We start from the raw sequence: 70,782 nt of genomic DNA, 5'->3' as shown, positions 1-70,782 counted from the left end.
GCTTTGAGTAGAGGAAGGACATGATCTGGCTCATGTTTTAAGAAAAATCCCCCTGGCTCTGAGTGGAGAGTGGGCTCGGGGGCCGAGGTAGCATGAGAGTAAGGAGGCAGTTAGGAGCTGTCGTGGTTCTCTGAACAGAAGTTGGTGGCAGCCAGCCAGCCCTCACCTCAGAAGAGTCAATATGCCCTCCACCCCAGCCTCAAATATACTGTCTGGCTTCATTAGGCTAGCTATCTTCTATTAGTACCCCCAAGACCTATCTTCACCCTCTCCACTTGCTGGGAGTGCTAGCCCTTGTGGACACATCAGTTTTGTCCACCAGCTTCCTTTTGGATTTAGCCAATGCAGAGCTCCTGCAAGAGATGGGAGGCGAGGAGCTGAGTGGGGTCAGGGTATTTATTCTCCTTCTCCCTCCCTAAAGGGTCACTGCAGACTGGCTTGTCCTTCAACCAAAGGTCACAGCTTCTGTCAGGTGGCCTTATCACAAGGTTCTCTTTCTCTCTATGCCATAACTGCTCCCTCCCCTCTCCCTTCAGGGGTGATAACAGAGCCCTACTGTCATTAGCCTTGGGAACTGCACTGTCCCTAGTGTGTCCTATACCCTGCCCACAGAGTAGTCCTTTTGTAAAACTCTCCTCAAATGACCAATTTGAGTGAGTCTTCTGTTTCCTGCCAGCCCCTGGCTGATGCACTTCCTACCCAAGCAGGCAACATGGTATGCATGGAAGAGCATGGACTTTGGGGTCAGATAAAACCCGAACTGAATTCTGGCTCTGTCACTTATTAGCACCGTGATGGGATTAGTCATTTAGCCTCTCAGAGCCTCAGTTTGTTCATCTCTAAAATGAGGGTAATATTGCCTTCTTTATAGAGCTGTTGTGATGATTAGATTAAATAACACATGCAAAGGGCTTAGCTCTTGCCTAGCACATAGTAGACAATCTGTACATGCTTGTTCTGTTCTTCTACCTCCCCCACAACTGCACAAGTTATTACACTGCATGTGTCAAGCACTATGTTAAGCACTGGGAGTGGGGGAGAGATAAACCAGCTGTTTTTGCCTGTAGGGAAGTCACAGTTTTGTAATGGAGATACGCAGCTGCTCCTCAATTTGGCCTCCCCCAAAGTGGGGAGTAATGAGTGCTCTGTTTCAAATCATTCATTTATTCAGCAGGTATATACTGTTTGACTACTATGTGGCAGCCATTTTTTTCAGAGGCTGGAGAGAAAGCAGTGAACAAGCAGTGCAAATATTTGTGGTGATCAGAAAAGGCTTCAAAGAGGAGGTCAAATTTACTTCTAGCTTTAAAGGAGCTGAACTCAAAAAAAAAAAATTTTTTTTTTTTTTGTAGGGTATATTCACCTCCCTGGGGACTGCCCTCATGGGTCCTCTCCTCCTCCCCACCTCAGAGAGCTGGCTGAACTCCCTAGATTGAGAATCCAGACCTTAATTAGCCACAGTCACTCTCGGGAGTGTATTATATCCCCTAAGGTGTGCTGGGAGCAGAAAGTACCTTGAGAAGTCTGCCTTAAAGGATTTCTCCTGGTGTGATGGGGCAGCTGGAGGGGGCAGAAAACCCAGGACAGAGACCAGTGCGAGATGGCTGAAAGGGGGACATGTAGAGAGGGGGAGAGTTGGAACACGAAACATTAGAAAACTAGGTTGAGACCAGATTGCTAAACCAAGCAGTTTGAATCTGATTGTATAGACACTGGCTTTGAGCAGGGGTCAGACCCAATCAGAGCTGGGCTTTCAAAGGCTTTGTCTGATAGTCGTGTAAGGTGGGTGAGTGCTGGAGTTACACGCAGTGGGCCAGGCGTGAGGACCCACGGCCTGCATCTTGGTGATGGCAATGGAAATGGAAGGAAGGATCACACCCTTTGCATTCATTCACAAAATGTTTATCTGAGCACCCACAAGGACTAGGCAACCATGTTGCAGAGATGACACAACACAATAACATTAAAAAAAAAAAAATTAGCAAACATTTAATTGATACCTGTGATGGGCCAGGTACTTTACTTGTGTAAACTGTTAATCTTCAAAAGAGCTCATGCACATTAACAATCCCTTTTGCAAAGAAAGAGACTAAGCCTTAAATAGATTAAAACATTGCCCAAAGTGACCAAAAAACCCAAACCAAACCAGCTGCTGTCAAGTGATTCCCATAGGATTTCCAAGGAGCAGCTGGTGGATTTGAACTGCTGACCTTTTGGTTTGTAGCCAAGATCTTAATGACTGCACCACCAGGGCTCTGCCCAGAGTGACAGAGTTAAGTAAATAGTGGAACCAGGATTCTAACCTAGTCAGTCTGAGTCCAGCACCCACCCTCTTACCCAGTCTCTGCCCCCCACACTGCACCCTCTTTACCCACAAGGAACTCAAAGTGTTGTGGGGGTAGCCCCAATAACTATCCCACAGCTTGAGGAGTTTGATGACAGAGATGTGATTACTTAGGCTGGAGCCCTGGGTGGTGCAAATGGTTAAGAAGATCAGTTGTTAACCAGAAGGTTGGCAGTTTGAGTCTACCCAGAGATGCCTTGAAAGAAAGGCCTGGAGGATTACTTTCAAAAAATCACAGCCATTGAAAACCCTGTGGAGCAAAGTCCTACTTTGTACACCGTGAGTCAGAACCAACTCAATGGTAACTGGTTTGGTTTGGAGGGGATGGCTAGAAAAGACTTCCCTCCTCCAGGAGCTGGGTCTGAGGATTTGTTTATTTGATCATTTGACAAATATGTTTCAAGGCCTGCTATGTGCCAGGCACTATTTTAGGGACTTGGGATATAGCTGTGAACAAACCAGAAGAGTGCCTGCCCTTGTGGAGTTTACATTATAGTGGAAAGGGTAATTCCTTACATGTGTTGAGCTCTTTCTGTGTGTCAGGCACTGTTCTGAGAACTTTACATGTATTAACTTCTTGAGTCCTCATAACAACCCTATGATGTAGATGCCATTCTTATCCTATTTTACAAATACAGAAACTGAGGCAGATAGAATTCATAAATGGCGTGTCATGATCCCAGAGCTAGTAAGTGGTACAGCCCCAGAGTTTGCTGGGGGAGCTAGGGATGGGGGGACAGGCCTTCTGGAGAGAAACACCAACAGGGGCAAAGATAGAAAGACAATGAGAACATGGCATTCTGCAGGTTCAATACTGCTGCACAGTAAGACCAGGGAGGGGGGCGGGGAGGTTGGAGGGAAGGAGGCCTGATAAGGAATGAAGGGAGAATAGGCAAAGGCTAGATGGTAAGGGGCGGAGGATTCCAGCTTTGCCAGTTGGGACTGTATTCCATACACCACCAGGAGCCACTGAAGCATCTTAAAGAGGGGAGACATATGCCTTGGTTTGTATTTCTGAAAAATACTTCTTGAATGCTAGAGAGAAGGGTGATAACATTGGCAGGGGACACTGGAATAGGCTGTGACAAGGGCCCAGGTGAGGAAGCTGTGAAAACAGAGTCAGGAGCAAAGGAGGTGGGGAAGAGGAGACCAATTCAGAAAACAAGAAGATATGAGATTGACAAGAGAAGGAAATTGATTGGAAGTATGGGAAAAGGAAAATATAATTTTATTTTAAAGCCAACACTTCCTGAATATCTATATGTTTCAAGGACTGCTATGTGCCAGGCACTATTTTAGGGACTTGGGATACAGCTGTGAACAAACAAGCAAGCATTATCTCATTTGATCCTTACAACAGGAATTATCTCAATCCTCACATTTACCCATAAGGTAAATCCTCTTCTTATCTTGATTTACAGATGAGGAGACTGGGACTTGGTGAGGTTAAGTAACTTGCCCAAAGTCATACAGCTAGTAAGTGGCAGATGGGTTTTGGAGTCAGGCCTGTCTGATTCCAAACTGTGTATTCTTATCAACCCCATTTATGAGGCAAATGAAAGTGTGGTGCCATTTGCCAACATGGGGGACACTGAAGAAATCGGTTGGGTTGGGATGAGAATGATGAGGTCAGCTTTGGACAAATCAAGCTGAGGACCCTGTGGGACATCCAATGGAGATGACCACAAAAAAGATGGGCATTTAGATTTGGAACTTGAGAGAAGGTGGAAATTTCTGTTGCGGAGTAATGAAATATAGGTGATAGCTGACGTCAGGGGGAGGCATGAATGGAGGGCAAGAAGAAAAGAGGGTCGATGACTGAACTCTGGGGAGCCTGCACATATGAGTGAGGGAGAGCCAGAAGAGACAGTGACAGAGAGGTGAAGGAAAAAGAAGGCATGGTCCATCGTGACAACTGCATCCAGAGGTTAAGTAAAAAGGACTGAACACTGTCAAATGGGTTTGATGTTCAAGGGGCCAGAGCTAAATTAGGATGAAGTGGTAGGGGCAAAAGCCCAATGGAGTAGCCTGAGAACGGATGCAAGTGAAAAGTGGAGACAGGAAGAAGGATTACTTTCTTGGTTTTAATAAAATAATAATTTTTATATTGGTTAAAATAGTTGTTGTTGTTAGGTGCTGTCATGGATTAGATTGTGTCCTCCCAAAATATGTGTCAGCTTGGTTAGGCCATGATTCCCAGTACTTTGTGGTTGTCCTCCATTTTGTGATTTTCCTATGTGTTATAAATCATAATCTCTGCCTCTGGCTAAAGAGGATTAGGGTGGGATGTAACACCCTTGCTCAGATCACATCCCTGATCCAATGTAAAGGGAGTTTCCCTGGAGTGTGGCCTGCACCACCTTTTATCTTAGAAGAGATAAAAGGAAAGGGAAGCAAGCAGAGAGCTGGGGACCTCAGGCCGCAAAGAATGTAGAGCAGGAGCACGCGTCCTTTGGACCCAGGGTGCCTGCTCTGAGAAGCTCCTCGGCCAGGGGAAGACTGATGACAAGGACCTTCCTCCAGAGCTGACAGAGACAGAAAGCCTTCTCCTGGAGCCGGTGCCCTGAATTTGGACTTCTAGCCTACTGGACTGTGAGTGAAAAAACTTCTGTTTGTTAAAGCCATTCACTTGTGGTATTTCTGTTATAGCAGCACTAGATGACTAAGACAGGTGCCATTGAGTCAGTTCCGACTCATAGCGATCCTATCTACAGCAATGAAACGCTGCCTGGTCCTGCACCATCCTCATGATCGTTGTTATGCTTGAGCCCATTGTTGGAGCCACTGTGTCAGTCCATCTCATTGAGACTCTTCCTCTTTTTTTGCTGACCCTCTACTTTACCAAGCATGATGTCCTTTTCCAGGGACTGGTCCCTCCTGATAACATGTCCATCCTTGCCTCTAAGGAGCATTCTGGCTGTACTTCTTCCAAGACAGATTTCTTTATTCTTTTGGCAGTCATTGGTATTTTCAACATTCTTAATATAAAAAGTCAGAGAAGATTTGAAAAGTATTTTTTTAAAAAATGATATTCCATTAGCCCATGAAAGATCGTCACAGGTAACATTTTAGCATTTTTTCTATGCATTTTTATTTGCAGAGTTGTAATCATATCACTTATATGAAATTTATACAACTTTGGAACCTGTTTTTCCCCCACTTTACATTAGAATGTAAAATTTAGCAACAGTACTAATCCGAGTACTTTTGGCTGCAAGTACCAGAAAACCCAACTAACAGTGGCTTAAACAATAAAGGCAATTATCTCACATAATGGAAGCCCAGGGGCAGGGTAATTCCAGGATTGGCTAGTTCAGGGGCCTTGTTATATCTTCGAGGAGCCCTGGTGGTGCAGTTGTTAAGAACTCAGGATGCAGACCCCAAATTCTCATAAAAAGACCAGACCTAATGGTCTGACTGAGACTGGAAGGACCCCGGTGGTCATGACCCCTAGACCTTCTGTTGGCCCAGGACAGGAACCATTCCCGAAGCCAACTCTTCAGACATGGATTGGACTGGACAATGGGTTGGAGAGGGATGCTGGTGAGGAGTGAGCTTCTTGGATCAGGTGGACACTTGAGACTATGTTGGCATCTCCTGCCTGGAGGGTAGATCAAAGGGTAGAGGGGGTTAGAAGCTGGCGAAATGGACAAGAAAAGAGAGAGTGGAGGGAGAGAGCAGGCTGTCTCATTGGGGGGAGAGTACTTGGGAGTGTGTAGCAAGGTGTATGTAAGTTTTTATGTGAGAGACTGACTTGATTTGTAAACTTTCACTTAAAGCACAATAAAAATTATTTAAAAAAAAAAGAACTCAGGCTGCTAACCAAAAGGTTGGCAGTTTGAATCCCCCAGCCACTCCTTGGAAACCCTATGGGGTAGCTCTACTTTACCATATAGGGTTGCTATGAGTCAGAATCAACTCAATGGCAATAGATTTGAGTACGGGTTTTGATGCATATTAGCAAGGAATATGTGAATGCCCATCCCCCCATATTCTTAGAAATCTTCAGAATTTTACTATTGTTTTTAATCCTTGCTATTTTGATAGGTAACAATCATCTCATTCTTTAACTTGTATTTTCTTGATTCTTTTGAGATTTAATTTTTTTTTCATACTTATTAGCCATTTATACATTATTAATTGGAGTCTTTGTGTTTTCTCATTTATGTATTTATGTATTAAGTATATTAACTCTTTGACAAATTTGAGGCAAATATTCTCCACAATTTTGTTTGGCTTTTTCTTTTGTTCATGTTGTTTTATAATATATAAAACCAAACTCGCTGCCTTTGAGTCCATTCCAACTCATAGTGACCCTATACGACAGAGTAGAACCACCCCAAAGGGTTTCCAAGGAACAGCTAGTGAATCCAAACTGCTGACCTATTTGATTAGCAGCCAAACTCTTAACTGCTGTGCCACCAAGGCTCTTTATAACATATAGAAGATTTTAAAAATTTAAAGTAGCCAAGTAGAGTAATTCTTTCCTTTGTTAGTTCTTTCAGCTGTTTTTATCTGAGTTCAAAAAGGTTATATGTCCATTACAGATAATTAGAAAATGCTTTTATTGCTTTTAGCCTTAGTCCTCTGCTATCCAGAGATTGAACATGTATTTAATTTTCTTCTAATTTTGTATGGTGTAGCTTTATATTCTTAACATTTGAGTTCACCTGGAATTTATTGGGTGTGAGGCACAGGTCTAAATTGCTCTCTTCCAAATACCTAATCAGTTATCCAAGCACCCTGTCTTTTCAGCATCATGAATGACTAATCTTTGTATTTCCCACTGTCTGTCAGCTAATGTGGCAATAATGCTTTATAACAAACCAATGCAAAAAGTCAGAGGCATATAACAATAAGCATTTACTTCTCACTCATGCATCTGCGGGCAGGCTGAGTTTCAGTGATCTGGGCTGGGCAGGGCAGGGCTGAATTCCAGGTTGTGAGTGGGGTCCAGGTCTGTCTCATGTATTTTTCTTCCTCTTTAGACCAGCAACTATCTGAGGGATAAAAGTAATAGTGAATGAGCATCATGAACATGGAAACCAAGTTCAACCGCAATAGCACATTTAAGGCCTCAGCTTGTATCATGTCTGCTATCATTCTATCAGCCAAAGCAAATCTCAAGGCCACGCCCAACATCAATGGGATGGGGAAATATATTTCACCTCCACTGAAAAGGTACATGGTCACATGGTAAAGGGTGTGTTTTCAGGGAAAGGTGAAGGACTGAGAACTGAAATGCAATCTACAGCACCCTGAGACAGCCTTTCAGGAAACCAGATTATATTGAGATAAAGACTGAACACAATCTAGAAGGGAGCCCAAGGTCAAGGGAGTTTTTTTTTTTTTTTAAGACAGGAAGATACTTGAGTTTGCTCATAGGGTGTGGAAAGGGGTGACCAGGAGAGAAAGCACCTGAACATATGAACGAAAAGGGCTAAGAGTGGGAAAAAAAAAAAAATAGTACTTCCTCTAAATATTCACATGTTAGTAGCAAAACTTGTAGGGGGGTGAATGGGCACAGAAACAGTTTTCTCTAAGAAGGATATTTGCTGAGAGAAAAGCAATTGGAGTTGGAGCTTGAGGTTTGGAATAACAACTGTGGATGATGAGAGGAGACTGCAGCAAAATAAAAGCACTAGCAAGCTTTGGTATTTGGGGCCCCAGTGAGGCCTGAATTGTAATGGCCCTGATTCACATGAGACGGTGGTTTTCTTCAGCCCTGTCCCTGAGGTTGGAGCAGAAAGGGTGAAATATGGGTTGGTACAATGGGTTCAAGCATAACAACAGTTGCGAGGATGGCGCAGGACCAGGCAGTGTTTCGTTCTGTTGTACATAGGGTCGCTATGAGTCAGGACCAACTCGACAGCACCTAACAACAACAACAACAGGTGGGCGTGAAGGTTGGAAGGCTAAGGGTGTTGGAGGGACAAGGGGTGAGGAAGCTGCCAGATAGTAAGTAGTTCAAGGGATTGTGCCCAAACCCTGGCTGGGAGGGAAAAACCGTGGGCAAGAGGGGTTGGAAGAAAACGAATAGTTTGAGGGGCTGGAGATGGAGGACCATGTGTATTGAGGACGAAGGTAGTCAAACAGGACACTGGAGTTTAGGTTTTCTGAGGTGGAGAAGTTCTAGTTGAATCCAGGGTGTGGCAACATGAGTAGGCTGCTGACTTGAGGTGAAAATTTTGGAACTGAGGTCAGGAACTGAGGCCAAGGCAGAGTTTAGAATCACCTGTGTGCCCCACCCAGGTCTACTGAGTCTGAATCTCTGGGGGTGGAGGTCCGAGATTCTGCATTTTAGCAAGCTCATCGAGTGGCTCTCAGGCCCCATAAAGTTTGAGAACTGTTGAGCTAAGATGTTAAATGAGCCATGCTTGTTGGAATTACCTGATTGGCAGGAATCAGGCAAGAAGTCTAAAAAATCCTCAGAGAGTAAAGGCTGGGTCAGAAGATGGGACTGATGCGGAGGAGTGGAAAGAAGTTTTTACATGAGGGAGGAAGGGCAATGGTCTTAACTTGGCATGGAACTATTGTATTCCTTTCCAACCTGGAGATGCAACAGTGTAGGTGGTTGGAGGTTTCTCCTCCAGGAGATGAGACAGTGGAAGGGATGGAAGGGAACAGAAGGCAGGGGTCATATTTAGTCAGGACAGGGCAGAGTGGGGGTTCTGTGAGAAGGCAGAGGATGTGGGGAGGAGTTGCTCCAACCAAACCAGGGTTCCAGAGTGTACAGGGCAAAGGCTCAGGGGTAAGTCCACAGTGGGAGGGTGAGCTTGTGGTGGGGGCAGCTGAGCTGAGCGGGGGACAGGTGATCCCACCCACCACCTCTGCATTTGGTTAATTTTCCCAAATTGAACTAACTTCTCCCCCTGGTCCAACCAGATGTCTTTTTTCTTTAACATTTGAACAGCTCCAATCATCTCAGCTCCTTCACAATTGTGTCATCATTATCATCATCATTGTTGTCATCTCATCATCATCATCAATACCAGTGATTTCCTGAACATCAGCCAAACACTAGGCAACAAGCTTGAACCATGATATAAAGATGAAGGCAGGCTCTCTATCCTAAGGGAAGATCCCAGGTCAGTTGGGAAGGCAGGATGTAGACACCAAGGACAGGCATCCTGGGCTGGCAGGTGGAACAAGGGGAAGGCATGAAAAGGTCCCTGGACCTGGAAGGGAGCTTGCTTTTTATGAGTTAACCTCTAAAACTACCACATCACAGGCAAACCTGCAGGATGGCCAGTCACCTGACCCAGGTTACCCGTGGGTATCCCCAAAGAGTCAAACTTTAGCGTTGGCATTGCTCTCTGCAAAGCTGCTCAGGGGAGGAGGTCAAGGCTGAATACCTGGAGTGTATGGGTTCCTCAGACACGACTCTTCTGAGGGGTTTGAAGAAGCAGGGAGCCTTCCCTGAAACCATGAGCAATGTGTAGCAGCCAGTCCTGTTCTGACTGTGCTTACAACCAGAACTCCTGAATGGGGTTTGGCTTCTGGACAAGTCTCCTACAGGGCCAAACCTGCTGGTCAGCTTGAGAGGGTTCCAGTCTCCAGATGGTCAAAGTGTTCAGGGGCAATAGTCATTCATTCATTCATTCTTTGTCTCTATTATTCATTCATTCATCAGAAATGCTTAACTGAGTGCCTGCTCTGTGCCAGCCACTGTGCTAGGCTCTGGGAGGACAGTGGCCCAAAGATAGACAGGTTCCTTTCTGGACCTCACAGGGCTTACATTCCTTTGCGGGTAACAGGTGAGAAACACAAAATAGTGTCAGATTATAAAAAGTGCTATGAAGGAAATAAGCAGAAGCAATGTAAGTAGTATAATAGAGAACGATGGGGTGGTCAGCAAAGGCCTCTCAGAAGGTGTGACTTTTTTTTTTTAATTACATACGGTAAAGTGCACTCATCTTTAGCGTAGAATTTGGTAAGTTTTTACATTTGTACATGCCAGAGTTTCTCAACCTTTCTCTACTGGCATTTTGGGCTGATAATACCTTGTTGTGGGGGCACTATCCTGTGCATTATTGGACATTTAGAAGCATCCCTGGCATCTACCCACTAGATGTCAGAAGTATCTCTTCCACAGCTGTGACAATGAGAAATGTCTCAAAATATTGCCAAATGTCCCCTGGGGTGGGAGGCAAAATAGCCCATCAAGAGCCAGTGGTATAAGTCCATGTAACCACCACTCAGCTCAAAATTCAGGTTGTTTCCAGCACAGAGGGGTGGTGTTTGAGCTGAGACCCAAAGGATGAGAAACTGCCACCTGGTCAAAGAACTGGGGAAGAGTGTTCCAGGTGGAAGGAACAAAAGCAATGGCCCTAAGATGGGTATGAACTTGGCCTATTTAAGGAACAGTGTGGCTGGTCTCTGGTGACAAGGGGAAGGATGGCATCTGAGGAGGTTGAAGAGATAGCCTCAGCTCTATCAGGCAGAGGAGCTCGTGGGCTGTGGTTAGGAGTCTGACATTTCAAAGAACATTTGTATTTAATGTGTGACTGGCATCAAGCCAGACACTGGAGATTCAAAGATGAATACATTGAATCATACTCCCTACCCTGAAGGAAGACATGAACGTCTTCAAGATTCTAGGCTATGATACCAAAAAAACAAACCAAACCCATTGCTGTCAAGTCAATTCTGACTCATAGCAACCCTATAGGACAGAGTAGAACTGCCCCAGTAGTTTTCAAGGAGCAGCTGGTGGATTTGAACTGCCGACCTTTTGGTTAGCAGCTGAACTCTTAACCACTGTGCCATCAGGACTCCATCTAGACCATGATACAGACATGGAAACAAGAAATTATGCCATGGGGTGTTGCATTGAATGATAGAAGTATGCACAGGACAGAGAGTTGGCACAGAGGCGGACATACTTAAGCCCATGTGGGAGTGGAGGGTTCAAGGAAAGCTTTCTTGAGGAGAGAACACCTGATCTGAGTCCTTGGGGAACAAAGAATGAATGGGAAGCCAGGCAGAAGGCACAGCATGTGTGAAGGCATGGGGGTGTGAGACTATGTGGTAGGTTCAGGTAACTACAACTAATTAGTTGTTATAGGTGTAAAGTGCGGAGGAGGGGTAAATAATGGGGCACCTGTCTATGACGGATATTAGATTCTCATGGAAGACGAAGTGAAATTAAGGCAGATTTGGAGCAGATATTGGGAGCCTTACGGAACAGTCCAGGGGAGGAGGAAAGGATGACTTCCTGAGGCTGCATGAATCCCTTAAAGCACCCCCTCCTCACTCATCCCAGCCCTGCCCTAGCTCCATATACTTCATAATATGCATCTTGGATTTATTACTTATAACCTTGTTGGGTGTGTGTGTGCTCATGCTGCTTGAGATTTAGGATCCAGTTATCTCTGTTCTCAGTAGGCCCATGCCTGAGCCTGCATTTCCTGTTCCAGATTACAGGAACTGGGTTTTAATTTCTCAATATAATGCTTGGCACAGCCTCATCTGCAGAAAGGTGTGTTCACAATGACTTTTGATGCTGCTTCATGATTCTTCATTTATAGAGATAGATTTAAACTATAGAAACTCCCCAGTCCTGGAAGGGGATTCTGCAGGTTGGCTTATCAGTCCTCACATCCCAGGTATCCTCTGCAGCACACACAAGCCGTGCATGGGAACGGCCAGAGTTCAATTCAATTCTAGCTGTTGCCGTTTATGGAGCGCCCTCTGTGTATGTGCCAGGCTCAGGGCTAGGCTGAGATCAGAGAAGCAGTGGAATTGTGCAGCGAGAAAGCCGTAGGCTCTGTTCCTCAAGATGTATCCACAGAGGAGAAGCTTCATGTCTGTCTGCGTTTTCTAGATTACAATTCATTTTGGTGGCAAATTAATCCATCTCTTATCTCTTTGGAGAGACGGAGGACAGTGAAACCTCCAATGCATTGTGCATTTAATGATCCATACTTGGTATGCAAAGAAGCCCTGGTAGCACAAAGGTTAAGCACTTAGCTTCTAACTGTAAGGTTGGCTATTAGATTCAAACCCGCCCAGCTGCTCCATGGGAGAAAACACCTGGTGATCTGCTCCTGTAAAGATTACAGCCTAGATAACTCTATGGGGTAGGCCTACTCTGTCCTATAGGGTTGCTATGAGTCAGAATTAATTCGATATCACCTAACAACAACTACTCGGTATACTCTCAGCATTGGGTACTCAGCCTTTTATCCAAATACCTGATCAGAGTACATCAGAGAGAGAGAGAGGAAGAAAATGTGTGATTTGGGGATTAGGTTATCTAGTCTGTCTCAGGCCAGGGAAAAAACAAGTTTTGCCTCACCTGCTTTCCTCCCCCACCATCTCCCAGTGGGAGACAGAGTGAACTTGACTCTTTGCAGCATTTCCTTCCCTTCCAGTAGGGTACTGGGCCAGCACTAGGGCTGGAGCAAAAACTAGCCCAGCCCTAGCTCCTGTGTGCCTACATTTGTAGATTTCACTAGACCTGCCCTTACATCTGCTTCTGTCCCACTAACCCTGACAACTTCTGGAATCCATCAGGAAGGCAGTCGTGGTGATAGTGGGGTGATGTGGAAATTGAACTGGGTTTAAGAGTCTGGATATCTCAGTCCTAGTCTTGTCTCTGCCACCCATTTACTTTGTAACCTTGGTCAAGTCACCACCCCCCTAGCCTTGGTGGCCTCTTGCCCTTCAGTGCATGCCTTAAATGTCATCTGCTCAGAAAGGCCCTCCCCCAACTAAGTTGGTCATCTCTATCTTCCATATCATTGCTCTTTCTGCTTGCTTCCTTTATAGCGCCACAATTTGAAATTACACACACACGTATGTATGTGCATAATGTTTGTTTGCTTGTTTACGGTTCATTTGCCCACTAGATTCTAGAATGTAAGCTACAGGAATGCAGGGGCCGTGTGTCTTTGACTCTTGCATCCTCAGAGCCTAGCACAGTGCCTGGTACCAGAAAAGTAATTGAATGAACGAATGAATGAATGGAAGCCGACCCAGATGATCTCTCTGGTCCCTTCCAGCTGAAAAAGCTCACGCGCCTAAGGTTTCCCCGCCAGGAGGACCACTCCACTGTCTCTCCCAGAGCCTCCAGAAGGGTGTTAGGGGAGTGGGGGGAAAACTGAGCGCCTGTCGCCTTCCGGGACTCAGGCAATTGTGCACGGGGATTAGCGCAGATCCGAGGCCCGCTCCAACCCCGCCTCCTGGCTAGCAGACGGGGGCAGGGCCAGGCCGCCTCCCGGCTGGTGGCACTCTGGACACGCGCCCGGCCGATGGTGGTAAGGGGGCGGGGCCGAACGCAAGGCAATAGCAGGGGCGGGGCCAGAACGCCCCCAACACCCCCCAGCCCGTCGGCGCAGGGGGCGGGGCCCCCAACCTCGCCGGTTCCCCGCGGGGGGCCCGGGCTGGACCGTCGCCTAGCAACGGCCAGCCCCGCCCCCTGGCTCGCTGCGGGTGCCTGCCCCCCGGCATGGCTTTAGCCGACTGGCCTGCGCCGTGGCTGTGGGTCGCCGGCTTCGGGCTGCTGCTCCTCGTCCTTGTCCTGCTCGTGAGCCCCCGCGGCTGCCGCGCTCCGCGGAACCTCCGCGGCCTGCTCATGGCGCGCAGTGAGCGGCTGCTCTTCCGAATCGGGTTTGTGCGGCCGGGCTTCGGCGGGATGCGGGGCTCGGGAAGGCGGGAGCTCTGGGGAAGGGACCAAGAAGCAGGGGCTGCGGGAGGGCTTAGGAAAGGGCATGCAGTGGGGAATCCGGGGCCAGAGAAGAGAGATCGGAGAGGCGCCGTGGAGAAGCTACTGAACTGGAGGAACTGGAGAGGAGGACAGACTTTGAGGACACGAAAGAGTTGGGGGGCTGGAGAAATAGAATAGGATGGGGGAGCAGGGAAGGGGGAGTGGGGGGGATGGGCCAAGGTAGTCAGGGAAGGGTGCGTGAGAGAAGCTGGAGACAGGGAGATGTAAAGGGGGTGGTTGCAGGAGCCCCGTGCCGGTATGACCATCCCTGTCTGGGGCTAAGGTCCCCAGAGGCCCGCCTCCCTCCCCCAGTTGGCAGGTGCAGGAGAGAATGTCTGCCTCACTGGAAACCTCCAACTCCTTTCCATGTCCCTCTTCCCACCATCCAACTCCCCACCACTCGAGGTGGGCTCTTCTGTCCCAAGGAGGAGTCCCAGCCCTGTAGGTCAGTCTGTTCCTTTCCTTCTGTTCCTGCACCCTGAGCAGAGTCCAAAGTCCCAGGCTGTGAAATTTGACCAAACCACTTAACCTGACTTGTGGAGGCTCACTGATCTCTGGTGACTTGTCCCCAAGTCTGCAGAGGACTCCCTGCCCCCCCCTTGCCCTTTCTTCCTGGGTCCAGACACAGCGGTAACCAGCTGTGTTCTGCCACAGAGAGGCAGAGAAGGAGCCACAAGATGTCGGGCCTGTCAGGGCCCCTTCCCTTTCCCACGACCAGTTGTCCTCCATTGGGAGAAGTGGGGCCATGGGACAAGACTTCAAGCCAAAGGTTAGGGACAATGATGCTAGGAATGAGAATTGTGGGAACCCTGGCCATGGGCCAGTTTGTGGGGAGGACCTAAGCCTAGGAATTTCCTGAGTTGCAGAGAAGACATTGTGCAATTCATCCCCTCCTCCCCAGACCACCCCAGACACTCCTAGAGCTTCAGCCCTAGGATTCTACTGACACTCGGATCTAAGAAATGGAGATATAAAGGCCTACAGTAGAATCCTACTGACACTCAGATCTAAGAAATGGAGATATAAAGGCCTAGCAGGCAGGAAAAAACAGAAAAACGTGTGTGTGTGTGTGTGTGGTGGGGGAACCGTGTATATGTGTGTCTTTTGGAGCATTCATATCTCTAATATTCCAAACATTGGTCATGTTCTAGATAATGCTGCAATCAATTTACCATTGCTCTACAAATAGCATAAATAATGAGATTCACAAATATTTAAATATCTTCATATTTGGGATATTAAAAAGCATTTCTTCCTACAAAATTTCTGGGAATTTTACATGTCTACTTAGAGAGGAATTTTTTTAGATCTACTTCTAGCTTTCAAAATTGATAAATTGAAGTCATACAAATAGCCTGAGGAATTGGAAATTAGAAGTGTCCCTTGGGAGCTAGGAGAACCCTGGTGGCATAATGGTTAAGAGCTACGACTGCTAAGCAAAAGGTCGGCAGTTCAAATCCACCGGGTGCTCCTTGGAAACTCTATGGGGCAATTCTACTCTGTCCTGTAGGGTCTCTATGAGTCAAAATTGACTCGACAGCAAGAGGTTTCGTTTGTTTTTGTTTTTGTTTAGGAGCTAGAATCAGAAGTCCCCAGATCAGAATCCCCAAGGTCTCACCTCAGAATCCTGAGGGGTTTTGAGTATTTCTGGAATTTGGGATCTGGGAGTTTCCTATCCCCAAACTTGGAGCTCTCAAAGAGCTTCTTCAGAATTCAGTATTCCTCTGGGCTACCCTGGAAACCTGGTGGCATAGTGGTTAAGTGCTCCAGCTGCTAATCAAAAGGTTGGCAGTTCAAATCCACCAGGCATTCTTTGGACACTCTGTGGGGCAGTTCTACTCTGACCTATAGAGTTGCTATGAGTCGGAATCGACTTGATGGCAACAGGTTTTTTTTTTTTTTTCCTGGGCTTTCCCATGTCTGGATTTCAAGGTCGCCCTGGAATCAGTTTTCCAGATCAAATCTTTAGAGCTGAAGGGCGTGCCTGGAATCAGAATTCCAGACTGGCCACTCTAGGATCTGGGAAACAATCAGTTTAGTCCCATGGGGGAGGGGCTGCTTGCTGGCAGGAGGGAGAGGGGTGTTACCAGGAAATGGGAAGGGGGAAATAGGCAGGTGTTGATACTGTGGGGGTGCCCACAGGGCCTCCAGGAAGTATGGAGAGGGAGGGGGACGGGATGGGGACAGGACATGTTGGGGAGGGGCAGACGCATGGTTATGCTCCATCCTGAAGGTATGGCTGAGATGACTACAAATCAAGGTTTCTATTGGGGGCTGGAAAACAGATGATGGAAATATTAAGCAATGTCTGAGAGAGCTGTTGTTCATTAATAAGAATAATCACTGGTATTTGACCATTTAATAACAGGCTTTCCTCAAATACTGTATAACCACAATTGCCTTGGGGTAGGGTTGGCTGGGCATAATGAATGCAGGAGAGTAGACCGGAGCTAACCTGAGGATACACATGTTTGGGGCTCTGCGGGGTCTGGGAGACAGTGTATGTAGTAGCTAAGCACATAGGGTACAGGGTTGGACAAACCTGCTTTTGAATCCATGTTGTTGCTTAATAGCTGTGGACCTTGGACAAGCCACTCAACCTCTCTGTGCCTCAGTTGTTTGCACCTGTAAAACAGGGATAGTAATAGTGTCTACTTCACAGGGCTCCATGGAGGATCAAATGGAATCGTTCATGTAAGTGCTCAGGAAATGTTAGCAATTGCTCATTCTGTAGCATGGGGATATGCGGAGTAGGGTGGGCAGGCACCAGCCAGGCTTCTTCTGGAGCTTCCTTACATACTTTCAAAGCCCATCCTAACCACCCACCCATCAGGAAACCCCACATCCCTCCATTCATTCAATGAACACCTAACTGCCCTGGGTCGGGACTGTGAGATCACAGATGTGAGTGGAGCTCTGGCTGCTGTTCTTCAGGAGTAGGGGAAAGAGGAGCACGTGACCAGGTCTAAGCAGGGGCCCAAATGCTCTGTGGCAGCGACCAGGGTGTGGCAAGTTGCCCTGGAGTGACAGGGTGTGCCTAAAGAGTCTGGAACTCTTCCGTGTGTGCACCTTGCTTTATACCTCAGTTTCCCTTTTGCTTCTTGGCCTTCTCAGTGGTAGTTGAAGGGGGTTTGCAGATGGGGCCTTGAGGAAAGCCTCCGTCTACAGAATGGAGGTGATGGGGGAACAAGGGTGGGCTGGTGCAGGGCTCAGAACATCTTGCAGAGCTGAGGAGGTGGCCAGCGGCCATCCTTTGGAGGTGGGCAACCCTAGCTGACCAAGCCCTCCCTCCCTGAGCAAGCCCCCTCTCCACTCCTGGGCTTAGAGGGTCTTTCTTGACCCACCTGACCCAAGTAAAACCAATTGCCCCAGAATAGGCCTTGCTTGTTCCACTTCTGCAAGATGAAACAGGCCAAGGAGGCCCACTGGCTTGATTTTAAGAGCTGGCAAGAATTTGGACCCTATGCTTCTTGAGTGAATGGCCCACCTCCTTATGGCCCAAGAGGCCAGGCAGGGGCAGTGAGCTGGGCCACCCACACAGCCTGGCAGGAACAAGGAGGGGAACAGGGACCACTTATTTCCTACAGGCCTCTGGGATCTTGGAGAGCTCCAGTCCAGGGCTCCACCCTGGCCTCCTGGCCTCCCTGCTCTCCCCACTGATCCTGCTTCCCTTCTGCTGCCTGGTTAGTTTTCCAAACCACGACTCTGAGCAGGTTCCCCCCTTCCCCAAGCCACATTGCCTACAGAAAAGAGTTCACACCCCTCACCCAGACCAGCCTAATTCCATCTCCCCAGGCCCTGATCTCTTTCTGTACTTCTGTCTGGGGGCTTGTCACACCTTCCTCCCTGCATCTCTACCTATCAAATTTTCTTGTATCCTCAAAGCTCACCTTTGAAATATATCTAAATCTGAACATTTCTCCCCACCTCCACTGCTACCACCCTGGGCCAAGCCACCATCACCTCTCACCTAGTCAGCCATAACAGCTTCCCAAACTGACTGCTTCCTTCTGCCCCTATACCCCCCAAATACTCTCAACACAGCAACCAGAGTGAAACTGTTAAGATTAAATCAGAACATGTCATTTCTTTGCTCAGACCTTTCCAGAGAGTTTCCTATCTCTCTGACCAAGAGTGAAAGTTCATTCAAAGAATGGCTTAAAGGCCCTATGTGACCTCCCACTGCCTCTCCCCCACCTTACCTTTTACAGCTCTTCACCTTGCAAGCGCACACGGCCCTTTTGGCTTTTCCTCAAACCCTCCAAGATGATCCCACCTCTGGCCCTTTGACTTGCTGTTCTCTTGCCAAAGAATCCTCTTTCCTACTGCTGCTTTTTTTCCCTCAAGTCTCTGCTCAAATTTCACCTTGCTAGAGAGGCCTGCCCAGGCCACCTCATCTAAAAGTAACAGGGCCTTACCCCTGTACTGCCTTGTCATCTAAAAGTAACAGCGCCTTACCCTGTACTCCCTGTCATCTCTACCCTACTCTGTTGTTCTTCGTAGTATTATATGTTAACTTATCTATTAGTTTAGTGTTTGTCTCCCCCAACTAGAATATGAGCAACGTTAGGGAAGAAACTTTGTTCACTACTGTATCCCTGCGTCTGGAGTAGTGCCTGGCACGTAGTTGGCCCTTACTCAGTGTTTTTTGAATGAATGAATGAAAAGGTTGGCTCCGATACCATCTCCATGAAGCCTGCACAGGCTCCCTGGTCAAAATGGACTTCTGCTTCCAGGGCAAGCCCTGGCACCAGCTTCTCTCTCAGAGCTCCTACTGCATATTCTTGCTAGCTCTTGAGTTAGGTGTTCTCAGGTCTGACTCCTCAACTGGACTCCGGCAGGTTGAGCCCAGGGAGTGGGACTGAATTAAGAAGGCCAGGGGTTGGGGTGAGGGCGAGGAGGGAGAGCCCAAAGAAACAAAACAAAACCCAGAGGGCTTCCCTGGGTAGGTGGCCTAGGGTTACAGGGAAGAAGACAGAACTAGTCCAGCCTTCCTGGCCAGGACTGAGGCATAGCAGAGAGGCTGGCCACTCTTTCCCAGCTTTTGGTCCTACTCAAGGGCCCTCAGCAGCCATTTTCCCTCCCTCTCTCTGCTAAAAGCAGGCCTCCTCCGGAGGGAGCCGCACTGGCCTCGTGAGCAGGCTTGCTCTGACCACATGAAGGCTCTGCCCTTCTCCTGGGTATAGGGAAGTGTCCCCCCTCCCTGCCCCCTTATTCTAGCAGCTTCAGGAAACTATCACTCTCCAGAGCCTTTTTATCTGTCTCATTAGCTTCTTTAGTTTCCCCAGTTTTGAGAAAGCACAAAACACGGAGCCTCTCTCTTTATCCCTAAAGGTCCATGGAGCAGGCCCTGGCTCCAGTAGAACTCTGTGCCCTGGTGGCCCCCCAGCCCTCAGACAGGCATTTCTGGGTTTGGTTTCATGAAGAGTTGCTTGTCCCTGGTCAGGTGCAAAGCCTGGGCACCCTGGGTCTGGGGGGGTGGGGGGCAGGAAAGGGGAACCAAAACGCTCCCTGACCAGAGGCCTCACCAACCTGGGCGTGCCTGTTGGGTTTCAGTGGAGTCCAAGGCCATTTAGGGAACATCAGAGGGAGAGATAGGGAGAGAGTGACCTTGGTGATAAGGGCTTTCCAGGTCCTTCTGCTTGATGCTGTAAAAAACCCATTGCGGTGGAGTCGATTCTAACTCATAGCAACCCTATAGGACAGAGTAGAACTGCCCCAATAGAGTTTCCAAGGAGTGCCTCGTGGATTTGAACTACCGACCTTTTGGTTAGCAGCTGTGGTACTTAACCACTACGTTACCAGGGTTTCCTCTGATGCAGAGCCCCCTTTATCCTGTCCCCTCTACCTGACTGGCCTGAGGCTGGGCCGAAAGGCCTAGTTCGGATGGGCACTTGAAAGCCCTCTGGCGCCTGGGGCTGCCAAGGTTAGTGAAACTGCCCAGGAAGGAGGGGAGGAAGAAGGGCTCCATTGTATGTTCTCCACTGTGTGCCAGAGGGGAGGTGTGTGTGGGCGGAGAGCCGTGTCTCACTGCCCCCAGCTGTTGGTCCCACACGGCCTCCCTTGGGGCTGGAGGTTCATACCAGAGAAGCCGTGCTGTGGTTCAGTGAGGTGAGAAGTGAAAAGGGCTTCCTGACCCCACACCAGTGTGGCTGGTACTATGTGGGCTGCTGGCACCCCACAGGCGGAACCTTCAGGCCCACTGCAGGGACTCTCCCCAGGCCTGCTGTCACCCCCCACACCCACCCTTGCCTGCCCCGAAGAAAAGAAGAAAAGCGGTTTTTTCATCTCCCACGTGGGTCCCCAGAGGACTGGTCAGGAAGCGTTATTTTCTTTTTGATGAAGTGATAGTAGCTAGTTCTGGGCCCCAGAACTGCTGAGTCAGAATCCAGGAAGGGAGTGGGGAGGGAGAGGAGAAGTTCAGAATTTTCTTGTTTTAACCAACATCCCCAGATAATTCCAGTGCAGGTGATCCGAGGTCCACCTTTGAGAAGCACTGTCCTAGATCCCAGCTTTGTGACCACACCTGGGAACCCTGCAGCAGAGCGTTTGAATCCCATATCTGGCCTGGGGTATGTAAGTCACCTGACCTATCTGGGTCTCAGCTGCTCTTTTAGAGAAGGGGAGTGCTTGGTTTTACAGAAAGGGCAACTGAGGAGGCTTGGGCAATGAGTGAGAGTCTGCCCCCAGGCCCTGACCAGACTTCCTGCTTCTTGCCTCCCGCAATAGGTGAAAGGAAGGTGTATATCTGGTAACTGCTGAGAAACCCAAGGCCTGTTGCACGGGGTGTGATGACCTAGCTGGTCTGGGAGCAAAGGGAGGCTAAGAGATAGAAGGACACAGGTTCTTCTCAGCTACTCCTCCACCTTCACATTTTCCCCTCTGGGGTCTATTCTTCTTCCCTAAATTCTCTTCTCCATCTGGCTCATGATGCTATCCTTGGACCCCTCAATCCATTCCTAACCCAGGATTAGGGGTCACTGAGCTGGATTTGGAAGGGATCTTCAGGACTGTCTGATTCAGGTGTCCCATCCTGAGGTCTGCAGTCTCTTACCCTCTGCAATTGTCTGCAAAATGTTGCATGTGTAATATGGTCCAGAAGGAGGAGTCATAGCATTTACCAGACTCTCCAAGAAGTTTATGACCCAAAGAGGCTAACACCAGCGCTCCAGGAAGCCCTGGAGGCCAAATTCCAAGGCTGTGTGTCTGGGTCATTGTAACCACCCAGCGTATCATTCTCAAAGGAGCTGGATCTACCCCCAAACAGTTTAGACCCATTCATCTCATCCTACTCCTTCATTTGGGGTTTGAGGAGAATTTCAATAGTCGAGAGTCTGCAATCAGGGTCAGGCTGCCTGCAGATGAATCTCTGCTCTACCACTCAGTAAGCTGTGATCTTGAGCACATCACTTCTCACCTCTCTGGCCCTCAGTTTCCCTGTCTGTAAAATGGAGATAATGATAATGCTACCTGCCCTGGTGGTATTCTGAGGATGACTTGATTTCACTGATGGGAAGCACTGAGTTTAGGGCCTGCTCACAGGAAGGGGCAAGAAAAGCCATTGTGATGATAATTGTTTGAAAGATGAGGAAAATGGGCCCTAGAGAGGTGGAGTGACCGGCCCAAGGTGCTGTAACATGTCTGGGGCAGAGGATGGACTGTAAAACCAGTCTGCAGAGCCCAGTCCAGTGCTCTTTCCACCTCCTTACTCTTCCCTGCTCTTTCTCTTCTTCCTGGCTCAGAGGCCCCTGGTCCAGACCCCCAGTTGCCGTTGGGTCAGTTTCAACTCGTGGTGACCCCATGTATATGTATAGTAGAACTGCTCCATAGAGTTTTCATGGCTGTGACCTTTCAGGAGCAAATTGCCAGGTCCTTCTTCCCAGGAGCTTCTGGGTGAGTTTGAACCACCAGCCTTTCGGTTAATAGCCCAGCACTTAACCATTTGTGCCATGCAAGGACTCCTGTGTTCAGACCTCAGGGCAGGGGAAATTGGGACAGTGTGTCCAGTAACACAGCCCCACCCATGCCCCTGGGCCTAGGTGACCTGCTTAGCAGAGCACCCTGCTTGGCCAGGCCTGTGGGTGCAACAAAGAGAGGAGAGGGCAGAGCAGAGGCAGAGGTGGCTGAAAATTGGGCAAGATGCCCCACTGGGCTTTGCTGGACTTCCCCACCTCGGTGTGGCGTGGACCACACAGTTGACAGTTCACCTTCCTGTCTCTTTAACATCTGCATCCCAGCCCACTCCCCACAGTCCAGCCTTTCCTAGTCACTAAGCCAGCATTATTGATGGGTGCTGTACTACTGCTGGGAGGATCCCAGGGGAGATGCAGAGGAGCCACGTGAGGAGCAGGTAGGACGTGGCCAGCGCTGTCTGCCTGCCCTGGGTGAGGTGCTGACCCAGGCACCTGGGTTGTTGCTGGTGTTAGTTGCCCTTGAGTGGCCCCTGCTGCTGAGGAGCTCAGCTCCTTGTGGGAGACCGGGAGGGGGAGACTGAGTGCTCCCGACAGAGCAGAGGGAGGAGGCCTTCTGCTGGGGTCACCAGGGACCACATCTCAGAGGAGATGGTTTGAGCCAGGCCCTGAAGGATGGGTAGGATTTCAGTAAGTAGAGAAGGCCCGGAGGGCAGAGAGGAGGGTATTCCAGGCAGAGAGACAACAGGAGCAGAGGCAGGGAGTGAGGGCAGTAGGTGAAAGTTCACGGAGCAAATCAGTTTCTCATTCAAGAATTTATACACAGCTTGTTTCGTGACCTTGGTTGCAAAGCCCTGAATGTGTCAGCATTCTCCCCTCTGTCTCCCTGGGTTCTCTGTGTCCATTTGCCCAGCTTTCCTACCCCTACTGTCCTTCTGAACTTTGCTTTTGGGAAAATGTTGCCCTTAAGGTCTTGTATAGTTGATTGTTCTAAGGTATATATTCCTCACATATGTTATTGTCCTGTCTATTGTATGGCTATAATGTGATCTCCAGGAGTGATTTCAGTTCCCAGTTTGAAGGATGTCTAAGGGCTGTAGTCTCAGGGGTTCTACCAGTATCTCTCAGACTAGAACATCTGGTCTTACTGGATGAGTTTGAATTTTGTTCTACATTTCTCTCCCACTCTGTCCATGACCTAACATTGTGATCCTGGTCAGCGCAGCAGGGAGTGGTAGCTGGGCACCATCCAGTTCTTGTAGCCTCAGGCTAGTGGAGGCCATGGTTCATGTGGTCCATTAGTGAGTAATTTTGAAATTTTAATGAGTTATTTTAGGTGTTCAAAAAAGGATAGACACAATGACAACCACCACCACCCAGCTTAAGAAATTAAATATGGCAGGTACTGTGGAGGCCCCTGGGCCACCTCCCTGAGTCTATCGTCTCCCCTGCCCCCTGAGATAACACTGCTAAACTGGATGTGGACCATTCTGTCAGTGACCTTTATTGTTTTACCACGTCTGTGTCCCTAAACGATATCCACGATAGTTTTGTATGCTTCTTCATCTTTAATAAGTATTGTCAGATTGTATATTCCCTCTGCATCACGTCCTTTAGCTTCACTTAGGTATTTGAGTATAGTGCATGTTGAGACCTGTTACTGGAAATCATTTGTTTTCCTGGCACCACTGTTTTCCACAATCTGAAGATGTCACAGTTTATTTATTCATTTTACCATTGATGGACATTTAGGGCGTTTCCACTTTTTCACTCTTGAGGGCACAGTGTTTTCACTGGGAAGGGAAGAAGTAGAGTCTTGCCTTGGCTCCAGTTCACGGAAGGCCTGACTAGGGGAGTTGGACAGTCTCCTGTAAGCAGTGGGAGCCATGGAAGGCTTTTGAGGAGGAGCAGGACTCAGTCAAATGCGATGCTTTAGGAACTTACACTTTTGCCAGCGGCTTGCAGTTTGGACTGGAGTTAGAGGAGGCTTCTGTAAGAGCCTAGGTAAGAGCTGCAAGGGCCTGTTCCTAAGACGAACCCGTGTGATCCGGCCAGAGGACCCTGCATTGGTTGCTTACACCAGGGAGAGAGTTAAATGGGGGCTCATGCCGTATAACTGGGAGAATGGCAGGACTTTTCCCAGAAAGAGAGGGAGCAGAAGAGGGGCTGGAGAGGGGAGGTTTGGACCCTGCTTACTGTGATGCAGCTGGCAGGCAGATGAAGGAGAAGGAGCTCAGTAAGTTGAGAGTCATTGGAAGGCATGGTCAGGGAGGGGACAACCCTAGGGAAAGTGTCCCAGCATCACCTGGTTCTCAGGCCCCTTCCTCCCCACCTCCCGGGCCCTGGCTTCGGCTGCTCTGCCCAGTAATCCAGACTCCAGGCCCAGCAAGGCCTCCACCTGTCCCTTCCCCTGACCCCCAAGCTGGATCTCAAGTTCCACATCCGTCCCCATCTTTCTGAAAATCCATCACCCCTTGAGTCCAGGCCCCTCATCTCCCACCTGGATGACTCAGTAGCCTCCTGCCACCTTCACTCTCGCACCTTTCACTGCATCCTCCACACAGCAGCCGAGTGAGCTTTCAAAAATGGAAGTCAGATTCCCCGCTTCAAAACCCGCCAGTAATTTTCCACACCTCTCACCAAGGCCTGCAAGGCCCTCCAGACCTGCCCTTGCCCACCTCACTGACCCTCCTCTGCCTCTTGGCCCTGCCTGGAGACTCAGAGGCTGCCTGCAAGTTCCTAGAACATGCCACACTCCTGCCTGCCTGGGGCCTCAGTACTGACTACGCAGAACAGTCTTCATGCCGGCTCCTTCTTATCTTTCAGTGTCCACTCAAATGTTGCCCTCTAAGAGAGGCCTTCCATGACCACCCTGTCTACAGAAAGGCCTTCTTCCCTTCCAGCTCTTTCCAGCGCCAGCTCTAGTTCAATAGGTTGGTAGTTGATTTGTTTTCTGGTTTATTTTCTGTTGGGCCCTCCTCTAGATAAGCGCCCCAAAGGCAGGGACCTGAATCACTTGTTCTCTGCTGCCTCCTCCGTGACCAGCATGAGCAGTAATATTTTCTAAATAAAGCAAATGCAAAAGAGAGACCTTGTTTATTCTCAGTACACAGTCCCTGTCCTCATGGGTCTTTGTGCCTTCCCCATTGTTGGGGGACAAAACCAAAGCACATAGAATAAGCATCCAACGGTGGAGGACAGTGAACATTTATCAGTCCCTTCCAGATGTACACAACCTCATTCAAGCAGCTGTTAGGGGTGCGGGTTGAATTTGGAAAAGAACCAACAGTTGCTAAACACCTTCCACCTCCTAGCCCCTCAACTGAGTGCCCTACATTATCTTGTGTGTGTGTGTGTGTTAAATGGGAAAACAACTTTATTTCAGTTGGGGGGCAGGCAGGCATCCCAGCTCGGAACTTCTGGAACCGCTTCTTGGTGCTGGTGGCCTTGGTGCCCTTGAGCACGTTGAAGTGCATAGTCTTGCTCAGGGGCCAGCATTCATCCACCATGATGATGTCGATCTGAATGTCCCTGAAGCAGGGGGACAGGTGCACGGGTATGTTTTTATGGCACTTCTCAAAGCAATTGTACTTGCAGATATCGTGGAGGTAGTCATGGTGGGTGACAGTGGTCTTTTGCATCTTCATATTGATTACCACACTACACAGAATGTGCCCTTGGATGGAGATATTACCAGTGAAGGGGCATATCTCATCAGTGTAGGTGCCCTCAATGGCCTCTTTGGTGTCTTGAAGCCCAGACCAATGTTCTTGTAGTAACGCGGGAGCTTCTCCTTACCGATTTCTCCAAGCTGGTCCCTCTTCTTGTTTGGGAAGATGATCAGCTGCTTTTGGTAAACACGCTTGGTCTGAATGTCTTCCATCTTCCTGGCCACTTGGGAAGAAGACCTTTATCTTATTGTATGTCATTTCATCTTCACACTGTCCTGCAGGGGTAAGTCATGGTATTACCATTTTATAGATGGGGAACCTGATGTGTGAACCAATGACTTGCCTAAGGTCACAGAACAGGGGCCAAGCCAAAACTGGAGCCTGATCTTTTTGTTGCCAGAACCCCAGCACCATCCATAAGCTGATGTAGGGAGAAAGGAATTCAAGTAAAGGACTCTGGGCATGGGTGTGAGGTGGGTGTCAGGGCACAGAAAAAAGGGTAATTTTATTTAATTTTTTAACTTTTCATTTTGGAATAACTTCAGGCTTGCAAAAATAATACAAAGAATTCCCATGTACCCTTCACCCAGTTCCCCTAAATGTTAACATCTTTCATAACTCCACCAAGAAACGAACTAAACCAAGAAACGAACATCAATACAATACTATTCACTATTCTCCAGACCTCATTCAAAGTTCTCCACTTGTCCCACAACTGCCTGGTCCAGAATCCCATCCAGGATCCCACACTGTATTTAGTCTCCTTAGTCTCTTCCTGTCTGGAGCAGTTCCCCAGACTTGCCTTGTCTTAAGATCTGACACTTTTGGAGAGTGCTGGCTAGATATCTTGTAGAATGTCCTTCATTTTGGATGTTGTCTTAGTCATCTAGTGCTGCTATAACTGAAATACCATGAGTGGATGGCTTTAACAAACAGAAATTTCTTCTCTCACAGATTAGGAGGCTAGAAGTCTGAATTCAGGGTGCCAGCACCGGGTAAAGGCTTCGTCTTTCTGTCAGCTCTGGGGGAAAGTCCTTGTTATCAATCTGCCCCTGGTCTAGGAGCTTCTCAATGCAGGGATCCTGGGTCCAAAGAGCACGCTCCACTCCTGGCTCTTCTTACTTGGTGGTAATGAGGTCCCTTCCCTGTATGCTTGCTTCTCTCTTTTATATTTCAAGAGATTTACTCAAGATACAGCCTAATCCTATAGATTGAGTCCTACCTCATTAACATAGCTGCCTCAAATCCTGCCTCATTAACATCATAGAGGTTAGAATTTACAACACATAGGAAAATTACATCAGATCACAAAATGGAGGACACCCACACAGTACCGGGAATCATGGCCTAGCTAACTTGACACATTTTGGGGGCATATAATTCAATCATAGCAGACGTGTCTGCTCTTTTCTCATGAATAAATTATGGTTATGTATTTTTGGCACGAGCACCGCAGAAGTGATGCTATACCCTCCTCAGTGCATCGCATCAAGATGCAAATGATGTCTGCATATCATTACTGGAGAGGTTAACTTCCATCACTTGGTTAAGGTAGAGCCTGGCAGGTCTCTCCACTCCCTTTGTAATTAGTATCTTGCAGGGCAGATACTTTGAAACTATGCAAATATCCTCTTTCCTAACATGCTTGGGTGATTTGGCCAAGGTATCTGGGTGGTTGAGCTACAACTGCTAGCCAAAATGTCGGCGGTTCAAATCCACCAGCCACTCCTTGGAAACCCTATGGGGCAGTTCTACTGTGTTGTATGGGGTCACTATGAGTCGGAATGAACTTGACGGCAAGGGGTTTTGGTTTGATCCAGGTGGCAGATTGAGCTCCTATGTGTTAGAAACTCTCAGTGTTACTTGTGTGTTCAGAGCAAGGTAAGAGTAGAGAAACTGGGGTGGTCAAGGAAGGCTTCTTGGAGGAGGGGCAGAATCTAGAGAAGGCAAGGGAAGGGCATTCAAGGTAAGGGAACATGCCCAGGGGAGAGTATGGAGGCAGGGATGTCCTGCCGCTGGTATCCTCCTACTGTTGTGCCAGATCCCTGGGGCACCCCACCTTTAGGGGCCCTGCCCCCATCTCAGCTTTGGAACTAAATTATTTCTACCAAATTGCCATAGAAACCTGCTTAGTTTTTACCAAATTTTTTGTAGACAAATCAGCTAGCTCTTCCCTAAGGGGCCTGAGGAGCAGCTGCCCCTACCCCTACTCCCCCCGCCAGCCTCTTACAGTAAATCCCTGTAGAGATTTAGGGTCCGTCCTCCACGCACTCCTACCTCGACTTTTCTGTCTCAGACTCAACCAGAATCCCTTCCACTTTTCATGTATAACCCTAAGTGTTGACTGCTCCACCCAACCCCTGCCTCAGTTTTCATTTTGTGAGGGGAGGGCCTAAGACAGATCCTTCCCATACTGGCAGGGCTGGCTACATAATTTACACCGCCCATTGCAAAATGAAATTTTAAGGCCCCTTGTTCAAAAAGTGGAGCCCCGGTGGTACAGTGGCTGAGAGTTTGGCTGCTAACCAAAAGTTAGGCAGTTCAAATCCACCAGCCATTCCTTGGAAACCCTATGGGGCAGTTCTACTCTGTCGTATAGGGTTCCCATCAGTCGGAAACGACTCGATGGCAACGGGTTTGGTTTGGTTTTTGTTCAAAAAGCAGGAAAAAAGTGCTTTATAGGTACTAAAATATAAAGCTTTTCCCTTTCTTTTATAATCTCTCTTTTGACTTGCCATGATGTTTTTAATTTGCTATTTAACATTCTAAGTAAAGAAAAATTAAAAAGTTCAATGATTAGCGTGAATATTATTGTCCATCTTTATATTGTGTAATGCCAATTTTAAATGCCAACCTAAGAACATTTAACTCACGTGGAATCACTGGAATCTCACGATTCACACTTCATAACGTGTACATGCATATATATTTCGTTCTTAACCAGAAACGGTGGCAAGGCTGCTCAATACTAACTCAGCAGTTCTTATTTCACTTGTTGATACGCGTACATTCTACCAACACTCTCTACCGTTGGCTACTGACGAGTAAGGAAGGACCTTCCCTTTCCTTCTGTGTCATCCTTTTCAGCATCAGTGGTTAGAAAATACAGGGCACTTCATGCATTTTAAACTAATTCTGGTTGAACTGAAAGCACCGCCTCTTGGGTCGGTCTTAAAGGTACACTTACCTGTTCTTTCTCACTTTGAGTCTTACTCAACTCCCACACACAGTGAGCCCACTAGATTCTGTGCTCATGGGACATTATGAATGCTATCTGTGTATGGGGGGCAAAGAATGGAGGCTACACATACTGTGTGTCCCCTCCATTGTGCTCCATTGTCCCCCAGACTCCACTTAGAAGACACAGGTTCAAAGATAAAATCATTTCAAGGTGGCAACAGCAGAGCATTAAACCAAGTACAGGGCCCTTCTGCGCGTGGGGCCCTGTCTGACTGCGTGAATGGTCAGCCCACCCATCTTCGCCTCTCGCTGTGTCTTCCACCAAACAGCCAAACAGTACTAATAGTTTCTCCAAGCAAGCCCCCTGCTGTTTCCTGCCTCTGGGCCTTTGCCTGTTGTTTCCTGTACCCCAGTGGTCCTCCAGTGTGGGTCCCTGGACCAGCAGCATCGGCATCGCCTGGGGAGTTGCTAGAAATGCGTGTTCCCAGGGCCTACTCCAGACCTACTAAATGGGAAGCTGGAGAGAGGGCCCAGCACTCTGTTCTTTAACACGTCCCTTGGGCGATTCTGATGCGTGACCACCACTGCTCTTCCTGAAATATTTTCCCACCTCATTTCAGCTACCTGAGTCCTATTCCCCCTTCACTGTGAATATTGCTTCATGGGGGAGGCCCAGCCCTGGGCTGGATGAAACTAACTCTCCCAGTCTCTTCTGGGAGTTCCTCACTTCACACCTCCCCTGTCTCAGGCTCTGCATGTGTCTGTCTCGGTCTTCATCTTGTCCTGGGTCTGAGCAGGGCAAACAGTAGGCACATAATAAGTGAGGGTGCAACTGTATCAATGCAGGGAATGGCCAAGGAAGTGGAGAGGAGGTGCCTGCAGGATCACGCAGGGGTCCAAGCGGGAATGGGAGAGGGGCTGACACAGAACATCCCCACTCCAGGTACAGCCTGTATACGCGCACCTGGCTCGGATACCTCTTCTACCGACAGCAGCTGCGCAGGGCTCGGAATCGCTACCCCAAGGGCCACTCCAAAACCCAGGCCCGCCTCTTCAATGGTGAGCTGTGGCCGTCCCTGGCCATCATCCCCCTAACTGACCCCACCCCATCCTCCCTGCCTACTCCCTTCATATAGCCCAATGGCCTTGCTCTCTGCTTGCCACCCCACCCACAGCCCCTTTCTGTCCCCCAGGAGTGAAGGTGCTTCCCATCCCGGTCCTCTCAGACAACTACAGCTACCTCATCATTGACACCCAAGCCCGGCTGGCTGTGGCAGTGGACCCTTCAGACCCTCGGGCTGTACAGGTGAGAAGGGAGTGGGGGTCAGGGGAGCGCTTGGGGTCACCTTCCACTTGCTAGAGAGGGGTTGACCCTGGTCCCTCTGCCGATGGGATGTGGCACTTGCCACTCCTGCACCCTCCACGGACACATACACACACACACACACACACCCCTCTACACAAATACACAAAGACCCCCTCATATACAACATGGGGGAGGAGCAAGTATCTAGAGCAGGGTAGATGAAGTAGGGAGGGTAGGAGTGGGGGGACCAGGGCCCAAGGGAGAGGTATGCTGACACCGGAAGTGGGCCTAGTGAGTTTCCTGTCATCTCTCACTCTTTGTGGTCCGCTTTCTGACCCTCTTTCTTCCTTCCTCACGTCTGTCTGTCAATATTTGGGTCAGTCTTTCCCTCCCATTTCTTATTTCTCTGTGTTCGCTTGTGTCTGTGTCTCTAGCCCCTCTCCTCTCCTCTCCACTACCTCCCCACCCTCCCCCATGTACCCATGCTGGGTCTTAGTCAGTTCCCTCCTCCCCCTCTCCTTTCCCCAGCTCTCTCCTCCTTCTCTTTTTCCTCTTCTCCCCACCCAGCACCCCACCCCTACCCCCATCTCTTTCTGCTTTGTCTCTCCCTTCACTTCCAGTTCCTCAGTCTGAATACTGCCTCCTCTTTCCCTCCCAGGCTTCCATTGAAAAGGAGGGCGTTACCTTGGTTGCCATTCTCTGCACCCACAAGCACTGGTAAGGGGCTGCGTGGGGGAATCTGGAAGCAGTTTTCCCTGGCCAACCCTTGCCCAACTGGGCTTGCAGGACTGGGCCCAGTGAGATGGGTCAGCTGGGGATCAGGACATCAGGATGGGTGGCAGCACCTTCTTCATGACGTCACTTGGGCACCAGCAGAGATGGAGGGTAGGCACTTCTACCACCCCATTTCTCCAGGCTCCTGAAGACCCAGGGGAGAGGAGGGCAGGAATTCATCTTCCATTCCATGGGCATTTATTAGATGCCTCCGGTGTGCTGGGCATGGGCAAAACTTGTGGTCTCTGCCTTCAAGGAGATCATAGTCCAGTAGCAGGAGACAGGCCTGCATAAAAGTATATCACCATCTGTAAAAATGGCACAGGGGCAGTGTCTGACCTCCTCTAACTTCACAAGGGGGAAGGAGAATCAAGACCAACAGCCCAAGGTTGATTCCTATGAGGCGAAGGTCAGACATGCCTCCTTTCTCAGCCATCTTTACCAATTCTGACACCAGCTGCCCCTCCCACGGCACTCTACTTCTCTGCTGGGTTCGATAATTCATTGCAATGGCCACACAGAACTCACAGACAACACTCACAAGTATGGGGTTCATTAGGGAAGTAACAGGTTACAGTTCAGGTTCAGGAAAGCTCAGGGTATAGTTCTTCCATCAGGAAAGCCTCTTCGAGCTGTGCTCGCAGGCACACCTCTCTCTGGCCCTCAGCCTCTGCCCAGAGTCATTCAGCTTTCTCTCTCCTTGGGCTAGGGAGCCCACCATGCCATCTCCTGCTGCCAGGTCTCTGCCACAGATTCTCGCTGCCTTCAGTGTTACAGCTCTCTCTCAGTCTCCTGGTTCCAGGAGCTTCTCAGTGCAGGAATCCCGGGTTCAAAGGACATGCTGGCTCCTGGCTGTTGGTCCTTGGTGGTGGTGGGATCCTCTCTCTCCTGCTTCTGAGGTGGCTCATTTCAAGCCCAGCAGAATGGCAAAACTGACCAGTCCCTTTGGTGGGCCACAATTACCCTATCACACAGCCCCGCTGAATCAGTTGGGTGGAACTTACAAGATCATGGCTAGAATGGCCACACAAAAGCGATCCATCACACCGCAGCATTAAAAACATTTAGGGGGCATTTGGCACAGGGAACAGGAGTCAGGAGCACCAGGCAAGGTGTGGTCATATCCACTTGCGTGAATTAGAAGGTGATGACCTTGATGCTGAGAAAGTCCAGAAAGATGAGTCAGTATTGGCCAGGTTATTGAGGCCGGGGGTAGGATGGCAAGTTGGGGGAGGGGAGACATTCTGGGCAGGGGAACAACTTGCACAAAGGCCTAGAGGTGTGGACAGCTCAGCCCAGTCTGGGAGCCACAGCCCCCAGGGGCCAAAGGCCCAAAGATGCCATGGGGAGTGGAGACAAGGGACGACAGGAGCCCAGGAATGGTTGCCCCTCTAAGGACCCTTGCCTGTCTTTGCCGTCCTGCAGGGACCACAGTGGAGGGAACCGTGACCTCAGCAGGCGGCACCGGGACTGCCGGGTATACGGGAGCCCTCAGGATGGCATCCCCTACCTCACCCAGTAAGTCCCTGACCCAGGGATGGGATCGCCGTTCTAGGGGCCCTTTCCCTCACCCCATCCTTCGGTGGAGTATTTCATGCATGTCAACAATTGGACCTTCACTAGACTCCTTCCCAGTCATCTGCAGCCTGGCACCGCCCCCCTATCTGATCCAGCGATGGTCCCCTGAAGAGGAAGGGGGAGAGTTTGGGTCTAGACCCTGTGCGCTGGGGGTGCCTTCTCTCTCTGGCGTGGATGCCCACCCTCCTGCGAGTCACCTGGCCCCTTGGGCCTAGAATGGGTACAGAGATCAGCATGGTAAAAGCTCTAGTACCTTCTTTCCCCTATTGTCTTGCTCCCCAGTCCCCTGTGTCATCAAGATGTAGTCAGTGTGGGGCAGCTTCAGATTCGGGCTCTGGCCACCCCAGGCCACACGCAAGGCCATCTGGTCTACCTGCTGGACGGGGAGCCCTATAAGGGCCCCTCTTGCCTCTTCTCAGGAGACCTGCTCTTCCTCTCTGGCTGTGGTGAGTACCCCCACCCCCACCCCAAAGGGGAGAGGTAGGAGGTGAGGAGGAGGGAGGGACAGAGGCCAGGGCAGCTATGGTCCCAGGCAATGCATAAAGCACTGGTTCTCAGGACAGACGTCACGCCGGCAGAGATTCCCACCTACGTTACCCTGGTTTTTTTTTAATATCCCCAAGACTTCTCAAGGGAATGGACAGGAGAGAATGCCTGTGACTGTGTGAAGACCTCGCCACAGGGCATTTGTTTGCATTGGCGGAGCCTGGCTCTCTGATGCAGTGACAGGCGGGACTAGGTTTTGAACAGTTGGGAAGTCCTGAGTGAGAGGATGACCCCGGTGGAGTGTGAGGACCATGAGTTTGGGCTGCATGGAGTCCTAAAGGGCACTACAGCCAAAGGAGTGCTCTTTGGAAAAGCAGGGCTTGGGATTGGGAGAACCAACCTAAAGGTCCTGCGCCCCTCTCCATCCAGATGCCAACATGTGGAATGGAGCCCTTCGGATGGGCTTGGGTGGGGGTGAATAATTGAGCCCACCTCCCTGGAGGGAGGAGGGAATAGATGCATTGGGGGTCAGCTCGCGGCCAGCCTGAGCCACACAGTCTGGTCCTCACCCCTCTCCGTGTATCTCATAACATACCGCCCATACCCTACCCAGGACGTACCTTCGAGGGCACTGCGGAGACCATGCTGAGCTCACTGGACACTGTGCTGGGGCTAGGGGACGACACCCTGCTGTGGCCTGGTGAGGCATTCCTCCCACCCCACCCCCTGCCCCCCCGCCATGCTCTTGGTCTGGGAAGGCTCTCCCAGCCCCTCACTGACCCAGAGACCAGCCAGTGCAGGGCAGAGCTCCTCGCTTCTTTCTGGAGTGCTGGCTCTTTAACACCTCTGCTTCTCACCCCACAGTCCCCTGCCAGCCAGCCCTCGGCCTCTTGGGAGCCCCGAAGGCCCCAGAGGGTCCCAGAGAGATGTCCAGTTTTTCATAGTCAAAGCCAATAGCAGAAATTAGCCTTTGCTTATCTGGGGAGAAACTGATAAATTAACTCAGCATATATCCATTGTCTTATTGTTTACAAAACACGTTCACAAACTTGTCCATTAATCTTCAGAACATTCATTCATTCCTTCCTTCATTTGACAAATACTTTATAGAACACCTACCATGTGCCAGGCTCTGTCCTGGGCATTAGGGAGCAACATCTGTGTCCTAGTTGGCAATAATTGTTTTCTCCACTTTCCACATGAGAAAATTGAGGCTCGAGGAGGTGGTGTGACTTGTCTAAGGTCACACACCTGGGCAGGGGTAGAGCCAGGGCTAGTGTGCAGGTCCTCTAGTCTAGTGGCTTCCCCCTGAACCTCCTTTACCTCTTAACTCATGGTGACTTGTGCCCACATTTAGAGAAGCATTGCTGGGCAGTTGGGATTTTTCTGGGAGCAACACCTTCCTGCCTGGTTGCTGGGTGCCCAGATGTGGCATAGGCCTGGGCCTGGGGCTGGGGAAGACTTTTTCTGACCACACCACCAGTCCCTGTCCTGTGTCCCCATGGCCATTAACGTCCATAGGTCACGAGTATGCGGAGGAGAACCTCGGCTTTGCGGGTGTGGTGGAGCCGGAGAACCTGGCCCGGGAAAGGAAGATGCAATGGGTGCAGAGGCAGCGGATGGAGCGCAAGAGCACGGTGCGGGGCTCGGGCTGGAGAGGAAACTGCTTATGCTGAGCCCCCAGGGAGAGTGGGGCCTGCAGGCACCTCCCCAAAGTTCTGACAGGCTTGATCCTCAGGCCTTCAAGTCAGAACTCCTGGACCCAGGCACGGGAGGTGGGGGGGCTCCCTGCATTGAACTCATGTTCCAGATTTTCTCCATCAAGCCTGGTGCGTCTCACCCCACAGTGCCCGTCCACCCTGGGGGAGGAGCGCTCCTACAACCCGTTCCTGAGGACCCACTGCCAGGCGCTGCAGGAGGCTCTGGGGCCAGGCCTGGGCCCCACTGAGGACGATTGCTTCTCCCGGGCCCAGCTCCTGGAAGAGCTCCGCCGGCTGAAGGACATGCACAAGAGCAAGTGATGCCCCCACCCCAGCCAGCCCGACCCCAAGGTGGGGAGACCGCCCACCTCCCGCACCACACCGTCTATCTCATTTCTACCACCGTCACCTCCATCTGTGCCCACAGCGGCCATCCTTCCCCCACACTGGTCGGGGGAGGGGAGGGACAAGGCCATGCGACTTGAGAAAGGGGACAAGTGGAAGCTTCAGAGACCCCAGGGAGTGAGGCTCTTAGGAGGGGCAGGAGAGAGAGGCCTCGGGACATCTCCAGAGCCTGCTAACTGGGATGGTCCCCTGCTCGCTTCCCTTGCTCCTGAGACTACAGTGAGGACATTATGGAGGCTGCTATGACCACCTCCCTCAGACAGGAGGTCACCCTCAGGCTGTACCCCCGAACCCAGGGCAGCAGGAGCCATAAGGGGATTAAGTCCATCTTCCCCTTTCCCCCTTCCAGGTGGAAAAATGTCAGCCCCCCAAAGTGGCCTAAGGTGTGGTGCCTTGGAAAAGTGATGGCTCAGGTGGCGAGCGAGCCCTGGTTTACTGAGACACTGCCCCTCCCCTCGCCCGGCCTCCCTGCCCCTGCCCCTCCCCCTCTGTCGCGCGCGCAGGCATCTTGCAGACTGAGCCATTCCTCCGGAAGTCTGAGCCACGCCATTCTTAGGTAGGCCCCGCCCCCAAGCCCTCCGGCCAATCCCCTGCAGCCTGGAAGAGGGCGGGTCCTCGTTGCCAAGGAAACCTGGCCCTGAGGCTAAGGCGACACCTAAAGCCGGTTGTGGAGGCCCACGAGCAGTCTTGCGGGTCACATGTTCGTCCAGCACAGGGGGCCCTCTGCCCTTGCCCTGGGCCAAAGAGCACCTCCGTCCGGGAGGGAGAGAGAGCCATGGTCGGTCTCGTGTTCCTCACTTTCGGTCCTTATTTTCAGAGTTTTTGCTCTGGTTAAGAGCTACGTCTGCTAAGCAAAAGGTCGACAGTTCTAATCCACCAGGCGCTCCTTAGAAACTCTATGGGGCAGTTCTCCTCTGTCCTATAGGGTCACTATGAGTCGGAATGGACTCGACGGCAGTCAGTTAACTTCATTCCTCCTGCTTTACCCTCAACCCCTATTCTCTTTCAGTTGGTAAAGGTTTATTTTTAGGCCTCGAAATTCATCTGGTCCCTTTGCAGTTTGCCAAGAACGTTCCCATGTGGTTTCTCCTTTGATCCTGGGCCCCACGGGGGAGGGACAGGGCCTGCGCCTCCACAGCAAAGAGCAGAAATGAAGTCTGGGATCAGAGAGCTCGAGTGAAATGCATCTTCCAGGACCCCAGGCCTGGGCCCTGCATCTGCTCACCCCATTCCGCAGTTCAGTTTCTCCTCGGGTCTCGGGTCCAGGTCTATTTGGGGGCCACAGTGGTCCTGAGCAGCCCGAAGCCTTCTCTTCTCGTGTGGAAGCCTTCCCTTGGGCTGTGCTCGCCTCTGGTTATCCTCCAAGGTGGCCCCTGCTCTCAGTTTCCCCTCATCTTCCCATCTCTGCCTCCCTCTCCAGCCACGGTCTCTGGTACCAACTCTAGCAATACCGTCAGACTAGTTAGAATCCCCCGCCCCCAACACAACGGTATCCTGCCTCGGTGCCTTCGCTCATGCTGTTTCTTCGAACTGGAACGCTTTTCTCTGCTCCCCCTGCCTTGTCTGCCTGGCAAACACCTATTCATCTCTCGCAATCCCACTCAAAGGCCCCCTCCTCCAGGAGGACAACCCCATGCCCTTCCCCCTCCAGGCTACCTCTGCACTTTGTAAATGCTTCTCTTGTGGCAGTTATCACACAGTACTTCACTTGTTTACATGTTTGTTTCCCCTTCTAGACTGTGAATCCTTAAGGGCATGGACTGTATCTTATGCATCTCTGTATTTCTGCGCCTAGCACGGTGCCTGGCACACAGTTGGCGCTCAATAAATGTTGAATGATTGAATGATTTAAATGAAGTTTGATGAATCAATGGCCTGCCTTTATTGCTGGTTGAGTGACAGCAAAGTACCTTTCCACTGTTTTCCTGTCTCAGGTGTAGGCCCACTAACCTTGAGTTACTGGACTTTAAGAGCTTTGGTCAGAATGGACACCATAAATATATTTCTTCCCATGGCACATGTGGATTTAGTTAGGTTTATTATTTGTTTACCTCAGTGTTTTCCAAAGTTTGAGATATGCAGGTGTATCGCCTGGCTACAGAGGAGATGGTTTTAGATGATCACAGCACAGCAGTGACTAACATGTCATGGGCAAGGCCTTGGCGCTAGCCAGTCTTTAACGCCTCTCTAACAAAGAGCCTGACTCCAGGTTGGCACCTTGGTCAGACAACTGTCCCTAGTTAAACCTTAACAGCATTATTTTGTTTTCATTGTATTTGTCTTTGGAGTTTACTTTTGACAAGTGACACCAGTTGCCATTCATGGAAGTGACTACAGATATATTTACTTAAGTAGTAAAACATGAAATAAAGAATAGTACAGGTGACAGACACCTGGCTAAGGCAAAACTCTTGAAGGTGGAACTGAAGCTGAAGACTGGGAAACACTGGATTAGCTCCACACTTCCTTGGGGCCAGCCCAAATCACAGTTTTCCCATCCCTAGCCACAGTTCCACCTCCCCTCTTAGGCACCCCTCAGCCCAGGCCAGGGACCGTGGCACTGGGCCCAGATGTCCTGGATCAGAGCTGCATCTGAGATGGGTGGTCCTTGCCTCCCTCAAAAAGGGTGGCTCCATGTGCTCTGTGATTCTTTCTGGGTCACTGCTGTGTTGGGCAGGCGAGCCCCAAGGACCAGGCCCTGGTCCAAGCAGGTCACTCTGAGCACACCCAGCTCCAAAGAATACTTGGAGAGGCTCCCTGGGGCTGGCAAAGCGCTTTCCTAGGACCTTGGGTAATCCTCCCACAAGCCATCTGTCCTGAATGAAGGGCATCTGCTTCTCCTGGAGCTGTCAGTAACCAGTAACGAACAGGCCACCTGTCCTTGAAGGACAGCAGGTGTCACTGGCCTCAGAGACCTGGGTTCCAGTCCCAGCTCTGTCATTTGACATCCAAAAAATGCTGGGCAATTCACTTTCCTGGCTTCAGTTTCTTCACCTTCCAATGGAGATAACAACCCTGGTTGAGTTAGCATCTTTTTAGTTGTAAGTGAACTTAACACAAAGGGGCTTAAACTAAAAGAGGACCTTACCAGCTCCTGAAATTGAGAAGTGTGGTGTTAGGTCATAGTGCCTTCAGGGCCTCCAACAGTATCTTCATTGCTCAGCTCTGCCTTCTTCTTGAATTGTCATCATTCTCTGTCAGGGTTGCTCCCTGCAGTGGAAAAATGGTCCTAGAACTTCCAGGATTCTAATTCATCACACCTAGCAGAACCTCTAGTAGCTCCAGCCAACTCTGAGTTTTTTAGGCCCACCTTGGGTCATGTGCCCAAACCTGAACCAATCATACAGGTTAGGGAAATGGGCTTCTCTGACTGGACAGGTCAGATCACATGACCACCCCTGGACAGGCAGTGTCAGACCCAGCTGAACCACATGGCCTAAGAGTAAGGGAGGGGTTCCCCAAAGGAACAGGAGATGCTAACTCCAGAAATGATGCAAGGCAGCAAAATCATAAGCCTTCACTAGCAATTCCACTGACTGGAAGCTTTTAGGAAGGTCAGATGAGAAAAGGCATATGAAGTCACTTTGAAAAATGCTACACTGGATTTCTGGTGCTATAATTAATTATAGAGAGGAAATGGAGGTAGACATATGGCCTCAAAGGTGTTTGAATAACATGCAGTTTTAAAAATAACCAGCAAGTGGTTCACTTTGTTTGCTTGCTGGCTTTTTTCTCATTTTTTTCCTGGATCACAGACTATCTCTCTGGGGGTTAAAAAGAAGGAAGGGCAGAGGTTAGGTGGGCAGCCCTCGGGCATTCCAGGGAAAAACAGAACATGTGGAAGTTGTAGAAATGAGTGTGAAAGACACTGTGTGTGCCCGTGTGTGACTGTGTGAGTATGCACTGGGGGTGGTCTTAGTCTTCCAAATCCCCACCCATACATAATAGAGCCTTTGAAAGCAGGTGGGAACCTAACAGTGGCTGACGTCACTAGGGTTGGTGTCACCCAGTGCAGTAACTCATGGTGTCACCCCCCATGTTAATTACCACAATATTGTAGCTAAAACCCCAGGAAATTTGAGAAAAACAGCGACTATAAAAACACAAGCAGCAATGAAAACAACAGCACGTGCTTGTCCCGGGTGCAGATGAAACCACGTGATTCAAAGCCTGATTGTTAATTGGGTAATAATGACAGCTCTGTTATAATGACAGCTCTGACCAACAGAGCGCATTAGAAGGTTTAAAAAGTAGATTAGCATAGAGTGTTACCCTTGTAGATATACTGACCCATGTAAACTGAGCAGGGATGAATTATCCAATAGGCAAGGTAAACACGGTGCTTACCTTGCTTACCAGATCATCTGTAGTGAACATTTTCACATATTTTCACCACATCGAAGATTCTGCTGCTAGGTCTGGCTGGCATCTTCCTCTCTCCTAACCCCACAGCACCTTCCTACAGAATCAAAGCCTCTTTCCAAATTTACAATCCCTGACAGTAAGCAAAGTAAGCACAGGCGTACTTGCGCTTACTTATTTACTAATCTGTAAAGATTAGAGCCTTGGGAACCCTATGGGGCAGTTCTGCCCTGTCCTATAGGATTGCTATGAGTCGGAATGAACTTGATGGCAATGAGGTTGGTCTGGGTTGGTTATAAATAACTACAGGAGCCCTGGTGGCACAGGGGTTAAGCACTTGGCTACTAACCAAAAGGTTGGCAGTTCGAACCCACCAGCAGCAACTTGGGAGAAAGATGTAGCAGCCTGCTTCCATAAAGATTGCAGCCTTTGGGAACCCATGGGGCAGTTCTACTCTGTCCCATAGGGTCACTGAGTTGGAATTGACTCCATGGCAGTGGGTTTTTGTTATAACTAACTACAGGGACATTTTTATAAAAAATAATAAATTTCTACTGAAACACTGCACAAAAGTTTTATTGACAGCCATACTGGTGTCACCCTGACAGTGTCACCCGGTACAGTCTGCATCCCCCACAACCTCTTAGTGACACCACTGGAACCTAACCCTGATTGTCAGTAAGCCCTAGGCTAGGACGGGGCAGGACAGGGTGGTAGAAAGAACATAGAAAGACCATATATTGTATAATTCCATTTATATGAAATGTTCAGAATAGCCAAATCCATAGAGACAGAAAGAGATCAGTGGTTGCCTAGGGCTGGGAGTGGGGGTGTGGGTGGTGGCCAGGAAATTGGGAAGCGTGAAGTTAGGTCATGGTGGCAGGTACAGGCCAGGGGCTCAAAAAAAGAGAGGACTTGGAGTTGGACTGATCTGGGCACAAACATAGGTTCTGTCTCTGATTGGACATGTGTAAAACTGGACAAGTGACTCAATATCACTGAAACTCAGTTTCACTCCAGAGTGGCTGGAAGAATTAATGAGATGCACAGTAGTGTCCAGTTAACTCTTTCCTCTTTTTGTTAAAAAACTTTAGGCTAGTCTTTCAGGGGCAATAGAGCAAAGCAGTTACAATCATGGTCTCCGGAGCCAGCCCATACGGGCTGGAGTTCACGCTTTCCATTTATTAACTGGGTGACCGCAGGCAAGTTACTTAACCTTTCCGTGCCTCAGTTTCTCATCTATAAAATGGGGATGATAATAGTAGCTACCTTAGAAGACTGTGAGGATTAAATGTGTTAATACTTGCAGAGCCTGGCACATAGTGAGCCCACTCTAAGTGTTTTTCCTTTTTTACCAGTTGCCATCCAGTCAACTCTGACTCATGGTGACCCTATGTGTTGCGGAGTAGAACTGCACTCCACAGGGTTTTCAAGACTGTGACCTTTCGGAAGCAGATCACCAGGCCCTTCTCCCAGGGCGCCTTTGGGTGGGTTTGAACCACTGTGGTGTGATGTGTCACTTTTGTGTGGTCTTTCTCACCATGGTCTTGAAACTCTCACGCAAGTGACTGGGTGGGACTGTGCCAATAGCGTAATCATGGCCCACCAAGGGGATTGGTCAGTTTGCTATCCCTCTGGGCTTGAAATGAGCCATCGCAGAGGCAGGAAGGAGAAAATCTCACCACCACCAGGGAAGAACAGCCAAGAGTGGAGTATGTCTTTTGGACCCTGGATTCCTGTGCTGAGAATCTCCTGGAGCCAGGAGACTCAGAGAGAGGAGCAATGACAACAGCAAGAGGCGGTGGCAGAGAAACGCTGGCAGGAGAGACCAGCAAGAGACAGTGTGGTAGGCTTCCCTGTCCACAGAGTGAGAAAGCTGTGTTTGGGCTGAGGCTTATTGGGCCCTTATCAGCAGAGCTAAAAGAGTTTTGTAACACCTGCCTGAGCAGGGCAGAGGCCAAGGGCCACGGAGATGCCTGCCTGTAAACACTGCTGGGAAGAGCCTGTCCTGACAGAAGAACTATATCCTGAGCTTTCCTGAACCTGAATTGTAACCTGTTACTTCCCTAATAAGCCCCATCATCATGAGTATTGGCTGTGAGTTCTGTGTGGCCATTGCAATCAATTTTCGAACCCAGCAGAGAAGTAGCGAGTGCTGTGGGAGGGGCAGCTGGTGTCAGAACTGGCAAAGACAGCTGAGAGAGAAGGCATGTCTGACCTCTGCCTCATAGGAATCTGCCTTGGGCTGGTAATCTTGATTCTCCCTCCCCCGTGTGAAGTTAAAGGTCTGATTCTGCCCCTCCCCACCCCCCATTTTTACAACCACCAGACTTTCAGTTAGTAGTCAAGCACTTAATGGTTCGCACTACCCAGGGTTAAGTGTTAGTGGCTGTTATTCTGTAGTTGCCTACCTCAGTGAAGACACAGGCTGTCCATCTCATAGCCAGGCTCAGAGAGGCCAACTTACCCAGTGCCACCCAACAAGGATGTCAACCTCCTGTAGCATATCCCTACACTGGCCTGTCAGGGCCTAAGCGGGGGGAGGTGGTGGTGGTAAAAAGGTCCATAATAGATCTCTTCTGTTGTTGCTGTTGTTGGGTGCTGTCGATTCATAGTGACCCAATGTGACGGAATAGAACTGCCCCATAGGGTTTTCTTGGCTGTAATCTTTATAGGCACAGATCACCAGGTCTTTCTCCCATGGGGCTACTGGGTGAGTTCAAACCACCAGCCTTTCAGCTGGCAGCCAGCCACTTAGCCATGTGCCACCAGGGCTCCTTAGATCTCTTCCAGTTTAAAAATAGACAACAAACTGGATGTCTATGTTGCCAGACTGCTTTCTCCCCTAGCAGCTGACACAGTCAGCCAGAACCATTAGGAGGGAATTTGCGGGGGAGGTGAGAGAGTTGAGAACATAGGGTTACAGGAGGCAGAGAGCCTGTGAGGACAGGCAGGTGGGAGCCCAATACAGCTAGAGGGGCCTGACCATGGGCAGAGTAGGGGTGGGGGTGAGGGAGGCTCCAGAGGGTGGAGGGCTCAGAAAGTAACTCTTTCCATTCAGCCCAGGAGCTCATGACAGGAGGGGGTGGGGTATAGGAAAAGGAACTGTGTGGGCATTGCCTCTTAAAGAGCAACAACAAAATAAATAAAATTTAGAAGGGGAAAAAAAAAAAATCAATATGAGACCAAAAGGTGAACAATTACTCAAAAGCACAGTGGAGAAGATAAGGGGGTAGGGAAACTAGAGTACTGGAAATGGAACAAACAGAAGACAATTAAGGAGAATGCTGACACATCGTGATAAATGGAATTAATGTTGCTGAAGGATCTGAGTGGAAATTGTCAAATGGGAACCTAACTTGCTGTGTCAATTTTCACCAAAAACTCAATAAGAGAATTTTTCTTAAAAAGCACTAGACCATGCTTAGCTTCTTTTTCTAACTTCCTCTCAATAATCAAAAAGACTTGGTCAAACTTTGAAGGAGTGAAAATGCTTTTTCTTTAGTGTTTTAATATTAGGGAGAATATATTTTCTCATTTGTTTTAATATAGCTCTATAAGCTGTGATTAATCTCTATTCCTTGGAAAATGGTGCAGGCTCTGTTCAAAATATAGCTGAGCAGCCTGTTCTGCTCTTAAACCTAACAAATCCCTAATACCTTACAACATATTTTCCCCTATTCGAAATAGGCGATTGAGAGCTTGACATGACTAACGCCATAATGATGCTCTAAGTAATCTCTAAACATTTTTTTAATTGCACCAGCTGCACCGGTCTCTTCCAAAGGGGTACAGAGCTCTCTCAGCTCCTGTGGCCTTGGTGTCTCTTCTCCTTTCTTTGTTCTATTGAGAAATGGCCTTCAGCCTGCAAACCGACAAGAAGGTTTTCTTTCTTGCTCCCTATCTCAGCCACAGTGGACTTGGCAAAACAGCCCCACTAGCCAAGAGATTCTTATGAGAGTTTTTCAGCCTGTTATAAATATACTGATTAGAGTCCAAGGTGCCTGACATGTTTATCTTTAGTTTAATAAACAGTTTTTGTAGTTGTTTTGTGATGTATAAGACCATCTGTGGACTACGAGCTCAAAACATGAGGTAACCGTGATCTTTCCCGTATAAAACCCTCCCATCAACCCTTTAGGGCAGACAGAATTTGGGAGAAATTTAACCCCCTCTGTCTCTTGAATACCGGTGTTCAATAAAGCCTTCTTACTGCTTACCTCCTTCTGTCTCACTATTGGCTTTGCGGTAGGCGGCTCGAACCCGCAATTTGCGGTAACAACTTTATGTAACTCACATTGGGAAAGCAACAGGGTTTGCTGTTTTTTAATTTTTTTTTATTAATGGCTTTATGTAGATATAATTCATATAGCATAAAATTCGCCTTTTAAAAGTTTCACTGTTTTTTTAAATTTTATTTATTTTGCTGTTGTTGTTGAGAATACACACAGCAAAACATACACCAGTTCGACAGTTCCTACATGTACCATTTAGAGACCTTGATTACATTCTTCGAGTTGTACAACTAGTCTCACCCTCATTTTCTGAGTTGTTCCTCTCCCATTAACATAAATTCACTGCCCCCTAAGGTTTTTATCTAATCTTTGAAGTTGCTGTTGTCAATTTGATCCCATATAGATAGTTCTTAAAAGAGCATGATGCTCAAGGCAGACATTTTTTACTAGTTAAGCTAAGCTATTGTTTGGTTGAAAGAAGATGTCAGGGGGTGTTTTTGATTTAAGGTTTAAAGTTTATCTGAGGGTAATAATTTAAGGAGTTCATTCAACCTTTATGGCTCCGGGGAGTCTGGAGTCCATGAGAATTTAAAATTATATTCTGCATTTTCCCCTTTTGACCAGAATTCTTCTATAGAATCTTTGATCTAAATGTTCAGTAAGGTAACATGACACCATCCAGTTCTTCTGGTCTCATGGCAAAGGAGGTAGTTGTTTGAGGCAATTAACCAACACATTCCATATGGTCTCATGGCAAAGGAGGTAGTTGTTTGAGGCAAATAACCAACACATTCCATATTCTCTTTCTATTCCTCACACTCCTTCTTCTGTTGTTCCAGGCAAATAGAGACCAATTGCTGTGCCTGGGATGGCACATCCAAGATTTTATGTTTTTGTTTTCAATTGTGGTAAAGATACATGAAATAAAACATTTACCATTTCAACATTTTTTACATGTACAATTCAGTAGCATTAATTACATTCACCATGTTGGGCAAACATCACTACTACCTGTTTCCAAATTTTTCCATCACCCTTAACAGAGCTCAATGTCCCTGTCTTAGTTATCCGGTGCTGCTATAACAGAAATACCACAAGTGCATGACTCCAACAAAGAGAAATTTATTCTCTCATGGTCTAGGAGGCTAGAAGTCTGAATCCAGTGCCAGCTCCAGAGGAAGACTTTGTCTCTCCGTCGGCTCTGGTAAGGCCCTTGTCATCAATCGGCCTAGGAGCTTCTCAGTGCAGGGACCCTAGGTTCAAGGGACACGCTCTGTTCCTGGCACTGCTTTCTTGGTAGTACGAAGTCCCCCCGTCTCTCTGCTTCTCTCTTTTATATCTCAAAAGAGATTGACTTAAAACACAACCTAATCTTGTAGATTAAGTCCTGCCTCATTAACAAAACTGCCTCTAATCCTGCCTTATTAATGTCATAGAGGCAGGATTTACAACACAAAGGAAAATTACATCAGATGACAAAATGGTGGACAATCATACAATCCTGGGAATCATGGCCTAGCCAAGTTGACACACATTTCTGGCAGACACAGTTCCCTCCATAACAGTCCCCTAAGCAATGAATCCCCCCTTTCAGTGGATTTTTGTATATTCACAGTTGTGCAACCATTGCCAGAGTCTAATTTTTGAACATTTTCATCATCCTCAGAAGAAACCCTGCGCCCATTCGATGTCACTCGTGCCTCCACCCACACCCACCCACCCCACTCCACGCCCAACCCTGTCTCTATTATATTTGTCTATTTTGGACATTTCATATATATGGAATCACATGATATGTGGACTTTTGTGACTAGATTCTTTCATTTAAAATAATATTTTCAAGATTCATCCATATTGTAACATAGATCAGTACTTCCTTTTTATTGCCAAATAATATTCAACTGTATGAACATATCACATTTTGTTTATCCATTCATCAGATAATGGACATTTGGGTTGTTTCCACCTTTTAGCGATTTAGGTTGATATGAGCATTTGTGTTTAAGTTTTTGTGTGGACATATGTTTTCAATTCTCTCGGTTAAATACGTAGGAGCGGAATTGCTAAATCAAACGGTAAACATACGTTTTGATTTTTGAGGAGCTGACTAACTATTCTCTAAAGAAGCTGCCAGTGGCTTATGTGAAGAGAGAAAGTGTTCAGAATTCACTTCAGCTGTTAAAAATTAATATTCAATTTATTAAAATTCACATTTTGATTGAAAAATTTTAAAACATAATTTTTTTTAAGCTTTTAAGTTCAACTTACCAGTCATATTATTCTATTCATAAATCAAACAAATGTTAACAATAGCTCTCAGAGAGCTTTGACTAATAATTGGTCTTATTTTCAAAATTAAGACCACTTCAGGCAGTATACACTGTATTTATTCAGTGCATATATTCAATTTCCATTTTAAATACAATTGACTGGCAAACCAGCCTCTCAAGTATTTTTATTGCAATCTCATAAAAGTAAACATATAAATACGATACATTTTCAGTAATTTTAATGTTCTGGTTCTACTTACAATCTCAGTAAGAATTTAATTTACACCACTGACTGCTCTGACAGGGATCACAATAGAGGGCCCCTGACAGAAGGAAGAAAAATGTAGAATGAAATTCAAATTCACACAAAAAAAGACCAGACTTGCTGGTCTGACAGACTGGAGAAACCTCACAATTATGGCCCCTGGGCACCCTTTTAACTCAGTACTGAAGTCACTCCCAAGGTTCGCCCTTTAGGGAACGATTCGACAGGTCCATAAGGCAAACAGTAGCACAAGTGAGGAACGTGCATCGTAGTTCAGTTATGTATAAGGGACTAACTACATGGGCACACCAGCCCAAAAGCGAGGACGAGGAGGCAGGAAGGGACAGGAAACTGGATGAATGGAAACAGGGAGTGCGGAGTAAGAGAGACAATGTTGACACATCACAGGGTTGGCAACTCATGTCACGAAACAATTCGTGTATTGTTTAATGAGAAACTAATTGGTTCCATAAACTTTCACCTAAAGCACAGTTTCAAAAAAAGAAAATTGCTTAAGAATGAAGAAAAAAAAATTTAATGTAAAGTTACAAGTCTAAATCATTCAACTGCCTAATTCAAATGAGAATGACAAGATTTATCATTCAAGCCCTCTAATATACCAAATTATTTTAATTATTTCAAGAACCTGAAATACAAATATGTACAATTAACACAAAAGACTATCACATCTTTGTCAGTTTGTCCTACTGTGGTGGCTTGCATGTTGCTGTGATACAGGAAGCTATACCACTGGCATTTCAAATTCCAGAAGAGTTGCCCTTAGTGGACAGGTTTCAGCTGCGTTTCCAGACTAAGACAGACTAGGAAGGAGGACCTGCCAATCTACTTCTGAAAAAATTACCCAGTGAAAACCTTATGAATAGCAGCAGAACATTGTCTGATACAGTGCCAAAAGACGACCCCCCCAGGTTGGAAGGCACTCAAAATACTACTGGAGAAGAGCTGCCTCCTCAAAGTAAAGTCGACTTTAATGACATGGAATGGAGTCAAGCTTTCAGAACCTTCATTTGTTGATGTGGCAGGGCTTAAATTAATTGAGAAGAAACAGCTGCAAATGTCCATTAATAACTGGAACATGGAATGTATGAAGTATGAATCTACGAAAATTAGAAGTTGTCAAAACAAAATGGAACGCATAAACATCGATATCCCAGGCATTAGTGAGCTGAAACGGACTGGGATTGGTCATTTTGAATCAGACAATCATATGGGCTACTATGCCGGAAATGACAAATTGAAGAGGAATGGCATCACATTCATCATCAAAAAGGACATGTCAAGATCCATCCTGCAGTACAATGCTGTCAGTTATAGGATAATATTCATATGCCCACAAGGGAGACCTGTAAATATGACTGTTATTGAAATTGTCATACCAACCACTAAGGCCAAAGATGAAGAAATTGAAGATTTTTATCAGCTTCTGCAGTCTGAGATTGATCAAACATGCAATTGAGATCCATTGATAATTACTGGTGATTGGAACGCAAGAGTTAGAAACAAAGAAGGATTGGTAGTTAGAAAATATGGCCTTGGTGATAGAAACAACACCGGAAATCACATGATAGAATTTTGCAAATACATTTTTTCAACAACATGAACGGCGACTAGACACTGGACCTTGCCAGATGGAATACTCAGGAATCAAATCGACTACATCTGTTGACAGCTCCAACACCATCAGTCGGAACAAGGCCAGGGACTGGCTACAGAACAGAACATCAATTGCTCACACGCAAGTTCAAGTTGAAGTTGAAGAAAATTAGAACAAGTCCATGAGAGCCAAAGTATGACCTTGAGTATATCCTACCTGAATTTAGAGACCATCTCAGGAACAGATTTGATGCATTGAACACAAATGACTGAAGACCAGAGGAGCCGTGGAATGATATCAAGGACATTGTGCTTGAAGAAAGCAAGAAAGCATTAAAAAGACAGGAAAGAAAGAATAGATCAAAATGCATTATGGAGATGGACTTGAAGCATTTATTGATGAAGATCAAAGACCACAGCCTTCAGTATGGATTACACCTCAACATAAAGAAAGCAAAAGTCCTCACAACTGGACCAATTAGCAACATTATGATAAATGGGGAAAATATTGAAGTTGTAAAGGGTTTCATTTTACTTGGATCCACAATCAACACTCATGGAAGCAGAAGTCAAGAAATCCTTGCATTGGGAAAATCCGCTGCAAAAGATCCCTTTGAAATGTTAAAAAGCAAAGATGTCACTTTAAGGACTAAGGTGGGCCTGACTCAAATCATGATGTTTTTCAACCACCTCATATGCATGTGAAAGCTGGACAATCAATAATGAAGACCAAAGAAGAACTGATGCCTTTGAATTGTGGTGTTGGCGAAGAATATTGTATATACCATGGACTTTCAGAAGAACGAACAAATCTGTATTGGAAGTAGTACAGCCAGAACACTCCTGAGAAGCCCTGGTGGTGAGACTTTGTCTCACATACTTTGGTCATGTTATCAGGAGGGATCAGTCCCTGGAGAAGGACAACAGCCTTGATGAAGTAGAGGGTCACTGAAAAAGAGGAAGACCCTTAACAAGACGGATTGACACAGTGGTTGCAACAACAGGCTCGGGCATAACAACAATTCTGAGGATGGCGCAGGCCTGGGCAGTGTTTTGTTCTGTTGTACGCCGGGGTACTATGAGTTGGAACAGACTCGACAGCAGCCAACGCCACCACAGAAGATATTAATACGATCAGTTTGATGCTCCTAAGTATTTCTATACGTAATTTTAAATCTTCCTGAAGGTGAAAGATATTTCTCAACAAGGCCATTGGGGGTTACCTTCCCAAGCGACAGGAAAGGGGGGCATTTAATGAGACTGAGATTTAACACCAAGATTTCTCTTCTGACCTCAACTGTGAGACTGAACCCCTTTTATAACCACCATGACAATGCTGAGGCTTACAAGGTGGTGGATCAGATAGCCCACAGCCTAGGGCTTCAATCATAACATTATTTAATTTTTAAATCTACATATCTACTCTCCGTCCAGTTTGTTGCACCACTTTTTTGGATTCAGTGTATCTGTTTACTGCTTCATTTTTTGAATTCTTGTTGGCTCTGGAACCAGATTGTCTCGGGTTGAATCTTGGTTTTGCCAATTATTAGCTGTGTGGCCTTGGGAAGACAGTTAACCTCTTGTGCCTCGGTTTTTTTTTATCCACAAAGCGGAGTTTAATAGAAGTACCTACTCACAGGATCATTCCAAAGACTGAATGAGATAATGCATGTAAAGCCCTGTAGAACCAGATGGCTATTGTTATCATGATTGTCTGTTAGGACCACAATTTGTAGAGATATTCATAGGATATCTAATTGGATTCTGTGTTTTTGAGGCTGTTACAACTTCTAAGGTTATTCCAATAATCCATTTCATCTCCCTGCCTTTAAGAATGTCAAATGCTCCCCCTGCTGGACAATATCTCAGCTTGGGCTGAGCCCCAGAACCTGCAGATCCTTCCATTCTTTGTTGGACAATTTCCTCCAAAGTCTGGGTGTTTAGCAAAGTGGGTTGATGGCCCTTTAAGAGGCAGCAGCTAGTTCCAGTTGCTGTGGAGACAGCTGGACACTTACCGGGTAGAAGCAGGCAGCCATGTCCTACAAACTTCATTCCACAGGTGGGAAGAGGGCTACTGGTGCTGGGAAGGGGAAGGGGAAGGGGTCTCTTCTGTCTCTCAATCCACAGCAGGGGTGGGGGGCTTGAAGGATTCTGCTCTTGGGACAAAGGCCAGGACTGGGGTGCCCCTGCCTTTCTCCCCAAGGTCCCCCATCTCAACCTTACCTCTCCTCCCTCCATAGGACTCAGAGCCAAGGACCACCAGCCCTCATCCCAGAAGGAGAGTCTGCCACTCCCAGAAGCCAATGGGGAAGCCATCAAGTTCCTCACATCCCTCCGTGAGCCCTGGCAGTTGGGGGGAAGTGGGGAGAAGGGACGAATGTTGGGCAAGTCAGCCCTGGATCCAGGCTCTGTCCTTGCGCCCCTCCCCTCCACTTTGACTCTTCTGTGACTCAGCAGAAAGGGTGTGAGGCCTATTTGTTGGCATTCTTCAAGGGGAAACCCAGGGCTACAGGGGAGGGAGTCTTCACCTGCTGACTGCTGTAGAGGTCAAAGGGAGGGGAGTGCTGGGGCCACCTGGAAGACAAGAGGGATGAGGAGAGGGTGGGTGGAGGTACGGTCAGGGGGGGTCAGAGGGTTGAGGCCTAGGAACCAGGGCTTGATCTGTTCTCACGGGACCCTTACCCCAGAACCTAAGGAGCTGCAGCTGCTATTCTTCTCCGAGACTCTGACCATGGTCTCAGACACAGGGGAGCCCCTGGGAGAGCTGACCATTGATGTGCAGAAAGGGAAATACAGAGATGAACTCGGGGTCATCTCAGACTGCCTCATCGTGCATGCCTTCAACCGTGGCTACTTGGACAACACGCTCTGTGGAAACTCCCTTTTGGGTAGAGCTCCTACTGCCTGGCATATCACCCCATACTTCCTCCACCACCCCAGGACCCTTATTCAGGACCAACCCCTTGACTTTACCTTGGGCCAGAATGTGGGTAAGAGGATATGGGGTGGGGGAAGGTTAATCACACCACAGACTCAAGTCAAGAGCAGCACTGACCGACCTGTACTTCTTCTGTGGCCACATGGCACCTGAGTACCCCAGCATGGGCCACCACCCTCCCTTCCTGCAGTCTCCAACCCATGTCTCCTGTGACGTCAGTATTCACCTCTGTCCACCTCTAGGCTATCTCTCGGGGAAAATGGAGATCATGGAACAACATAGCCATGAGTTCATCAAGGTACCTCATAGGGTCCTCAGCCTTGACCCCAACCCAGGATGAGAGAATAGAGGCCCTGGGAGGGATGGAGGAAGGGCAGGCCTCCATGGAATGTCACCCAGTTACTCTGCAACCCCCACCACATGCAACTTGAAAAGCTATCCACCTGGGATATTAGAGGTCAGCAATGGGTCCCTTCTGATAGCATTCTCTGATACACAAAGCCTGAACCCAGCCCGCTCCAATCCTCCTCCAGCCCCAAAGCCCAGCATCTCCAGGGGGCCACTGAGGCTGGAGCTTTGGGTCTGGCCTTTCTGGAGGTCTCATCTCCTAGACCATCTTGCCTCCAAATTCTCCAGCTCTGTGCCCCTCACACCCATCCCAGCCACTTCAATAACTTGTGCAATGTGATCCATTCATACATTGAAAACCACTAAGAACGTCCACACAGAAACCATTTAAAACTCATATTCTGAAGAGCATTCGCTTTTTAATTTTGTATTACACCATAATATGACTTCTACTCTTAAGCTCTACTGTGCATGGAAGGTTTTCATCAAAATCTCACCTTGGTTTTCTCCTTGTAAAGGAGGCTGGACAAGATGATCTCTGGGGGGGTACCATTTGTATAAAATCCAGGGATCCCCTGATTCTCCCCTTCCATTCTCCCCTTCCATGCTCTGGCCCTTAGTTCCTTGTCCTCCCAATGGAAAGGAAGACCAGTTTAGTGAGGCAGGAAGATCAGCTGGCCATGACCAGGATTGTCAAGGAGGGGGAGGTAAGGACAAGAGCCAGGTGGGAATGGTCCTCCATAACCTTTCCAGAACCATGAGCAGGGACCGGATTGGGTCAGGCCAGGAGCCTGGACTGAGGACTGAGCCAGGACCATATACCCAGCTCCTGGCTTGCCCTCTCTCCCTGCCCCTTCCCTGCGCAAGGTCTCTGACCCAAATTTGTCCTGAACAGGAAATGAAGACCGAAGTGACTTTCTTCCCCTGGAACTCAATCGCTGGCTTCATCTCTGAGGCTGCCAACTTGGTGTTGCTGAGGGCGATGGGCCGGCGGCAGATGGTACCCAGCAACGCCTGCTTCCTTGCCTTGGACACGGAGGGGAAACTCTGCTATTCCACTTACGTAAGGGCGCACCCCGGGCATGGGGCTGGGGCTGGGGCTGGGGCAAAGCAGAAGGGGTGCAGGGCAGACTGGAAGACAAGAAGGCTGAACCCTGGGAGTGAGTGGAGGAGGCAGTGGGGTTGGGGATAAAACAAGAGTATGGGAGTAGGACTTTGAGGGCAGGAAAAACCAAGAACTGACTTTGTTACATTAAACGTAGGGCAAGTGGAGAGAGTGAGAGGGATCCAAAGGTGTGGGCAGTTAAGGGAAGCAACCCTTTCTGCACAAAAGTCAGTCTAGGAAAAATAACGTAGTGCAGGAATGCTTTTTGAAAGTATATATATATTTTTAAACTAGGAAATGCACTATCTCTGACTGCACTTAAATAATATTTTATTTCTCAACCCTGGAGAGTTTCTCTTTTTTATTTTGGCTAAAGTTTCATTGTCAATATACCTAAAACTCTCTGCGATATGTGATTATAAAGCTGCACCTTTGAATACACTCTGTTTTGAGTGAGCCACTTTAGGAGCTGAGCTGTCTTTCTTGGACCATGTAAATTCTCATCTTTAAATCAAGGCTCTTTTTCTGTCACAAACACAGCAAACAGCAGTGTCTTCAACACAGACAAACGCATACCATTTCCCCCCATTTTCTTCAAAACACGAGTTTTATGTTAGTATTTTTCTCTCCAAGGCATCATTACCTGCCCCCTCCCAATAGCCATCCCCTCACCCTCCATATCTGAAGGGTTGGTCCTCCTCCCTGTAACAGAATCTACCAACTAGAAGCATTTGGTCAGAGAGATGACATCGGATGGCGTTGGGATAAGGCAGGCTGGAGGTGGCCTTATGAGGTGACTCCCAACTTAGATTATGGGTGTAACTCAAACTTTGTGGCACCTGGGGGTCTGGACAGCCAAGGTTGCTTATCACTAGTGAAAGATGAATGAAGATCGAGATGGAGAAAAGAACCAGGGTGAGATTTTGTGGGAGACCCTAGTGGGCATCCAGCTTACCCCCCACTCCATTTTGGCTGCTGCCAGCAAGCCCTGGGCTTCCAGACAATCCAGGTGGGCCGTCAGCAGGCGGAAGTTTTCATCGTGGAGCAGACCGTACACTCAGAGGAGGGCATCCCCATGTCCTGCCAGTTCTACCTGTTCTCTGATGGGTGAGCCACAGTGCGGGGCCAAGGGGGTGGTGTCCAGCACAGACTTAGGTGCTCAGTGACAGAGGCGGGGATGGGGCAAAGGGAAGACTAGCTGTTTCTGAGGACACCACCAGGAAGAGGAGCCGTGGAGATCTGAGTACCCCCTGCTTTATCCACATCCTTCACCCTTTCTTCACCTATTTGCTCATTCTTCTAATCCTCACAGTGCTTCCCAAACCTCCTAGCCAAAAAACTTTGAATGGCTAAGAAGCAAATGCCAACCTCCACAGGGCCTAAAGCACAGCTTAAAGCAGCTGCCACGTTGGGTTTAATATTGAGCAACACCAAGTTTTGAAAGACACTTGATCTGATCAAGGTGTTAGGAGAAACGCCCCTGGCACACGGCCAAGCTGTCACCAGCACAGTGAGAGCACCAAACCATGAGAAAATTCGGGTGGGGAAGCAAATTTATTTCTTGACATTTCAAAAGAACTATTGACACAGTCACTACACTGGGAAAAAGTCATCAGAATGCTATCTGCTTTTTTTATTTCATAACTTAGTAAATTGTTTCCATTTTGAATTTCATGTAGCAGGAGGTTCCCGATTTTTTTTTTTTTTTTTTTAGTGCTTTCACCTCCAAAGGTGTTAGTTCAGCCTTGGCACACTGGCCACACATCTTGGGGTACAGACAGTAGCCAGTTTGAGTAGCAGGGGCCTAATACTTGTTGAGAGCCCTGTGCCATTATCAGGGGACGCATAAATGAACAAGACCCAGGACTCTAAGACAAGTGAGGGGAGGCAGAAGTAAAAGGAGCCCCCAGGACAGGTTTCTGAAGGGTGGCGGGGAGGGGGGTGGTGAGGTCTGGGAAAGCTCTCCTTCCCATACCTTCTTCCATGTCACACTCCAGGCACCTGGCCAAGAGAGTCCAGGTGGGCTCCCCTGGGTGCTGCATCATCACCAAGATGCCCATCTTGAGGGAGGAGGGTGAGTGAAGCTCAGCTGTGGGTGAGTGAAGGGGACGTGGGGGAACCCTGGCACCTTCTGGGGTGCAGAGGCCTCCTTGTGCAGCCTGCAGAAGGGACAGACTGCGTGTGCTTCGGGTGGGATCCAGCCTGAGATCGGCTGGAGAACTCTGCCCTCCAGCCCCCGCCCCAAGGCACTTTGGGAGAATCCTTCTTGCTGTGAACACCTTTAAGCAACTCCGCCCACGTGGGCAGAGTCCTGGGGTTTTACCTGAACCTGTTGCTTGGGTGGTCCTAGGAAGGTTCTTGGAGTCCCTGGGTGTTAACCGAAAGGTTGGATATTCCAGTCTATTCAGAGGTGCTCGGGAAGAAAGGCGTGGAGACCTACTTCCAAAAACATCCGCCATTGAAACCCTATGGAGTGCAGTTCTACTCTGATACACATGGGGTCGCCGTGTGTGTTTAGGAATGTTCTGGGGTAGCGGTAGGGGGTATGCAGCCTTCCTCTCTCCCACCCAGATGAGGTTGAGCCTCCTCCTGTGTTTGAGAAGAAGCCCCTAGCGTGGGAGGAGGATATGGAGCTCTACTCGAGGTTTCTGGACCGAAAGGTGAGGAGAGGCTGCAGCCAACCTGGGGTCCCCATTCCTCCCTTGGCCACACCTTCCTCAAACTGATCTCCTTGCATGCCTGCTTGACCTGGACACCCCTGGGGGCTGCGAGGTTCCAGCACCACTTAGCCCTCCTTGGAGCGAGCGCGGGGCCTCCTGGGCACGGGAGGGGGGTGTCTCCGGTCCCAATGGGGCTTGGGCACCCCGCCCCCCCCCCCAGGAGGAGCTCCGACTCTGCCACACCAGCTACATGCGACACCACCCTGAGGCCCAGGCGCTCATCTCGGACTTCCTGCTCTTCTTGCTGCTGCGCCAGCCTGCGGACGTGGTCACCTTTGCCGCCGAGTACTTCGGTCCCTTCGCGGTGCGCCGCCGGCCGGCCCCGTCCCTGCGCTCGTCCAACCGACCCAGCCCTTTCCGCTCGCTGGCCCCGGAGCAGCCCTCCAGCAGCGGGTCCCCACCCGCCTCGGGGGAGGGCTAGGCAGCCGACGGGAGGAGAGCGCGTCCGGCCGGGCCCCGCGGGCCGGAACGGGGCAGGAAGCCGGGCGTCGGCGAGGGCGCGCTTTCCGGGCTGCGGTTTTGTAGGAATAAACTGGACCCTCCCGCTGCTCTGCTGGGCGCGCAGACACCTTCCTGGCAGCGTCGTACGTCAGGCTAAAAATAGGAGCCGCTGACAGCATTTATGGAGTGAATTTCAGTCCTTCTAGAAAAGACTATTACGATCATTATTATCGTCATTTTGCAGATAAGAAAATAGAGGCACAGACAGGTTAAGTAACTCGTAGGGCTAGAATGTGAAGAAGTAGAATTCGAGCCCAGACTCTTAGCCGTTAGTTTAGTGGGAATGGCGGGGGGGGGGGCGCTTTTTCACATTCGGAGTCTTTATGGCGACCACCGAGCATAATTGCCCTCTCCACCCCACCCCCAAACTGAAAGAACACACAGAAGAAAGAATGGGGGTTGGAGCCCCTTTGACCTTGCTTGTCACCTCTGAAGCCTCCCCAAACGCCCACCGCCAACTTTCAGGCTCCACTTTCTATCCATTGACACACAGTAGCTCCCAAACTGCGGACCCTGGGTCCCCTCCCTTTTCCCACTGACATAGAGTAACTTCGAAACTGTGCAGGGACCCTGGGTCCCCTCCCCTTTCCCACTAACACAGAGTAACTTCGAAACTGTGCAGGGACACTGGGTCTCCTTCCCGTTCCCACTGACACAGAGTAACTTCGAAACGGTGCAGTGACCCCTGGTCTCTTCCCCGTTCCCACTTCAGGAGCCCCAAGCTGTGCAGGGTTCTCAAGTCTTCTCCCCATTCCCGCTGTCAGAGAGGAACCCCAAACTGCAAAGTCCCTGGGCCTCCTCCCCGTTCCCACTGCCAAGAGCCCCAAACTGGGCAGCGTCCCCGGGTCTCCTCTGTTTTCCCACTGACAGAGAGGAACTGTGAGACAATTCGTGGTCTCCTGCCCTCCTCTCCGTTCCCACTGGCACAGAGGAACCCCTAAACTGCACGAGGCCCCAGTTAACCAATTTCTCCTCTAGAAAATCGGTGGGCAGGTAGTGTCACCTCCTTAGACTCCCTGTTTGATGTCAGCTGTGGCCAGCGGCTTGTTTCTGCCTGCTGGCTGAGGCTCGGTAGCTTTGTAAATATTAAACATGACCCCTTGAGGCAGCTGGTAATGAGGGTGCAAGCTCCATCCCTCCACCCATTCAATCACTGGAAGCTTTTATTTAACACCTGGATAACTCATGAATGGAAATAAGCTCAGGGCACGCTACAACACCACCTTTGAGATGAAACATTGCTCATCCATCAGTTTGTGGTACTGTGGTGGCTTGTGTGTTGCTGTGATGCTGGAAGCTATGCCGCAGGTATTTCAAATACCAGTAGGACCACCCATGGTAAACAAGCTTCAGTGGAGCTTCCAGACTAAGACAGACTAGGAAGGAGGCCCTGGTGATCTACTTTTGAACATTAGCCAATGAAAATCACAACAGAACATTGTTCGTCATTCTGTTGTACATGGGGCCACCATGAGTGGATGGACAGGGCAACTAACAACAGTAACACTGTGAGGTGAGAGAATACAAAGAAGCTTTGCACTCTGGGGGACAATACGAGCCACTATCTACAAGGCTGGGGGGCAGGGAGTGAGGAATCGGGGAATCAGGGAAGATGACATGGAGAGTTATTTCAGTTGAGCCTTGGAGAATTTTTTTAAAATATATCCTTTGTTGTCCTCTTTCCCTTAAAAAGAAATACATGTTTATTAGAGAAAACTTTAAATAAGGAAGATAAACCAAAAGAAGAAAAATGGAACCACCCAATTCCTCTACCTGGAGGCAGCCACCCTTGGCACTTTTGGCAAATATCCTCTCTGCTTTTCTTTCTATGGATAAATGCTCTGGTGTTGTTTGAACATTTTTTCTGTCAAGCACTTTTATAGATTGTTTGGTCTGGTCTTCACTACCCCGAGAGAGAGATTTTATTTTATTTTTAACAAAAATGAGATCCTGTAGTAATACCTGTTCATTAATTGTTAATTGAATATTTATTTATATTTTTTGTAAACATTTCAAACATCACAGGTATCTAAGTCTCCTTAGATTTCCACTCCAGTCTCATAGTGTTTTGTAAGCTTTTCTCATGTGTTGTAACTGGCTGTTTCATTTAACAATATATTTTGAAAATCTTTTCATGACATCACACAGCCTTCTATTTTTGATGGCTGTTACCAATATTTAGGAAACCCTGGTGGCATAGTGGTTAAGTGCTACGGCTGCTAACCAAAGGGTCGGCAGTTCAAATCCGCTAGGTGCTCCTTGGAAACTCTAGGGGGGCAGTTCTACTCTGTCCTATAGGGTTGCTATGAGTCGGAATCGACTCGACGGCACTGGGTTTGGTTTTTTTTGGGTTTGGTACCAATATTTAACCACTCTTCCTACCCGTCACCCCATTTTCAGCTACTGTAAACAATGCTGCATCAAACATTCTTGTAGCTAAATGTTTGCCTGTATCAATAGTATATCAATGTATTCCGCAAGAATACATTCTGAGAAGCAGAATGGTTAGATCAATTTTAAGGATTTGTTAACTTACTGGCAAATTCTAGATGGGTAGGATTTTAGTAAGAGTCTGGTAAAGAATTCTAGGCAGAGAAAATGACATGAGCAAAGTGTAGACAGGTAAGAAAGTGTAATGCATGTTCATGGTCTAAAGCAACATTGTCCAGTAGAACTGTCTGCAATGATGGAAATGTTCTACATCTGCGATGTCCAATATGATAACATTAGTGATATGTATCCAGTGAGCATTTGAATGTGGCTAGTATGATTGAGGAACTGAATTTGTAAAATAATTTTTATTGTACTTTAGATGAAGGTTTACAGAACAAACTAGTTTTTCATTAAACAGTCAGTACGCACATTGTTCTATGACATTGGTTGACAAACCCACGACATGGCAACACTCTCCCTTTTCAAACTTGGGCTCCCTATTACCAGCTTTCGTGTTCCCTCCTACATCCTAGTCCCTGTCCCTGGGCTGGTATGCCCCTTTAGTCTTGTTTCGTTTCATGGGCCTGTCCAATCTTTGGCTGAAGGGTGAACCTCATGACAGACTTGATTACTGATCCGAAAGGGTATCCGGGGGCCATGCACTCAGGGTTTCTCCAGTCTCTGTCAGGTCAGCAAGTCTGCTCTTTCTTTTTGAGTTAGACTTTTGTTCTACATTTTTCTCCAGCTCTGTCCAGGAGGAACTGAATTTTCAATTTAGTTTCATTTTAATTAAATTTAAATAGCCACATGTGGCTAGTGGCTACCATACCAGACCTCACAGATCTAGAAGATGAGATCTTTTCACTCAGTCAGGCAGTCAGCCCAACAAATACAGGGCTCCTTCCATGCGCCATGTCTTAGTTATCTAGTGATGCTGTAACAGAAATATCAAGAGTGGATGGCTTCAAAAAACAGAAGTCTATTCTCTCACGGTCTAGTAGACTGGAAGTCCGAATTCAGGACATCAGTTCCAGGGGAAGGCTTTCTCTTTCTGGACTCTGGAGGAAGGTCCTTGTCATCAATCTTACCCTGGTCAAGGAGCTTCTCAGCACAGGGACCCCAGGTCCAAAGGACACACTCTGTTCCTGGCACTACTTTCTTGGTGGTATGAGGTTCCCTTGTCTCTCTGCTTGCTTCTCTCTTTTATGTCTCAAAAGAGATTGACTTAAAACCCAGCCTAAACTTGTAGATTGAGTTATTAATCTACCTGCCTTATTAACATAACTGCCTCTAATCCTGCCTCATTAACATCAAAGAGAGAGGATTTACAACATATAGGAAAATCACATCAGATGACAAAATGGTGCATAATCACATAATACTGGGAATCATGGCTTAGCCAAGTTGACACATATTTTTGTGGGACACAATTCAATCCATAACATTCCACCCTTTGGACTCCCAAAATTCATGTACTTTCCACATGTAAAACACATCAGGACTGTTCTGGGCAATGAAAGATTAGCAGTGACAAGATGGATAAAATCTCTTGTCTTCAGGAGCTTACAGTGTGGAGAGATGGATGATCAACACAAAAGGTAATTTCATATATTTACAAAAAATAATAAAGCTGAGTAGTAAGTACAAAGTGACTCAGGTTTGGAGGGTTGACATTGATATAATCCACTGATCCCTTTCAGATTTCCCATGTTACTTGTACTCATTTGTTCTATACAACGTACAATATCCACTACTACTGTCAAGATACTGAACAGTTCCAACACCACAAGGATCCTTCATATTGACATTTTATAACTACACCTACCTCCCTTTCCACCCTCCACCTCACCCATCCCTAACCCATGGCAACCACTAATCTGACCTTCATGTCTAAAATTCCATCATTGCGAAAATGTTATATGAATGGAATCATACAGTATCTAACCTTTTAGGATAGCCTTTTTTCACTCAGCATAATTTCCTGGAAATTCATCACAAGTTATTTTCAACAGAAAATAGAAGACTAAAACAACACTATAAGCAAACTAGATCTAACACATTGTCTTCGTTACTTACAAATACTGTAAGTAGGTGCTTTAAAGAACAAAAATTAATTTTCTTACAGTTCTGGAGGCTAAAAGTTCAAATCAGGGTCTTGGCCATGTCAATCTCTTCTACGAGTCTCTCTCCTAGTTTCTGGTGTCTGCTGGAAATCTTTGGCATTCCTTGGTGTTTTCTGGTGTCTGTCTTCCCCCTGTGTCTGTCTCTGTGTCTACTCTGCTCTTTTGATAACTCAAAAGTGATTAGGTTTAGGACCTACTGTATATGGGTATGCCCTAATTAACATCACAAAGAAAACCCCTATTTCCAAAAGGGTCATACTCACAGGTACGGGGGTTACAATTTGTCTTGGTTATCTCGTGCTGTTGTAAAAGAAATACCACAAGGGGATGGCTTTCACAAAAAGAAATTTATCTCTGCATAGTAAAATAGGCTAAAAGCCCAAATTCAGGGTAAGGCTTTTTCTCTCTGTCAGCCTTCTCATCCATCTTCCTCCGGACTAGGAGCTTCTCCATGCAGGGACCCTGTCACTGCTTTCTTGGTGGTATGAGGTCTCCCACTCTCTGCTTGCTTCCCTTTTATCTTTTGTAAGATAAAAGGTGGTGCAGGCCACACCCCAGGGAAACTCCTTTTATGTTGGATCAGGGATGTGACCTTAGTAAGGGTGTTACATCCCACCCTAATCCTCTTTAACGTAAAATTAGAATCACAGATTATAAGACAACCACACAATACTGGGAATCATGGCCCAGCCAAATTGATACACACATTTTGGGGAGGACATAATTCAATCCATGACAGTATGCAACACATTTTGGGGGGACACAACTCAATTCATAACATACATCTATAGAACGCTCCACACAACAACAGCAGAATATGCATCCTTCTCAAGTGCACTTCTGTCATTATCCAAGATAAACCATATGATAGGTCATAAAACAATCCTAAAAAAATTTTAAAGGAGGAAGATGGGGCCAAGATGGCAGAGTAGTCAGATGCTACCAGTGATCCCTCTTACAACAAAAATATGAAAAAACAAGTGAAACAATTATATTTACAACAAGCTAGGAGCCCTGAACATCAAAGGCAAAGTTAGAAAATGGACTGAGAGGTAAGAGGAGGGAGAGACGGTTTGGAAGCAGAGAGGAGTTGCCGGACCTGAATCACTGGGAACTCTTAGGCACCATTCCCTGGAGCGACCGTGGTGGGGCTGGCGGTAGCATTCTGGACACAGTTTCCTCAGGGAAAGACAGCCAGCTGCATAGCCTACTCACACCTCCAGAACCAGAGAATAAAGGCGCTGTTAGCAAAAGCTAAGTACTTGCATATATTTTACAGCTTCAGTGGTTGTTGATTTCCCTGGGCCTGAGATAGGCTCTGCTGAGTGCTCTGAGCCATTCTCCCAGCCTTGGAGAAGGAATAAATTCACAACTGGGGGAAAAGATAATTTTCAGCTCCACTAAATGGGGGAGTTCAGGACAGAAGCAGCTCCTGTCTAGGCATAAACAGTCTGTGGACTTTGAATACCTTTCCCCCCTGCATGGACCTGCGTGGGCCTATTACAGGAGAATAGGCCCTTGTTGGCAGACTGCAACTGTTTCAACTGTGCGGTGGAGAGATGGGTGTTTGATGTTCAACACCGCTTTGCCTATTAAACAGAGTCCTCACCTACCCACATCAGGGGCCTAAGGACTGGTAGCTCCACCCACATCACCTAGTTACCCCCAACAGGGGTCCAAGGATAACTGGTACCTCCCAGTCCTTATAACCAAAAGCATTGGGTGCCCATGGTCTGTCTGAAGGGAACAGGGATGCACTTTCCTCACAGACACTCAGGGGGAGAGTTGTCAGCCCCCTGCCTTGTTCAGAGCATGACCCCCTCCTGCAACCAGATACCTATACCTATACCAATCACCCCTGCCCCTCTAAGGCTGTGGGACAGAGCCTGTACCACACACTTGATGACCAGCTACCTGGACACCCGAGCTGAATCCATGCAAGAAAAGTGAATGGACTCCGAGGCTCATATACCTGATAACAGCTCTAGCCATCTGGTGACAGGATGTTACAGCTTCAAAGGGGAAAATAAGCTAGCTGACTCAAGTAGCTTATTTGGGCATATCAAAACAAAACAAAATAAAGCAAGAAGCTAGGATACAGTAAGGAAACATAAAATAAACTAATACAATACCTTATAGATGGCAGAGACAACAGTCAATATCAAATCACATAAAGAGGCAGCCCATGATCAGCTCAACAAGCTCTCAGAACAAAGAATCAAGGGATCTTTTGGATGAAGGTGCATTCCTGGAATTAGCAGATGCAGAATACAAAAGATTAATATGCAGAACTCTTCAAGACATCAGGAACAAGATGAGGAAGGAGATTAGGAAAAATGCAGAACAAGCCAAGGAACACAGAGATAAAGCAGTTGAAAAAACTAAAAAGGTTATTAAAGAACATAATGAAAAATTTAATAAGCTGCAAGAATCCATAGACAGCAATCAGAAATTCAGAAGATTAACAATAAAATTACAGAGTTAGACAACTCGATAGAAAGTCAGAGCAGTAGAATTGAGCAAGTGGAAGGCAGAATTAGTGAGACTGAAGATAAAACACTTGGCACCAATATATCTGAAGAAAAATCAGATAAAAGAATTAAAAAAAAATGAAGAAACCCTAAGAATCATATGGGACTCTATCAAGAGAAATAACCTATGAGTGATTGGAGTATCAGAACAGGGAGGGATAACAGAAAATACAGAGAGAATTGTTGAAGATTTGATGGCAGAAAACCTCCCTGATATCGTGAAAGATGAGAAGATATCTATCCAAGATGCTCATCGAACTCCACATAAGGTAGATCTCAAAAGAAAGTCACCAAGACATATTATAATCAAACTTGCCAAAACAAAAGATAAAGAGAGAATTTTAAGAGTGGCTAGGAATAAATGAAAAGTCACCTACAAAGGAGAGTGAATAAGAATAAGCTCAAACTACTCGGGAGAAACAATGCAGGCAAGAAGGCAATGGGATAACTTACATAAAGTGTTGAAGGAAAAAAATTGCCAGCCAAGAATCATATATCCAGCAAAACTGTCTCTCAAATATGAAGGAAAAATTAGGACATTTCCAGATAAACAGACGTTTAGGGAATTTGTAAAAACCAAACCAAAACTACAAGAAATACTAAAGGGAGTTCTCTGGTTAGAAAATCAATAATATCAGATACCAACCCAACACTAGAACACAGGACAGAGCAACCAGATGTCAACTCAGATAGAGAAATCACAAAAATAAATCAAGATTAAAAAAAAAAAAAAAACACTCAAAACACAGAAACAGCGATGTCACTATGTAAAAGAAGACAATCTTAAAACAATAAAGAGGGACTAAGAAATGTAGTCATAGATCTTTCATATGGACAGGAAGACAACATGATATAAAGAAATAGAAGTTAGGTTTAAATTTAGAAAAATAGGGGTAAATATTAAAGTAACCACAAAGGAGACTAATAATCCTACTCATCAAAATAAAATACAAGAAAAAAAAAAATAGAGACTCAGCAGAAACAAAATCAACAACGAACAAGAGGAAAAGACAATGTATAAAGATAAACCACTCAGCACAAAAAATTAAGTGGGAAAAATAATCTGTCAACAACACACAAAAAAAGACATCAAAATGACAGCACTAAGCTCATAAAAAAAAATTATCCATAATTATGCTGAAGGTATATGGAGTAAATGCACCAATAAAGAGACTGAGGGTGGCAGAATGGATTAAAAAACACGATCCGTCTATGTGATGCCTACAAGAGACACACCTTAGACTTAGAGACACAAACAAACTAAAACTCAAAGGATGGAAAAAAATACATCAAACAAACAACAATCAAAAAAGAGCAGGAGTGGCAATATTAATTTCTGACAAAATAGACTTTAAAGTTAAATGCACAACAAAGGATAAGGAAGGACACTATATAATGATTAAAGGGACAATATACCAGGAGAATATAACCCTATTAAATATTCATGCACCCAATGACAGGGCTGCAAGATACATAAAACAGCATTAAAAAGTGAGACAGACAGCTCCACAATTATAGTAAGAGACTTCAACACACCACTTTCGGTGAAAGACAGAACATACAGAAAGAAGCTCAATAAAGACCTGGAAGATCTAAATGTCACAATCAACCAACTTGACCTCGTAGACATATACAGAACACTCCATCCAACGGCAGCCAAGTATACTTTCTTTTCTAGAGCACATGGAACATTCTCTAGAATAGACCACATATTAGATCATAAAGCAAGCCATAGCAGAATCCAAAACATCAAAATGTTACAAAACATCTTCTTTGACCATAAGGCCATAAAAGTAGAAATCAATAACAGAAAAAGCAGGGAAAAGAAATCAAACATTTGGAAACTGAACAATACCCTGCTCAAAAACGACTGCGTTATAGAAGACATTAAGGATGGAATAAAGAAATTCATAGAATCCAGTAAGAATGAAAACACTTCCTGTCAGAACCTTTGAGACACAGTGAAAGCAGTGCTCAGAGGTCAATTTATATCAATAAAGGTTCACATACAAAAAGAAGGGCCAAAATTAAAGAATTATCTCTACAACTTGAACAAATAGAAAGAAAGCAACAAAAGGAACCCTCAGGAGCCAGAAGAAAGCAAATAATAAAAATTAGAGGAGAATTAAATGAAATAGAGAAGAGAAAAACAATTGAAAGAATTAACAAGACCAAAGCTGGTTCTTTGAAAAAATTAACAAAATTGATAAACCACTGGCCAAACTGACAAAAGAAAAACAGGAGAGGAAGCAAATACCGTGAATAAGAAATGAGATGGGCGATACCACAACAGACCCAACTGAAATTAAAAGAATCGTATCAGACTACTATGAAAAATTGTACTCTAACAAACTTGAAAACCTAGAAGAAATGGATGAATTCCTAGAAACACACTATCTACTTAAACTATCACAAATAGAGGTAGAACAACTAAATAAACCCTTAACAAAACAAGAGATTGAAAAGGTAATTAAAAAACTCCTAACAAACAAAAAAAAAAGCCCTGGCCCAGACAGCTTCACTGGAGAATTCTACCAAACTTTTTCAGAGAAGAGTTAACACTACTACTACTAAATGTATTTTAGAGCATAGAAAATGATGGAATACTTCCAAACTCATTCTTTGAAGCCAGCATATCCCTGATACCAAAACCAGGCAAAGACACCACAAAAAAAGAAAATTACAGACCTATGTCCCTCATGAACATAGATGCAAAAATCCTCAACAAAATTCTAGCCAATAGAATTCAACAACACATCAAAAAAATAATTCACCGTGACCAAGTGAGATTCATACCAAGTATGCAGGGATGGTTCAACATTAGAAAAACAATTAATGTAATTCATCATATAAGTAAAAGACAAGAACCACCTGATCTTATCGGCTGATGCAGAAAAGGCATTTGACAAAGTTCAACACCTATTCATGATAAAAACTCTCAGAAAATAGGATAGCAGGAAAATTCCTCAACATAATAAAGGGCATTTATACAAAGCCAACAGCCAGAGTTATCCTACATGGAGAGAGTCTGAAAGCATTCCCCTTGAGAACGGGAACCAGACAGGATGCCCTTTATCACCACTCTTATTCAACATTGTGCTGGAGGTCCTAGCCAGAGCAATTAGGCTAGATAAAGAAATAAAGGGCATCCAGATCGGTAAGGAAGAAGTGGAAGTATCTCTATTTGCAGATGACATGATCTATACACAGAAAACCCTAAAGAATCCTCCAGAAAACTACTGAAACTAATAGAAGAGTTCAGCAGAGTATCGGGATACTAGATAAAGATATAAAAATCAGTTGGATTCCTCTATAAAGAAAAAAAGAACATTGAAGAGGAAATCACAAAATCAATACCATTCACAGTAGCCCCCATGAAGATAAAACAATTAGGAATGAATCTTACCAGACTCGTAAAAGACCTACACAAAGAAAACTACAAGACACTATGACAAGAAACCAAAAGAGACCTACATAAGTGGAAAACATACCTTGCTCGTGGATAGGAAGACAACATAAAAATGTCCGTTCCACCAAAAGCAATCTATAGATGCAATGCAATTCTGATCTAAATCCCAAAGACATTTTTTAATGAGATGGAGAAACAAATCACCAACTTCATATAGAAGGGAAAGAGGCCCTGGATAAGTAAAGCATTACTGAAAAAGAAGAACAATGTGAGAGGCCTCTCACTGCCTGATTTTAGAACCTATTATACAGCCACAGTAGTCAAAATAGCCTGGTACTGGTATAACAGATACATAGACCAATGGAACAGAGTTGAGAATCCAGGCATAAATCCATCCACATAAGAGCATCTGATGTTTGACAAAGGCCCAAAGTCAGTTAAATGGGGAAAAGACGGTCTCTAACAAATGGTACTAGCATAACTGGATATCCACCTACCAAAAAATGAAACAATACCCATACCTAACACCATGCACAAAAACTAACTCGAAATGGATCAAAGGCCTAAGAATAAAATCTAAAATGATAAAGATCATGGAAGAAAAAATAGGGACAACGCTAGGAGCCCTAATACATGGCATAAACAGTATACAAAACATTACTAACGATGCAGAAGAAAAACTAGGTAACAGGAGCTCCTAAAAATTGAACACCTGTGCTCATCCAAAAACTTCATCAAAAGAGTAAAAAGATTACCTACAGACTGGGAAAAAGTTTTTAGCTATGACATTTCTGATCAGTGTCTGATCTCTAAAATCTACATGATACTGCAAAAACTCAACTACAAAAAGACAAATAACCCAATTAAAAAATGGGCAAAGGATATGAACAGACACTTCACTAAAGAAGACATTCAGGTAGCTAATAGACACATGAGGAAATGCTCACCACAATCATTAGCCATTAGAGAAACGGAAATCAAAACTACAATGAGATTCCATCTCACTCAGTGGCATTAATCCAAAAAACACAAAATAATAAATGTTGGAGAGGTTGTGGAGAGACTGAAACACTTATACACTGCTGGTGGGAATGTAAAGTGGTACAACCACTTTGGAGATCGATTTGGTGCTTCCTTAAAAAACTAGAAATAGAACTACCATACAATCCAGCAATCCCACTCCTTGGAATATATACTAGAGAAATAAGAGCCTTTACACGAACAGATATATGCACACCCATGTTCACTGAAGCACTGTTTACAATAGCAAAAAGATGGAAGCAACAGAGGTGCCCATCAACGGATGAATGGATAAATAAATTATGGTATATTCACACAATGGAATACTACACATCGATAAAGAACAATGATGAATCCGTGAAACATTTCATAACACGGAGGAACCTGGAAGGTATTATGCTGAGTGGAATTAGTCAATTGCAAAAGGACAAATACTGTATGAGACCACTGTTACAAGAACTCGAGAAATAGTTTAAACAGAGAAGAAAATATTCTTTGATTGTTACGAGTGTGGGGAGGGAGGGAGGGAGAGGGGTATTCACTAATTAGATAGTAGACAAGAACTATTTTAGGTGAAGAGAAAGACAACAATACAGGAGAGATCAGCACAACTGGACTAAACCAAAAACAAAGAAGTTTCCTGAATAAACTGAACACTTCAACGGCCAGCGTACCAGGGGCGGGGGTTTGGGGACCATGGTTTCAGGGGACATCTAGGTCAATTGGCATAATAAAATCTATTAAGAAAACATTCTGCCTCCCACTTTGGAGAGTGGCATCTGGGGTCTTAAACAGTAGCAAGCGGCCATTTAAGATGCATCAACTGGTCTCAACCCACCTGGACCAAAGGAGAATGAAGAATACCAAGGACACAAAGTAATTACGAGCCCAAGAGACAGAAAGGGCCACATAAACCAGAGACTACATCATCCTGAGACCAGAAGAACTAGATGGTGCCTGGCTACAACCGATGACTGTCCTGACAGGGAACATAACAGAGAACCTCTGAGGGAGCAGGAGAGCAGTGGGATGCAGCCCTCAAATTCTCGTAAGAAGACCAGACTTAATGGTTTGACTGAGACTAGAAGGACTCTGGAGGTCATGGTCCCCAGACCTTCTGTTAGCCCAAGACAGGAACCATTCCCTAACCCAACTCTTTAGACAAGGATTAGACTGGGCTATAGGAATTTTTTTTTATATAGGATAGAAAATGATATTGGTGAAGAATGAGCTTCTTGGATCAAGTAGACACATGAGACTATGTGGGCAGCTCTTGTCTGGAGGGGAGACGAGAAGGCAGAGGGGGACAGAAACTGGCTGAATGGACACGAAAATAGAGGGTGGAGAGAAGGAGTGCGCTGTCTCATTAGGTGGAGAGCAACTAGGAGTATATAGCAAGGTGTATATAAATTTTTGTGTGAGAGACTGACTTGATTTGTAAACTTTCACTTAAAGCGCAATAAAAATTAAAAAAAAATTTTGTGAAGGATTGAAATAATGGTATGAAATATGTCCTCTGATCACAATGGAATGAAATTCAGTATCAATAACAGAAAGAAAAATGAGAAACTCAAAATATGTGGGAATTAAACAACACACTTCTAAATAATGTAGCAAAGAAGAAATTAGAAAATAGCTTTATTTGAATAAAAATGAAGGCAAAACATATGGAATGCAGCTAAAGCAGTACTTAGAGAGGAATTGATTTTATTGTTTTGACTTTTTAAATTTTATTGTGCTTTAGGTAGAAGTTTACAGCTCATATTAGTTTCTCATTCTAAGATTTATATAAAAATTGTTTTATGACATTGGTTGCAATCCCTGCAATGTGTCAGCACTCTCGCCCTTTGCACCCCAGGTTCCCTGTATCCATTAGTCTAGTTTTCCTGTCCATTCCGGCCTTCTCATCTTTGCTTTTGGGCAGGTGAGGCCCATTTGGACTCATATACTTGATTCAACTAAGAATAATATTCCTGACGTGTGTTACGGTTTGTTTTATAGGCCTGTCTAGTCTTTGTGTGAAAAGTGGGCTTCAGGAGTGGCTTCAGGTCTGAGTTAGCAGGGTGTCTGGGGGCTATAGTCTCAGGGGTTCTTCCAGTCTCTGTGAGACCAATAAGTCTGGTCTTTTTCTCTGAATTTGAGTTTTATTCTAAAATTTTCTCCTGCTCTGTACGGGACTGTCTATTGTGATCCCTGTCACAGCAGTGGGTGACGATAGCTGGGCACCATCTAGTTCTTCTGAGCTCAGGCTGGTGGAGGCTGTGGTTTATGTGATCCTTTACTCCTTTGGGCTAATGTTTTCCTTGTGTCTTTCGTTTTCTTCTTTCTCCTTTGCTCCAGACGGAATGGGACCAATAGACGTATCTTAGACAGCTAATTTAAAGTTTTTAAGACCCTAAACACTACCTACCACAGTAGGATCTAGAGCTATGAACTATGTTATGCCAACTGACCTAGATGTCTCCCAAGACAATGGTTCCCAGGCCTCAGTCCCAGCGGCTCAGTCCCTCAAGGTGTTTGGATATGTGTAGGAAGCTTCTATGACTTTGCCTTGGTCAAGTTGTGCTGACTTCTCCTATATTGTGTGCTGTCTTTCCCTTCACCAAGGTTGACACTTGTCTACTACCTAGTTAGTGATTTCCTCTCCCTTTCCCTCCTCTTCTACCAAAGATTTTTTTTGTATGTAAACATTTTCTTGAGTTTCTAAAATAGTGTTCTCATAGAATATTTGTCCTTTTGTGATCAACTTATTTCATTCAGCATAATGTCCTCCAGGTTCATCCATGTTGTGAGATGTTTCACAGATTCATCATTGTTCTGTATTGTTGAATAGTATTCCATTTTGTGTATGTACCATAATTTGTTTATCCATTCATCTGTTGATGGGCACTTAGGTTGTTCCCATCTTTTTGCTATTGGGAGCAATGCTGCAACGAACGTGGGTTTGCACATGTCTATTCGTGTGACAGCTCTTATTTCTCTAGGATATAGACCTAAGAGTGGGACTGATGGATCGTATGGTATTTCTATTTCTAGCATTTTAAAAAAAGGAAGCATCATATCATTTTCCATAGTGGTTTTACCATTTTACATGCCCACCAGCAGTGCATAAGAGTTCTAATCTCCCTGCCACTTCTCCAACATTTATTGTTCTCTGTTTTTTTTTATTAGTGCCAGTAATGTCGGGGTGAGACGGTATCTTGTCATTTTGATTTGCATTTCTCTAATGGCTAATGATGACAAGCATTTCTTCATGTGTCTGTTAGCTGCCTGAATGTCTTTTTTGGTGAAGTGTCTGTTCATATCCTTCGCCCATTTTTTAATTGAATTATTTGTGTTTTGTTGTTGAGGTGTTGAAGTATTTTATAGATTTTAGAGATTAGACTCTTGTCACATATGTCATAGCCAAGAACTTTTTCCCAGTCTGTAGGTTCTCTTTTTACTCTTTTGGTGAAGTCTTTTGATGAGCATAAGTGTTTAATTTTTAGGAGCTCCCAGTTACCAAGTTTATCTTCTGGTGTTTGTACACTGTTAGCTATGATTTGCATTGTATTTATGCCATGTATTAGGGTTACAGAAAAGCTTACAGTTGTAAATACCTATATTTAAAAGCAGAATGATCTCAAATTAATAGCCTAATCTTCCACTTTAAGACAGTGGAAAAAGAAGAAAAAATTAAACCAAACCAAACAAACAAAACAGAAGGAAGAAAATAATAGATTAGAGCAGAAATTAATGAAATAGAGAATAAAAAAACAATAGAGAAAATGAACATAGCCAAAAGCTGGTTCTTTAAAAATTTCAACTAAATGAACAAACTTTTACGTAGATTGGTGAGAGAGAG

General features: G+C 46.8%; 2 protein-coding genes, 1 long non-coding RNA gene and 1 pseudogene across 5 annotated transcripts; 2 read left to right on the top strand and 2 right to left on the bottom strand.

The window, feature by feature from the left end:
• The first annotated feature begins 13,777 nt into the window (after positions 1-13,777).
• LOC100664434 (probable hydrolase PNKD) lies at positions 13,778-36,868 on the top strand. The gene is made up of 9 exons (XM_064286686.1): positions 13,778-13,957; positions 29,759-29,874; positions 30,009-30,121; positions 30,780-30,838; positions 32,321-32,413; positions 32,756-32,919; positions 33,573-33,659; positions 34,481-34,596; positions 34,807-36,868. Exons 1-9 carry the CDS (start codon positions 13,797-13,799, stop codon positions 34,978-34,980), a joined length of 1,083 nt encoding a protein of 360 aa, XP_064142756.1. The 5' UTR covers positions 13,778-13,796; the 3' UTR covers positions 34,981-36,868.
• LOC104845486 (small ribosomal subunit protein uS17-like) lies at positions 23,313-27,193 on the bottom strand (annotated as a pseudogene).
• LOC135231536 (uncharacterized) lies at positions 30,721-50,080 on the bottom strand. Its single transcript, XR_010322234.1, has 3 exons — positions 49,826-50,080; positions 38,153-38,274; positions 30,721-32,054 (listed from the first exon to the last, which is right to left on the bottom strand). It is a non-coding gene; the product is annotated as an uncharacterized LOC135231536 (long non-coding RNA).
• On the top strand, positions 48,518-60,485 carry CATIP (ciliogenesis associated TTC17 interacting protein). Of its 3 annotated transcripts, none has more exons than XM_064286682.1 (10): positions 48,521-49,869; positions 50,051-50,146; positions 50,498-50,698; positions 50,991-51,046; positions 51,717-51,803; positions 51,992-52,159; positions 53,184-53,308; positions 54,199-54,275; positions 54,773-54,861; positions 55,082-60,484. In XM_064286682.1, exons 1-10 carry the CDS (start codon positions 49,845-49,847, stop codon positions 55,340-55,342), a joined length of 1,185 nt encoding a protein of 394 aa, XP_064142752.1. In that variant the 5' UTR covers positions 48,521-49,844; the 3' UTR covers positions 55,343-60,484. The 3 variants fall into 3 exon arrangements, with proteins under 3 accessions (XP_064142753.1, XP_064142752.1, XP_064142754.1); XM_064286684.1 differs by having other exon boundaries at positions 49,842-49,869; positions 50,051-50,272; positions 55,082-60,485; XM_064286683.1 differs by lacking the exon at positions 51,717-51,803 and having other exon boundaries at positions 48,518-49,869.
• The last annotated feature ends 10,297 nt before the right edge of the window (positions 60,486-70,782 follow it).

Source organism: Loxodonta africana, chromosome 6 (genome assembly GCF_030014295.1).
Source record: "Loxodonta africana isolate mLoxAfr1 chromosome 6, mLoxAfr1.hap2, whole genome shotgun sequence".
Taxonomy (NCBI): domain Eukaryota; kingdom Metazoa; phylum Chordata; class Mammalia; order Proboscidea; family Elephantidae; genus Loxodonta; species Loxodonta africana.
The sequence above is the reverse complement of the archived record's forward strand: the minus strand, read 5'-3'. Positions and strand labels throughout refer to the sequence as shown.

What these genes read in the sequence shown, in the direction of transcription:
- LOC100664434 (XM_064286686.1), top strand. Translation starts at nt 13,797, where the DNA reads ATGGCTTTAGCCGACTGGCCTGCGCCGTGGCTGTGGGTCGCCGGCTTC. An exon ending in CGACACCCTGCTGTGGCCTG is followed by an intron (nt 33,660 to 34,480) that starts GTGAGGCATTCC and finishes TAACGTCCATAG; the next exon opens with GTCACGAGTATGCGGAGGAG. An exon ending in GGATGGAGCGCAAGAGCACG is followed by an intron (nt 34,597 to 34,806) that starts GTGCGGGGCTCG and finishes CTCACCCCACAG; the next exon opens with TGCCCGTCCACCCTGGGGGA.
- CATIP (XM_064286682.1), top strand. Translation starts at nt 49,845, where the DNA reads ATGTCCTACAAACTTCATTCCACAG. An exon ending in CAAGTTCCTCACATCCCTCC is followed by an intron (nt 50,147 to 50,497) that starts GTGAGCCCTGGC and finishes CCCTTACCCCAG; the next exon opens with AACCTAAGGAGCTGCAGCTG. An exon ending in CGAGGTTTCTGGACCGAAAG is followed by an intron (nt 54,862 to 55,081) that starts GTGAGGAGAGGC and finishes CCCCCCCCCCAG; the next exon opens with GAGGAGCTCCGACTCTGCCA.